This window comes from Acinonyx jubatus, chromosome X, assembly GCF_027475565.1.
Source record: "Acinonyx jubatus isolate Ajub_Pintada_27869175 chromosome X, VMU_Ajub_asm_v1.0, whole genome shotgun sequence".
NCBI classification, from domain to species: Eukaryota; Metazoa; Chordata; class Mammalia; order Carnivora; family Felidae; genus Acinonyx; species Acinonyx jubatus.
Window position 1 is genome coordinate 41,388,815 of NC_069389.1, and position 70,471 is coordinate 41,459,285.

Sequence of the window (70,471 nt, forward strand, 5' to 3'; positions counted from 1 at the left end):
CCTGACTACCCCCTCACTGCCCCCTGCACACCACACTCACATCACTTATTTTCCTCACAGTGTGCATCTTTTTTTAAGCTTATTTATTTATTTTGAGAGAGCCAGAGACAGCCTGAGAGGGGGAGGGATAGAGAGAGAGGGAGAGAGAATCCCAAGCAGGCTCTGCACTCCCAGCACAGAGCCTGACACGGGGCTTGAAACCACGAAACTGTGAGATCATGACCTGAGCAGAAACCAAGAGTTGGACGCTTAACTGACTGAGCCACCCAGGCTCCCCTCTAAGATTTTATTTTTAAGTAATCTCTACACCTCACGTGAGGCTTGAACTCACAACCCTGAGATCAAGAGTCGCATGCTCCACTGACGGAGCCAGCCAGGAGTCCCTCATAGTGCTCATCTTTATCAGAAATAATTAATCTCTTTTCCTCTCTTCTGCTAGATCAGGGATCAGCAATTTTTTTTTCTGAAAAGGGCCAGATAATAAATAGCTTAGGCTTTGTGGGCCATGTGGTCTCTGTTGCAACTCGTCAGCCCTGCTGTTGTAGCAATAAATAACCATAAACAATATGTAAGTGAGCAAGCATTATTGTGTTCCAATAAAAGATTTGCAGACACTGAAATTTAAATTTCATACTTTTCAGGTGTCACAAATTATTCCTCTTCTTATTTTTTTTCAAGTACTTAGAAATGTGCAAACTATTCTTGGCTCAGGCCATACAAAAAGAGGCAGCAGGCTGCTGAATTTGGCCTGTAGGTCATAGTTTGCCTACTCTTTTGCTAGAACACCAACTATAGGGATTATTGTCTGCTTGATTCAACCCCAGCACCTAGAACAGTGCCTGGCACCCAGTAGGCTCTCAACAGGTTTCTTGAGTGAGGAAGTGAATGGAACAATGAGTTGAGTAGCAAGTTACTGAAGGAGCGGAGAAGTGAGTGAATACTTGAGAGCCAGTTCAGTCCTACTCTCAGGGCCTTAGTTTACCCCTGTCTGAATCTAGGCAGACTCCCCCAAGAAGACTTAGAAAGAGATGAGAAGGCTGAGACCAGAGTTGCAATGCAGCATCTTTATTCTTCCCCTTTAGCTCGAGGGTGATCCTGACAAACAGCTTCTGCCAAGAGAGGCAGAAAGGACTGGGCTGGGCAGGGATTCCCCAAAGACCTGGTCTCCTCCTCCTCCCATGGTGTTGGGCTTAGGGCCATGATCCAAGCTCAGCATCCCTGGGGAGGAGGGAAGTGGACCACTCTGCAACCTCTGCAGCCCCCTACCTCCAACAGCCATGATAATGGGAACCAGCCACCTCCACACAACAGGCAGGAGGGACCCAGGAGAGGGGCCCCATCTTCCTCCACGTGCACAGGAGCATGCGCACGGGGGCCCAGGGAGGAGCAGGGCATGGTCAGTGTCCAGACACAGGGCTCTGGCCTGTGGCCCAGTTGGCAAACATAAAGCCTAGACTGATTGCCATGAAGAGGACCCCCAGGAGACCAAAACACAGAGCCTGTGGATGAGAGGGAGACAAGATGCAGTTGGTTGGGTCTCCACACCAGAGCTCCTCCTGAGAATGTCCCTCTAGCCCTCCATCCCCTCCAGAGTGCCCCATGCATTCCAGACCCTCCTGCTCCCTCCCCTTCCTCAAAACCAGCCCCTTCCTAAGAATTCTTCTTTCATCCTTCTAGAACACTTCAGAGAGTACTCTCCTATATCCTCCTTGAAAGTGCTCCTGACCCTCTTCAAATAGTACTCCTTCTGTTGTCTGTAGAATGCTCCCTCTGTCTTTGCAGACCCTGCTGGTACTCTGTCTGCTCAGCCCCTTTCTAAGACAATCTCCTTCATTCTTCCAGACCACCTACTCCCTTCCCCCCAGCCCCCTCTTGAAAATGTTCTTTTTATCTCTGGCCATCCAGGAGTGCTCTCTCCTCAGAATTCTCCCTCTTCCCCCAACCCTCTCCTGGAATGCTCACCTGGATCTTAGGCCAGGAGTAGAGGGGCTCCACCTCAGTTGGTACGATGCGGAGGTAGAAGATGCTAGGAAGGATGAAGATGAGGCTAGGGGCTGAAGTGGACCCTGAAGGACAAGCAGGAGGGACAGAAGCCAATGTAAGTTTGGGGTACCAGGCCCGTATTAGGTGGGGTCTGGGATTGGGGTTAGGGGTACTAACCAATAACCCCAAAGATATCCCGGATGGTTGGCACACAAATGACAAGAACATTGACCAAGACAAGCAGGATCAGGGCTATGGCCACGTGTCGTGGCCAGCTGAAGTCTCTGCTTGGGAAGAACAGCTGCTGCAGGGCCCGGCGGATCTGTGGTCAGAGTAGGGCAGGACACCAGTCAGGGCCCACGTGCTGCCTCCCCACTCCATGCGGTCATCTGACTTTAACTCCACCCTCCATCTGAGCACCCATCGTGCCTCCACCCTGTGTGAGATGCCTGATTCCCCCTCCATCTGACTATCTACATGTCCCCCTCGTCTGACCACCCATCAGTGCCTCCACCTTCTGAATGAGTATCCCGCTGCCCTTCTGACGATCCATGTGTCTTCCTTCTGTCTGATCACCCATCGATGCTTCTACCCACTATCTGAAATCTCTGCCTCCCTGTCTGACCACCCTCTTGTCCTTCCATTCTGTCTTAGATCCCTGCCTCTCTTTTGCCATCTGACTACCTCAGCCTCCCTCCTCTGTCTAGTCATCCCACCTCCCCATCTGAGAGCCTTGGCCCCCCTTATACCTCACTACTTCTGCCTCCACTCTTTTTCTGTCCATCCCTGTTTCTTCATTCTGAGTGTCCATCTCTAGGCCTCTACCCTGTCTGAGTATTCCTGCCTCCCTCTTCTGTCTGGCCAGACATCTGTGCCCCCTCCCTCCAACTGACTACCCCTCTCCCTCTCATTCTCTCTGCCCTGACATCTATCCCCCATCTGTCTGACCATCTATTTTTGCATTCTCTGTCTGTCTGCCAACTTTGCCTTCCCTATCTGTCCATCCCTGCCTCCTCCATCCATAAATCCACTCCTATCTCCACCCCCCAGTCAGACATCCATGCCTATGCCTTCTACATCCATCCACATCCCTCCACTCCATGGGCCCACCCTCAACCCCACGCACAGGGAACAGCACAACTGGCACAGTGAGAGTCACGGCGAGCAGCACTGCCAGGCGCACACAAAGGATGAGCAGGTCCTGCTGGCTGTACATGTGCAGCATCTCCGCCTCCACGCTATCTGGGATGTGGGACATGGGACATGGGATGCAGGATGTAGTGGGAGCACTAGGACCAGTGTCCCAGAAACACAAACTCACACACACACACACACACACACACACACACACACACACAACAAAATCTACATGTGTGATGTGCACCCTCTGTTTGGAAACTGATGGGTCCAGGGCACGGAGAAAAAGCACTCAGGTTCCTGCCCCAGCAGTCTGCCCACTCCCCACTCCAGCCCCCACCCAACCCTGGCCCCAGCCCCACTCACTGTAAAAGGTGAGGTATCCAAAGGTCGCAGTAAGCCCATACATGCAGAACATGGCCCCAATGGACACGTTGGCCACAGCCTGCATTCTGTGCTTGGAGGGCCTGAGTCATAGAGGTTATGGAACTGTCATGCCCAGACCCCTGGACTTGGTACAGGCGCTTCCAAAGTAGCCTGCACTCTCCAGAGTCCCCTTGTTCCTGAGCTGACATTCAGCTGGTACATGCTGGGATACCCATCTCTACCTCCCCTGTGTGATTAGCCATGCCTCCCTCTGTCCAGCCATCTCACCCCATATGACCATCTTTGTCCATCTCCTCTGTCTGCCCATCTCTGCCTTTCCCTCACATCTGACCATCCATGCTGTGCCCCCATCTGATAATCCACACATCCCCCTACCATATAATCCCTGCTCCCTCTTTTGTTCACCCATCCCCCATTCTATCTCCCCATCCCCATCTCCTCATCCCCATCCGCGTATGCTACACCCTCCTTCTCATCATTCCTGCCTCCCCACTCTGTCCATTCACACTTGTACAGGATGTTAAAAGTAGAAAATTTAAGCCCTAATCAGTAAAAAGTCACCGCCCTGCATTCCCCAAGGCCACTTCAACTGCCCCCCACCACCGGCACCAACTAGCCACCATCAAGCTACAGTACAAGGACCACTTGAGGGGCTGTCGGACATTATGACTCTCCTACCAGTTGCTGGCCCATCACATATGCCCACTTGCCTGCCCACTCACCGGCAGAGCTCTGTGTAGATGGGCAGCACCTCAGGGTGACAGACGAAGGCAAAAGCCATAATGGGCACCGTGTAGAACATCTAGGGGAATGGCCCAAGTACATGAGGTTAGAGCCTACAGGGTTATATCCCCTCCTCATCTGCCTGACCCCACCATTGCACTCCATATAAGACACATGGAAGCCCCCCGATATCTGATGCCCAGCTCCACTGTGAACAGAGTGGACCATGTGACAGGACCAGAGGGCCTAAGTGTGGTGCAAGCTCCAAACACATGCCTGCACACCCACCTGTGAGTCAACTGTGAACATATGGGCCTCACAGCTTCTGTTGAGTCCCTGGATGGGAAAGGCCGTAGGGTTCTTGCTCTCCACTTCCGTCTCATTGAGACCTACAGGACAGCCAAGCTGGAACTTCTTATAGATGACCTGGGGGAGGGTGGGGAAGCGAGGTCATGGGGAAGGCTATGACCCAATGTTCCAAACTCTTGCTTCACTTTTTTATGTTCTTCTCTTTCAGACTCACCGAGATGAGAAAAAACAGCATACAGGTCAAAGAGAGACCACTGGTATATCCCAGGTAGCCTGCAAGAGGTAATATAGAGAGCCTCAGAAATCCAGGGACTCCCTACAGCAAATATCAAGCCCCAGTTTGGCCTTCAAGGCTACCTCACCCCAGTTAGGCCACATGTTGCACAAGCTTTTACTTCTTCCTGAACCAGCCTCCTCTCCACAGCAAACTCCTATTTATCTGTTAAAACCCACATCAAATAAGCTCACCCCTGGTATTCCATAGCCCTTGAAAATGGGGATTTTCTCAATCTGGTTCCCTTTTTCTGACTCCACTATCCAATGAACAACACAGGAAGCCTCTTACCCAAGTGTCTCATGAGGGCCAGTGGCAGGATGATTAACACACTGACAATGATGATGAGGAGGTTTCCCTTCAAGAACCAGCCCCTAGGGAGACAGGCAAACACAGTGACTAGCTGCCTGCCAAAGAAAACTGTCAGGCAGACAGTCATAAACGACAGCCGGACACACAGATTTCTACCTGCAGTCAGGGGAGGTGAGCTGACGTCTCAGCTGTGAGAAGCCATTCAGGTGGTCACAGTGACAAATGGCACAATAGGATTGACAGAAACAACCAGACTGATTATCAGACTGTCAGTCAGACACTGTCAGAGGGACACAGCTAAGAAAGAACACACGCACAGCTGGACAAAACTGTGCCATCAGACTCGCCAGCAGACATACAACCAGATGGGCAGAAAATGCCCCAAATCTGTGAGACTCACACAGTCCAACACAGAGTACCAGACACAGAGTGAGTCATGACCCTGGTGTGTCTGACAGGCAGAACAACAGTCTGACGATCTGGTAGTCAGGCAATGATGCAAAGTCAGACAAGAAGTCAGGAACACACACATGTGGTTTTTTGAACAGGTCAAGGTTTGTCGAATATCTAAAAGTAGCCAGGCCAACTTGGCCATATAGCCAAAGACCGAACTAGAGACAAAATCAGCCAACTGGCTATACTGTTGGAACCAAGTTCAAAGAAAGAGTGGAAACTGTACAGATATTGGAGGGAGGTACCAGGTAAGACAGTTACACAAAATCAGCTGAAAAACTGCTCATTTGTTCAAAGGAATTTTATTAATTGCCTGCTATGTTCCAGGCATTCACACACTATCTCATACACACAGTTACACAGAAATAAACCAACAAAGCACCATTGGCCATATATATACAGTGGGAGATAATTATAATAATTAGACACACCTAGTCACACAGATTATCAGATACCTAAATGGCTTCAGAATGAAACCAAAGATCTAACAGGATACACAGAGTCAGCCATTATATACAAACAACTGAACAGATTTAGCTAGCAGATGGATCCAAAATCAAACATACAGTCAACTAGACGCATATGCAGAACATCAGTCAAACACACACGGCTGGAACCATAGTACAGAGGACATATAGTCAGAGTAGAGGATCACACACACTCAGCCAGAGAGAATTTGCCAGAAAAAAATGGTTGCCAAATTAGACACACAGGTGGGATTCTACTGGAACATACAGTTGGAGCAAATCACATATACGTAGTTGGCACCACAGTTCACTGCACACACACGGTTGCAGTTAGTGACCATGCACTTCGAGCTAGACAGATTTCCGCCAGCCTGATGGACCCTGAATCATACAGAATCTGCTGGACAGGGAAAGTCAGAGTAAGCAAATGTCAAACACACATGGTTGGGATCGCAGCTTTCAGAACACAGCTGTAGTCAGTTGTCATACAGCTGGCCACAGAATCTGCCAGTACAGCAGTCCAGAACCAAATCCACAGATTTTAGGTCTACTCGATATGTACAGTCGCCTGGTCAGTATCAGAGTGTACTGGACATATGGAGTCAGCTACCCGACAGAATCAGCCAGAACAAGTCACAAAAATCAACGCGTGGTCTGCTGTATAGTCAGATCAACGGTCACACTTTCTGTCGGCATCATAATATGTTAAGAATCACAGTCTGACCAGACTGGCCAGCCCAACAATCTCTGAACACCTAGGAGTCAACTGAGCACAGAGTTGAAGATGGCAGCCAGACCGCACAGGTAGAGTCAGTGGCCTGCAGGCCAGAGCTAAGGGGTGTTTCTCACTCACCCCTCAGGGTCCATGTCCAAGAAGGTGCCGATAACCAGAGGGAGTTCGGATTTGATGATGAACAGGTAACTGGACATGGCTGGTGCAGGTGGGGGGAGGTATAAGCAGAAGGATTCCCCTCATCCTCCCAGCCCAGCCTGAGGAAGCCCACCCCACCTCACCCTCTTCCCCCAAGCTGATCCCCTACCTCCCAGAGTCCTCACCCCCAACATTGTGCAGACAGATCACCGCAGCCACCACTACTTTCCCTGCAGGCCCCAGCGCCCTCTGTCCCAGCTGCTCATAGGCTCGGATGCCTGGGGTAGGGAGACAGGAAGGAATGCGCTGTGGGTCCAGGAGGCTAGGCAAGGGTAAGGAACTGGGTGGGGGGTGGAGGGGAGCAGTTGAGGGTCAGGGAGCTGAGGAACTGGGGCTTGGGGTAATTGGATCTGATTGATGGAAGCTGGAGATGAGGGTTAAGCAGTGAACTTGGGCTGGGCTTGCAGTGGAGCCTGGGAGGTGGGAATCTGTGACCAGAGAAAAGGTTGGGGACCAAATGTGGGTAGTGGGTCGTGGGATTCTTGGGTTGTGAAGCTGGCTTCCACAATTAGGGGGAGCTGGAGACTGAGGAGTGGAGGTGAGAGGTGGAGTAATCTGGGTGTGGGGAGGGTCTGAGAAATGAGGTTTGACGCCAGACTGAGGGTGAGGGGTGAGGATTGAGAAGAGGAGATCTGGGAGCCCAGATAAGTTCTGAAGGCCAAGGTGCAGTTTGAGGTCTGGAGTCCAGGGAGTTAAGTATGGGGTCTGGGGTCCTGGGTCCAGGATCTGGGATCCATGTGGTACTTTCAGAATCTAGGGTTTGGGCTGAGGTCTAGGGTCTCAGGTCAGAGGGGTAGATCCAGAGTCTGGGGTCCAAGATCTGCGTTGAGCTCTGGCCTTACCTACAACACCGGCACAGGTCAGCAGGAGATGGATGGAATATGAAGATAGAAACGCAATGCATAGCAGCAGGGCCCTGTGGCAGATGGCACAGCTCAGACTTGGCCCCCAGGCCTCCTGCATGTCCCACACAGCACCCCTGCCCCCTGGCCCAGGCCACCCCGGCCGCCCAAGACTCACAAGAAGAAGAGGACCCCTGTGTGAGCCATGGCATAGGCCAGTCCCAGGATGCCACTGCCCATGATGGCGTTGCTGAGATTGAACACGGACATTCCAAACGATGTCTTCCCTTCGAACTGCAGGTAAGGGCCAGGCCGGGCACACATGGGGAAGGAGATCAGGTAACGGGACCAGCGCTGGGGCCCAGGAAAGACTAGGGGAGAAGTGACCAGGGCGGGGAGAAGCCCAGAAAGGACTATAGGACGGAAACTAGGAAGGAAAAAAAAGTGGAAGCCAGGGAGAAGCTGGGGAAGCAAGAGCTAGGAAGGAAGAACTAGGAGGAACTTTGGAGGGGAGCAGCTGGAAATGGAGAGGAACAGGGGAGGAGGGCGGAGCAGCCACCAGAGGCAAAACAGCGAGGGAGGAGAGTGGCTGGGGGACCGGAGCGGCTGGGGACAGGAAATAGCCAGGCAGGGAACCCCTGGGAAGAGGGAACAGTAGGGGAAGAGATGAGCTGGGCAAGGTGCAGCCAGGACAGATCCTGTGAGGTCACTCACATCCATGAACTCGATTGGCTTCCTCCCAGGAGCAGGAGGATGGCTGGGCAGGAAGCCCTCGCGTTCCTGCCTGTAGCTGGAGAAGGCAGGGAAATTGGGGCTGGTGAGAGGGTAATCCTGACCTCTAACCTTTGTCCCCCTGGGCCCCCGACTCACCCCAGAGCATCCGCAGGGAGGGCTCCGTTCATCTTTGGGTCCTGAAGTTCCATCCTGTGGGCAGAGAAATGGGGGTGGGGATCAGAGATGGGGGGGCTACAAAGTAGGGAGAGCTAGATGAATAGGGTAGGGGGTCAGACAGAGACAGATGGAGAAACAGAAACAGAGGTGAGGCAAGGGGAACAGGAACAGAGGGATGAGAGAGACTGAGAGATAAATGGAGAGACTCGAAGACAACAGTGAGAGGACGACAGAAAGAGATGGGAGGCAGAGAAGGGAATCGGAGGGGGAGGGATGCCAACAGTTACTCAGACAGGCAGAAAAAGAGGGCAGCGAGAGACAAATAGAGGGGGAGAGGGGCAGAGACTGAGAGAGAAAGAGAGAGAGAGAGAGAGAGAGACCGACCCCACAGCAGACGAGATGGCCATTTGGAGCTGGGATAGCCTGTCCTTCCAGAACCCACACTCACTCTGTCTCTCTTACTGTCTCTTTCCTTGCCACCTCCCCCGGCCCCCCCCCTTCCCTCCACCCTCACCGCTTGGCCAAGCCTCTTACTCCTTACAGGGACACGTGTCGGCCCAGCTGCCCCACCCCTCCTAACGCCCCCTACCCCCCCCCTCCCGGCCTGGGCCCCGAGCCTGAGCCCAGAGCTGATGCAAGCTGTTGCAGGAGCTGGAGGTGGGGGGCCAACTTGGTGACCTTAACCCCCCACCCCCACCCCCACCCCCACCCCATGCTGCAAACTGCCCTCCGCCACAACTCTGAATATCCTCACTAGAGGCCAAAGACAATTCTCCAATCAGAGCCTCCTTCCAGGGATAGAAGTGACCCAGGGACCCCCACTTAATCCCCCTTTTAGGGATTAGATTAATATTTTTCTCAGACCCCTGTCAAGTCCTAAACACTCGTTCTTCTGGCAGAAATAACTTTAGAGACACTTCCAGACTTAAGATCCTTCTTGGTCTTGGGGTGTCTCAGGAACCTGCTCTGAGCCCTAATCTCCCCCTCCTGACGATGAGCTATCTCAGAAACCTGCATCAAAAGCTCCATCCCAAGGCCTGATGTGTTTCCTGGGGTGGAGGTGCTCCAGGAGGGGCCCCTGTCTTCTGGATGGAGTGTCTCTGAAGATACCCCCTCACCCCGCGCGGGCGCGCGCGCACCCAGAGCTCACTTCCTGAGAGTGCAGTATCTCAGAAACTCCCATTCAAGGTCCCCATCATTGCTAAAAGTGCCTCTGGGAAACCCCCTCCCCAAGCCCCTAATCCCCTTCCTGGGAAGGGGAGGGCTCTCAAGGAGTCCCATCCTCAGTCACGAGCACTCTCTGGAGACTCTCAATCACTTCTGAATTCACTTCCTGGGAGCTAGGTACCATTCAATTCTCCACTAGGGCTAAAAATGTCTCCAGGGGAACCCCCCTCCCCGGAGGTTCCCCCAGAGAACCTCTCCCAGGATCCCCACTCATGCCTCGGGGTCTCCGGAGCCCCAACCCGGCCAGTATCCCCTCCTCACCTCCCTGCTCCTCTCAGCTCCTGAAGCCACCGTAACTCACTAGGGCTCTGGGACCCCACGGCCCCGGCAAGGCTCCCCTTCAGCGGACCCTGCCCCCGCCCCGCCCCGTGGCCAATCAGCTCCTCCGCGCTTGCTAGGTGGCTAATCAGCGCAGCCCGCGCCGCATCTGGCCCGCGGATTATTTTTTTTTTTCTAGGAAGAACTTTTAATTTTAATTCAGTTTCCCTCCATCTGGCTTTCGGCTGAGGACAGGGGGTGGGGGAGGAGGGCGCCCTCCTTCACCTGCACCCACGTGGAGAGAGACAGAGGTGTGTGGGGGCCTTGGGTAGGGGGAGGTGGACAGAAAGATTGAGGGGGTAGATCCACACTTAGAAGGACACGCAGGCAGAGGCAACTGACTCAGGGATCAGACACACGGAGGATGCAGAGAGGAGAGACAAACATCGTAAGGGAAACGATCACAAATAGAGAAAGGCGGGCAGGCGATACAATACAAGGACAGACAACAGAGAGGGCAGAAAGACAGCCATGTTGAGGAGTGGTCGATAGGCAGAGGGGCAGCCATGGGGAAAAAAAATAGAGGTGCAGACAGACTCAGAAGCAGACGGGGGAGGGGGGGAGGCCTCCTCAGAAGCATCTGGAGGAAGGCGACAGGCAGGTCCAGTAATAAACAGGAGATGCAACTGGCAGACAGACAGGTGGACACAGCCAGACACATCCCCAGAGGCTGGGAACAGACACACCAGCAGAGAGAGACAAGGGGAAAGAGGGAGTAGTTGCGGTACGGAGACACCTAGAGGGACAGATGACGACAGGCAGAGGGAGAGTCAGATTCAGGCAGAGGGACAGACAAGGTAGATGGACAGACCTGGGAGCGGCAGTGCGACAGGTGCAGGAAGACACAGCCAGGCCACTATGGGCTGACCTCAGAGAGAGAGCCTAGCTTAGGCAAAAAAAGGTGCTGGACCCCAGCCCAGGCATTGGGTGGGGATTGTCCACACCCTAACTGAGGAGCCCGACTGTCTGTCTGTCTGCCTTCTATGTGGGTCTGTCTGTTCACTCTCATCCAAGCATGTGACAGGCATGTCTGTCCCAGGCAAAGCACGTGTCTCCTGCACAGAGTCAGGCGGATCGGACTTGGGGTCCAGGCCCAACTCCACTGGGCTGCTTGAGGCCCTGGTGGACAAGAGGCCTCTGTCTGGGCCTCTTCACCCTCCTGCCCATCCCCCACAGGGAGCACAGAATTCCCGGAAAGGCCAGGGGCTGGCTGGGGCTTCAAAGCTAGCCTAGATGCCCCCACCCTACCCGCAGTCGGAGTAGGGTGAGGGATGGGGCGGTTACTTCCCCCACAGCAGGAGAGAACACTCAGGGGTCACAACCCCATCCAGGGGCTCAGAGGTAGAGGCCGCCTCACCCATCACCCACAGAAGCACAAACTTGCACGCAGACTCACAGCCACACACAGAGAATATGGGCTGACATAAGAACACTCACAGACTGTGCATCGAGAGCCCAGGTCACATTGAGAGTACAGTCACATACTCAACAGCCACACCAAACGACTCACTATTCCAGGTATCATCACCCCCAGCCTCAGCGTCACGTCCAGAGAACACAGACTGACACGCGATGGGCTCGTGCTGATTTACAGCCCCTCTAGACTCATGGACATCATCACCCAGGGACTCAACAGCCATACCCTAGGGAGCCGACAGGCAAATCGCACACAGACTCACAGCTGCACACAGAGCACACAAATATGATTTCCTACAGCCGACAACATCATGCGTGGGCCCAGTGTCTCACAAATCAAATCAGAAGAGACACATATAGGGGTGCACAAACAGGGAAAGCAGGGAGGCAGAGAGTACACTTACTGTCATTACAAAGGGGGAAATCCAGAAAATACATCTCAAACTGCATGAAGAGGAAACAAAGGAACCAGAGAGTACACAAACAGCAGCACCAAAAGAAACACACACACCTACACTAGCTCACCACAGACAGACACAAACAGGGTGGCAGAGAAGAAAGGCACACAGACACAGGACACACACGCCTACGGGCAAGACAAAGACACTCAGCGCCCATCAGCATTACGAAGGAGACACGTAAACACCCAAGGAACATACACACGACCCCATAGAGACGAACTGCGCAAACAGACCACCGTTGCCATAGTGACACACCCAGTTGCCATAAAGGGAACACAGGAGTTGGACAGGCAGCCATGGTCACAAGATACACCCAGGCAAGTTGCATAGGAAGACACAAGTGGAGCTCACATACGTGTGTTTGTGGCTGAGAACATGTACAGGCAGATGAGATACATTGAGGGTATTCAAATACACACACACACACACACACACACACACTCCCCTTGTCTATCCCGGCCTATTCTGATGTCTCTCTCCTCTCATGGTCCTCCTCCCCCTAGAGCCATTACACATCTGTGCTAGAGGCTGGCCAGGGAAAGAGACACCTGTTGGCAGAGGCCTTGGCCTACATGGCTATGGTATGTGTGGCGGGTGGGGTTGGGGAGGGGTGGAGGCTAGGCAGATGTCTAGATTTCAAGAGAAGTCTGAAGTGTCCTGCCCAAAAAAGCTAGTATACCTTGGACAACAAACAGATACCCCTATCCACCACCTCCCAGCAGCAATGTCCTGCCCTGATCATTCCCTGGCCCTCCAACATTGCCCGGTGCAGGGCCACCAGGCACACAGCAGGTGCTCAATAAATGCCACTTATCAAGTGCCATATTATCATCATTCTCATTTTTATTTCTGCCAAGTGAACTCTTCTCCGGGAGGGACGAACCTGCACCCAGCTCCGCACCCTATAGCTTAGCTAAGTTTCAGGGCACTGAAAATGGCAAGTGTTCAACATATGCTGGTAGGAGGGAAAACAAAGGGAAAGGGAAATCTGGCTGCGGAGCGAGGGCAGCTTGCTTTAGAAGGAACAGATGTCTTTAAGCTTGACCAAGGCCTTGAGACTGTGCCAGGGATAAGAATGCTTTGTTAATTCACCGAAGTAAGGTCCTTTCTCGGGGTCATTTAAGGCTTTTGTTGGTTCAGTAAAGCAGACCCTTTTGTGACGTTTGGGATTCCTATCGAGTCTATGAAAAGTCGGCTTGGGTTCCTGTCGGTTCTTATAAGCAGATCCCTGCTTTTCATTAAAACAGGTCACTGCTCAGCAGCCTTCAGGGGAGGGAGCCACAGAGCAAAGCAGTTAACACCAAGAGCTTTCCCCACTCTGCCACTTACTAGCTGTGTGGCCTGGAGCATATTCTGGAACCTCTCTGTCTCAGCTTCCCCCCGCGGCATAGTAACACCTAACTCTTAGGGCCCCTGGGAAAACCCGAGTGAATTAACACAGGTAAAGCGCTGAGAACAATGCCTGACACACAGTAATTGCTCAATAACATATTTGTGAAAGGAATTAATGAATTCTTCTCCGCCTGTGAATGCAACCCCCTACTGGGCTGCATTTAGGATTCTAATCTCCCCTTTCAGGCAGGCTCCCCACTGAGAGACTCTTCCGTCCCTCAAAGCAGCCCCGGGGCAGCAAGGCTTTTTTGAGTCTGTGTCTAGTCCCCTGCACCTGGACCACCCCCGTCTTTCCCTCCCCCGGTTAGATGCCCTCCGGTACAGAACTGGCCTGGCAGCTCCCAGCTCCTTGACCTCTTCAGGAGGCTGAGGGGAGGACACCTTTACACTCAGTGGGGTGCCGGGTGGGAGCTGCAGGCCGACACCCTACTTCGGGAAAAGCCTGGGGAGTTCAGAGCCTGGATCCTGTCCCCCAATTCCCCCGGGCCCTGCTGGAGGAAGCAAGTTTCTTTGCAAAAAATTAAACATCCTCTTTGTGAGAGGCAAGAAAACAGGACGTGGGAAGCATCCCACAGGGTGAACATGGGCCCCCAATGCCTGGCACCCCCTCCTCTCTGTGGAGCAGAGGCCAGGTGGCTTGAACCCTTGCTTTCTCACACTTGCTCACCTCTGCAGGGGAGCCGTTGTTCCCACCGCCCCCACAAGGCCCTGGAGCGCTGCCACCAGCTCTTGCTTCCTCCCTGGCTCTCGGGACTCCTCCAGGAAGTGCTTTCTCCGTGTCTCTGCTTGTCTGTCCACAACTCCCAGGGCCTGGCATAAATGCAGAGCGCACCACTGAGGAAAGAATAAAGGACCAAGGCAACAAAAGCGTGGATTCAACAAACGTCTACTGCATGCCACCTGTATGCCAGGCCCTGTTCCAGGGTCGGGAGGCAGCGGTGAAAGGGACAGAACAAAATTCCCACCTAGTGAAGCTCATATTTCTAAGGAATGATGAATCAATCGTTCAGTTCTTTGAATACTCACCAAGCTTGTTCTCACTTCAGGGTCTTTGCACTCGGTGTTGCCTGTGCCTGGAATGCTCTTCCTCCAAGTATTCCTAGGGTGAGTTTCCCTTTAGGTCTCAGCTCAAATGCCACCTCCTCAGAGAAGCCCTCCCTGACTATGCTGTCTAAAAGAAAAATTCGGGGCACCTGGGTGGCTCCGTCGGTTAAGCATCCGACTCTTGGTTTCGGCTCAGGTCATGATCTCACAGTTCGTGAGTCTGAGCCCTGCATGGGGCTCTGTGCTGACAGTGCGGAGCCTGCTTGGGATTCTCTATCTCCCCCTCCCTCCGTCCCTCCCCTGCTTGCTGTCCATCTCCCTCTCAAAATAAATAAATAAACTTTAAAAAATAAATAAAATAAAAGAGCAACTCAAATCCTCTGCTACTCTCCATCGCTTTCACCCTACTTTATTATTCATCATGGATTTTATCACCACCTGACAAACATTATATATTTACATACACGATAGTATGTTTAATTTAGTACAGTTATTTTACTAAGTAAATGTATATAGATACCAGCGTATTTATATATATCAGCATACACATTTACATATTATATGCATAAGATATGTGTATTATATGTACATGATACAAAATGCATAAATAGGTTATATATTTTCTTATATTTACATGTAACAGTATATTTATATTTATTATATTTCTTACTAACATATAACCTATATACTAGTGGATGTTATACATCACTATATTTCTATATAATCACATACATATCAAGCAGCACATATGTTTATATACCTAATGTAATCTATATTCTCCCTATATATCTACAACCTGGGGATAATTACAGTAACTTCTTCATGTGGTTGTTATAAGGATTAAAATGAGTTCAAGGAAAGAATTCAGCAGTGCACTGGAGCCAAGCACAGGTTTGCAGACTGCTTGTTCCATTTTCAGGAATCCTGTCAACCAGTTGGTAAAGAGCTATTGTTTAAAATGAAATAATATAAACTTACAATTAAATAAGTTAGTTTTTTTAAAAGGTGATATTCAAAACTCGTCACTTCCTGATTATTTTACTACATTTCATTCTTTATGCTCTTGAGGAAATTTACCCCTATTTGAACTGTATGGTAGAAATATTACATAATGGTGCACTACCGCCATCTCTTCCGAACTCTGTGTTCCGTGACTACACTTTGGTAATTTAAAATCTGACAAGACGATACTATGGAAACCATGTAAAACTGGCAAATGTGAGAAATCAGGGCTTCCCCCCCCCCCTTTCCCCCCGCCCAGAGAATCGCTTGTTAGTCATTTACCAGCACATCACTGAGAGCACTTTAGGTGCTTTGGCACATTGTAAACGCTATAATGAATGTTTCCATTATTCTATTTGCTTGTGCACTGGGTCGCATGATCTTTTTTTGTGGGTCGAAGTTCAAAACGTTTGAAAAACACAGAATTACAAAAGGACAGACGCTGTGCTAAAGTACACGCATTTAATCCTCCCAATAACTCTGTGAAGCCTATATTAGTGATCCCCATTTTACAGAGGGAGAAACTGAAGTTCTGAAAGGGTACAATTGAAGCAGCGCTATGAATTGGCTGACGTGGATTCGAATTTTGGCGCACAGCGGCTTCAGCGCTTTCGCGCACTAAATTAACGCACTTTCCTCACTCTCACGTTTGCGATCCTAGCAGTAACTTCACCTCGCGCCACGCCTAAAAGGAATGGGTGCCGTCGTGCTCGTTGCATCTTGGGAAATGTAGTCCCCAGTGAACCCGTCGGTCCAAAAACACGAGGGGCGGGGAGTAAAGCGATCTTAGCCTTGGAACAGGAGAAGAGTCCGTTCTTGAGCCTCGCGACATTTCGGCGTCCCGGTGCGCGATTTCAGCGGCTTGGGTCTTGCCCGTTGCATGCTGGGAACGGCAGTCCGCGAGACCGGCTACGTCGACACAAGATGACGGGGCTCACGTCGTACGTTCAGGTTGGCCCCGCGTCGCGCCGGAGCCTTCGCGTTCAGCGATGACAGGCCCCCCACGCTGTGGGGGCCCTTAGGCATGCGCGACAGGCATTCGGGTTGACTGAGAACACAAACTGAATCAGCCTTGCGACTTCTGGCCGGTCTGCGCTCTCGCCGAGGCTCGGGCTGCTCACGGACCGGTCTCCTTCGTCCCCCTTCTCCCCACTCCGAAAGCTAAGGTAGGCCCTGGGGTGCGGAGGATGGGGGTCCAGGCCGAGACGGTTGAGGCACACCTGCTCTGTCCCGCCGACGAGGGAAGGAGAGAAGTTCGCCTTCCGTGCTGCAGCCGCGTAGTCTGGGCGCCTGGTGCCGGGTGGGCTCCAGACCCAAGGTTTGTCTTTAGAAGGGAACCGCTGTGCGGGGTGGACGGAGGGGTGAGGGTGGGGGCTCAGGGGTCCAGATATCGGCGGAGCCTCCTTGAGTGGGGTCCGGTGGTCCCAATGGGGACATGGACGTTGAGGTAATGATGCGAGATCCGGAGTGTGGCCAGAGGACTGTTTAACGGAGGGGGCGGGTAGGTCGCATGAGAGTAATGAAGGTCTGATGGGCGTGTTACCGGGGAATCAGTGGGGGCTAATGGGAGTGTTTTAGTCAACATGCTCACGGGGGCGGGGGTGTGTTCATTGATTAACGAAGGGATAGTAGAATGGACAACTAGAAAGAAATTGGATAATTGGAGGTAGATGGGGTGTGATCTGTGATCCCTGAGGGATTGCTGGACGCGTGGTATTAAACAGGTTCATGAAGAGCGGCAGGCGATAGTAATCAAAAGGATAATGGTGAAGCAGTGGAGGGGATAATAGAGGCCAGTGGGAGTCATGATCAAGGAACTAATGGGGTCAGTGATCAAAGAAAAGTGAATGAGAGGTTGAAGGTGGGTTGTAGTCACGGGCTTTAGGTAACCACGGCATGATAATTGTGGAATTAATGGGAACAGAGTAAGCAAAGGGAGGGTAATAGTAAGCTGTGATCATCAAGTGATTATTGATTGGGCGCTTGGGTGGCTCAGTTGGTTAAGCATCTGACTCTTGGTTTTGGCTCACATGATCTCACAGTTCATGGGTTCGGGCCCCACGACAGGTTCTTCACTGACAGTGGGGAGCCTGCTTGTGAATCTCTGTCTCCCTCCCTCTCTGACCCTCCCTGGCTTGTGCACTCGCTCGCTCTCAAAAAAAGAAATAAAAATTTAAAACTTAAAAAAGTGATTATTGAGGGGGCAAGGTGGGCATTGAGGGAGAATGGATGGTCATCAGGGATTAACGTGGTAATGAAGGGATTACAGGGGACTAATGGTGTGATATATGAGGGATCAGTTGGAGGGCTGAGTTAATGGGAGCTGATAAATCATAGTCACCGAGAGCTTAATGGGGAGTTAATAGGCCATGATCCTCTATGTATTAATGGAGGTTGATAAGGATGTAGTAATAAAGGAGTTACTGGGGACCTAATCATTTCGGGATTAATGGGGAATGGTGTGGAGAGAGATTGAGGGGGTGAGGAGTACAAGGAGGTAGTATTAGGATAACGAGGGTGAAAGCAAGGGATTGACAGCAGGATGATAGGGCTGTGTGAATCTAGGGGCCATGAAGACAGCTGGGGAGATGGTCAGTGAGATGTTAATGGTGGAGAAGGGTTCAAAGTGAAAGTTGTGGGGCTAAGTGTGTGCAGCATGGGTGGCAGCAGTGGGAGGTCAACAGGGTCAGTAATGGGTCATCTAGAAGTGTTGGGTTTGGGGGATCTGTGGGGTGAGTGGGGGGATCTTTGAGGGAGCAGTAGAGCCTTAGAATTCAGTGATGGGGTCCCTTGGGCCTTGTGAGGTCAGTGGGGTCAGTGACCGGGCTCCACTTTTCCCATCTGCTGAGTGAGCTGTCATGGGGCTCATGGGGAGTTTGTGTGGTTCTCACTGCCCTGCAGAAATAGGTGGTAGCCCACTCACCCAGTTACTGATATAGGGCGGCATCAGCTTACTGTTGGCAGGTCCCTGGGCAAACAGCGTGAGATGGGACGGACATCAAAGGACAAGCGGGATGTCTACTACCGCCTGGCCAAGGAGAATGGCTGGCGTGCCCGCAGTGCCTTCAAGCTGCTACAACTTGATGAGGAATTCCAACTCTTCCAAGGTCCCCACCTGGCGGGCGAGTCACCGGGGGATGGGGTGGGCAAAGGGAATGGACAAGTGGGCCATGTCTACAGAGCTTCCTGTGGTAGGTGGGCTGACATGGAGAGTCTGTGGGACAGGGGACAGGTAGGAAGAGGGACAGGTGCTTGAAAGGAGTTGGGCATGGATAGAATGTGGGAGAGGGGTGAACTTTGCAGGGCTCGAGGTTGGGGAGGTGGGTGCAACTGACCACTACACCTTCCTGTGTGTGCTCAGGCGTGACACGGGCAGTTGACCTGTGTGCAGCCCCGGGCAGCTGGAGCCAGGTGCTGAGCCAGAAAATTGGGTGAGTGTGGAGTCCCAGATGGGGTGGCCGGGAGGGGAGGGTAGGCCAGGTCAGGGATGAGCCAGGAGTGAAAACCGGGTTGACATGGGCCATGCTGTCTGCAGGGGTCAGGGCTCCGGCCATGTGGTGGCTGTGGACCTTCAGGCGATGGCTCCATTACCAGGTGTGTTACAGATCCAAGGGGACATCACCCAGGTAAGAGCATGGCTGGGGGCATTGGGGTATATCTGGGGCGAGAGCCCCTCCAACCTGGGGGCTATGGAGAGTGGAAAAGAAAGAGCAAGAGAGCATAACCTGAGAGAGAAGCCAGAGAGAGCGTAGCAGTGGAGAAACAAGATCCGGCAGGTCGTCGTCGCAGAGACAGCCGGAAATGACAGTACTAGGTCCCGAGAGATGGAGCCCAGTCTTAGACCGGCAAAGCCTGAGGGTCTGGCTGACCCAGGGTTGCTGGCTAGGGCTGTGGGCAGGTGGGGTAAGAGGGCTGCGGACAAGGGGCCTGGGACCACTCATCCTCCCTCTCTTCCATAGCTGTCCACTGCCAAGGAGATCATCCAGCACTTTGAGGGCTGCCCCGCGGACCTAGTGGTGTGCGACGGGGCTCCCGATGGTAAACAGCAGGGGTTGGGAGGCCAGGCGGGGGCCCTGTGTGTGTCCTCCTCTGTGGCTCCCACCTCTGTTGGCTTCTTCACTATTTCAGCTACTCCCTGCCTCTCCCCTCTACTCTCAGCTGTTCCCTGCATCTAGTAACTTCTCCCTACCCCTGCTTCCTGGCCTCTGCCTCTCTCTCCACACCGTACCATTTTGGTTTTGTCTGTTATCTCCCCTTCCCTTTGCTCATCTCTCACCTGCAATTGTCTATTTCTATTGTACTATGTGTTCATTCATTTTTTTTCAGTCAGCCATTCATTCAGTGCACATTTATTGAGCGCCCGTTGTGTGTCGGGCACTGTTCTACACATGGGAAAAATATTTGTGAATAAAATTCCACTAATCTGATCTCATAGACCTGATGTTCTAGTGGAAGCATATGGAAAAGAAACAAATGATAGCCATGTAGCATGTGAAGAGGTGAGTGGTACCTTGAGGAAATCAATGAAAAGGAGGAGGAGACAGGAAGTGCCTGTTGGAATTTTAAGTAAAGTGGATAGGAAGGCCCCCCACCCTGACTTTAACACAGAGACCTAAAGGAGGTGAGAGAGTAGGTCAAGGGCATATCTGGAGAAAGAACAATCTGGGCAAGAGGACCAGCCAGTGCAAAGTCCCCAAGGTAGGAGCGTGTTGGGCATGTGTGAGGAATAGCGAGGATATCAGTGTGGTTGGATCAGAGTGAGGGGAGAGTGGTAGGAGGTGAGGTCAGAGAGTTGACAGAGGGCAAGATCCCGTGTGGGTCCTTGTGGGCCACAGTGAGGACTGTGGCTTTTTCACTGAGATGAGAGCTCGGAGGAAACCAGGAGAGGGTTGTGAGCAGAGGACGACCATGCCTGACTCAGGTTGTAACAGGATCCCTTTGGCTGCTGTGAACAGTGTGAGGGTCGAGGGTGCAAGGAGGAGGCCACGGCAGTAGTCCAGGGAAGCGATGACAGTGGTAGCGGTGGTGGAGACGGGAAGAGGGTTGATCCAGGAGATCTTTTGAAAGTACAGCCGACCGGACTTGCTAATATTTGAACGTGGATGTGAGGAGAGAATGGAAGGTGTATGGTACTAAGGCTTTTGGCTGGAACAGCTGGAAGGATCGGATGAGATGGGGAAGATGGTGTAAGGAGTGGAGTTTGAGCAGGCAGGTCAGGAGTCTGGTCTTGGACATGTTGAGTCTGATCTATAGTCAGGCGTTCAGGGGAGCAGTCTGGGTTGGAGGTAGAAGTGATGGTAATGGTACTCGTGTAGGAGTGCCTGGCTGGCTCAGGCAGTAGGGCGTGCGACTCTTGATCTCGGGGTTGTAAGTTCGAACCCCATGTTGGATGTGGAGATTACTTTAAAAAATAAAATCTTTGAAAACAAATTAATGATACTTATGTGTAAGGTTGTTTTGAAAATTAAAATGAGTAAGTGTTGGGAGGTCAAAATAAGCCTCCAGTTGGCAGATATTACTTTGCAAGCAGAACCTTAGCAGTGAAAGAGCCTGGGATATGCTTTTAGCATTCTGACTTCTCTGGGACAGGAAGATGGCCAGAACTGGATGGCTCCCCCTAACACTGTTCCTCTTGCCGCAGTAACTGGCCTCCACGATGTTGATGAGTATATGCAGGCCCAGCTCCTCCTAGCTGTGAGTAACCTTGGCTGCCCCTGCCTCAGTTTGGACCCCTCATGCCCGTCTCCACCTCAGCCTTAGCCATTTGTTCCACCCACAGGCTCTGAACATTGCTACACACGTCTTGAAGCCAGGGGGCTGCTTTGTAGCCAAGGTAAGTCTCAGAGAACCTGGTGAGGGGTCAAGAGAGGTCCTCGAGGGCCGCCCTCATGCCTTCATCTCTGCCTCCTCCCCCTACAGATCTTCCGAGGCCGGGATGTGACCTTGATCTACAGCCAGCTGCGTGTCTTCTTCTCCAGTGTGCTGTGTGCCAAGCCCAGGAGCAGCCGCAACTCCAGCATAGGTCAGTGGGGTGGAAAGGCCGGGCAGGTGGATTCGCGTCTTGGGGACACATCCTGTGCAGGGCAGAGGCAGCAGTCTCCCCTCACTCCACCTTCCACCCACAGAGGCCTTCGCTGTCTGTCAGGGTTATGACCCCCCTGCGGGCTTCCTTCCGGACCTGACAAAGCCCCTGCTGGACCACTCATACGGTGAGAGCCAGAGCCCTAGGCCTCTCCCGGGGGAGACTTCTGCCCCCTTATGGAATTTCTATCTCAGGAGGGCCCTCAGCCCCACCCCTTGGTGGAAACTTACCCTTTGTTGAAATTCTGTCCCAAGATGATCCTTAGCCCCACCGTGTGGTAGAAATTCCACCCCTGTATGGATGTTTTGTCCTAGGAGGACCTTCATCCTGGTCCTCTAAGGGTTACTGTCAAGTCTGGTGAACATTCTGTCCTGAGTCCTGCCCCAGTGGAGATTCCTCCTACCTCAGATTCTAGCCTAGGAAGACTCGGTCATGCCCGCAGGTGGATACTGCACCCCTGCATAAGAATTTTGCCCCGAGAGAGTCTTTAGCCTGGTCCACAGTGGGAAAAGGCACAGAGTCTGCTCTTAAGCACGCTTGAGTGAGACAGAGTTCAGGCAGCGTATGGTAGAATGGCAGGTGGATATAAGTGCAGTGTGAGGAAAGCAGGGGAAGGTGATATTTTAGAACAGGTGATCATGGAGGGCTTTCCTAAGGAGGTGATCTGAACCAAATGAAGTATTCCTGGTGAAGGAGTGTGAGAGTAGCTGGTAGATACATGGGGAAGACTCTGTACCCTTGCTGTAGCCCAAGTCCTAACTGGTCCCAGGCATCCCAGCCCTGTCCTGTCTTATTTCTCCCTGCTTGTCAGATCCAGACTTCAACCAATTAGATGGACCCACTCGCATCATTGTGCCATTTGTGACCTGTGGGGACCTGAGCTCCTATGATTCAGACCGCAGTTACCCACTGGACGTGAGTGCCTGACCAACAGTAGGTGGATGGGGGCTCTGTCCTAGGTTCCCAGGTCCTCACCGTCCCCCCACCATGTGTCCCGGCAGCTAGAGGACGGCTCAGAGTACAAGTACACTCCACCCACGCAGCCCCCCATCTCACCACCGTACCAGGAGGCCTGCACGTTGAAGAAGAAAGGGCGGCTGGCCAAGGAGATCCGCCCCCAGGACTGCCCCATCAGCACTGTAGACGCGATGCCCCAGCCCCTGGCTGCTCCACAGCGCCACACCCTGCTGCCCTCTGAGGTCTGGAAACACGTGTCCCTGAGCCCAGTGACACCCCCCCCACCCAGCTTTAACTGCACCTTGTTCTACACCCAGATCACATGGTTTCTGGGGCCAAAACACTCCTCCCTGCCTCCTAAGAGCTATAAAAATCAGTGGGTAAGACCAAGTCTACTGAATGGAAAAGCTTAGGCAAATATCTGAGTCCTTTTTCTTTTTCTTGGGTAGGTGGAAGACAATGGAATGAATTGTTCGCCTTAATACATTCAGGTAAATTTGCCTTTTTATCTAAGAGTTTGAGTAAAGGGCACCTTCAAGAAAAAGCTCAGTAAAATTTCACCTTTGAAATTTTTACTTCGACTGGTAAGATTTCAGTCAGCCAGCCTTTACAAAGTACCTGATGCTGTGTGCCAGGAACTGCTTTAAGCATTTTACATATTGAGGCATTGAGTAAACATTTATTAAGCACATGCTGTTTGCTGGGCATTGTTCCAGGTTGGGAGATAAAGCAGGGAACAAAACAGGCAAAACTCCTGGCCCTCATGGATCTTCTAGATTGGGAAAGAGGTAATAAAAACAGCTTATGAGTGCAGGAGTTTCTACACATGCATACACATGGACACACCCACTACATACACACACATATATATATACGTACACATTTATAGCTCACATTTCCCTGTAGCTTGAATTGTAACATTGTATATATACACAGGTGTATTATACACACACACACACACACACACACACACACACACATGAAGGTAATATAGGATATGAAATTTTTTTTAAGTTTTTTTATTTTGAGAGAGCATGAGCAGGGGAGAGGCAGAGAGAGGGAGAGAGAGAATCCCAAGCAGGCTCCACACTGTCAGCACAGAGCCCAACACGGGGTTTGAATGAGTCAGATGCTTATCCAACTGAGCCACCCAGGCACCCCTGAATATGTTTTTAAATAAAGTAGGGTAAAGAGAATCAGGAATTCTAGGAGTGCCAGTTTGCAGCTTTTAAAAGGGTTGCCACGGAAGGGCTCGCTGAGATAATGTCTGAGCAAAGACCTGAAGGAAGATGAGGCAGGGGATCCGTGTGTTTATCTAGGGGAAGAGCGTTCCACGGAGAGGAAATAGCACATCCAAAGACCCTGAGGTGGAACCATGCCTGGTGTGTGAGGCAGCAGTGAGGGGCCAGTTTGCCTGTAGCAGAGTGGGCTAAACCTGTCTGTGCTGGAGGACTTCTTATCCTCGGGAAGTCATGTTAGAGGAAGTCCCTTTCTGACACTGGCATAGCAGGTTTTTAGACCAAGTCTTCTGTTAAAAAAAAGAAATGAGAGGTGCCTGGGTGGCTCAGTCACTTAAGCGTCCAACTCTTGATTTCAGCTCAGGTCATGATCTCATGGTGCATGAGCTCGAGCCCCACCTCAGCCTCCGCACTAATGGGCTCTAATTTAATGACACAGAGCCTGCTTGGGATTCATTCCCTCCCTCCCTCTCTGTCTTTCTCTCTCTCTCTCTCTCTCTCTCTCAAAAATAAATAAATGAAATTTAGAATCCCTTTTTAAAAAAAAGAAGCAAAAAGGATACCTTTTTAAAAATGAAACAGTGATGGAGCACCTGGGTGGCTCAGTCGGTTGAGCGTCCAACTTCGGCTCAGGTCATGATCTCATGGTCTGTGAGTTCGAGCCCCGCGTCGGGCTCTGTGCTGACAGCTCGGAGCCTGGAGCCTGCTTCGGATTCTGTGTCTCCCTCTCTCTCTGACCCTCCCCCGTTCATGCTCTGTCTCTCTCTGTCTCAAAAATAAATAATAAAACATTAAAAAAAATTTTTTTTAAATGAAACAGTGAATCACAGTGGGAAAACATTATTTACCATCCCTATATATAATATCCTCTATATTAAAAAGCTCCTATAGGGGCACCTGGGTGGCTCGGTGGCTTAAGCGTCTGACTTCAGCTTAGGTCATGATCTCACAGTTCACAAGTATAAGCCCCACATGGGGCTCTGTGCTGACAGCTCAGAGCCTAGAGCCTTCTTCGGATTCTGTGTCTCTCTCTCTCTCTGCCCCTCCCCTGCTCACTCTCATAAAATTTCTGTCTCTCTTTCTCTCTCTCTCTCAAAAATAAAATATTTAAAAAAAATTTTTTGAAGAAAATAGAATAGCTAACAAGCACATCAAAAGCTGTCTCTCAGGGAAATGCAAGCTAAAACTAAGATGATTGGCAATACTGTGTCCAGAAGAACATGCAACAATGGAAACCCTCATATATACCAGTGGCAGCATAAAATGGTATGGCCACCATGGGAAATCGTTAGCCATTGTCTAAAGCTACATGTGTGCTAGTTCCACTCCTGAGAAATAAGTACTGGAATTCCTACCGGGCACTATTTGTACCCCCAGACTAGATAGAGCCCAAACATCCATTGACTATAGAATGGATCATTAAATCACAGTATATTCAGGAGCCCCTGGGTGGCTCAGTCAGTTAAGCAGCTGACTTCAGCTTGGGTCATGATCTTGCGGTTCGTGAGTTGGAGCCCCACATCAGGCTCTGTGCTGACAGCTTGGAGACTGGAGCCTGCTTCGGATTCTGGGTCTCCCTCTCTGCCCCTCTCCCACTCGCACTCTGTCTCTCTCTTTCAAAAATAAATAAACATTAAAAAAATAAATCAGGGGCGCCTGGGTGGCGCAGTCGGTTAAGCGTCCAACTTCAGCCAGGTCACGATCTCGCGGTCCGTGAGTTCGAGCCCCGCGTCAGGCTCTGGGCTGATGGCTCGGAGCCTGGAGCCTGTTTCCGATTCTGTGTCTCCCTCTCTCTCTGCCCCTCCCCCGTTCATGCTCTGTCTCTCTCTGTCCCATAAATAAATAAATAAATAAATAAATAAATAAATAAATAAATAAGTTGGAAAAAAAAATAAATCATGGTATATTCACAGCAGAGAAGTACACAGCAATGAAAATGAACATTCTACAGCTATAAAAAAAATAACACCATGTCACTCATTAAACTGAACATATATAAAACATTTGTGTATTTGTTAAGGTTCACAATAGAAATGGGGGAAAAGTCACAAAACTGTTAGTACCTGCATGAACGATCATTACAGTAGAAGAAAGTGGGAAATGTACTTGTTAAAACTTTCTTTCTCTTTGGTTTTAGTTAGCTGGCAATCTGATATAACTCGGAAGCTGTTTGCTGTCAGGAAAATGAGAACTGGCATTGATGAACTTGTTTTCAAAAATCTCATCATCGGGTCCTGAGCATCCGAGTGGGAACCTGCAACAACCACCATGAACACAGCAAGGAAAGAAACATCACAGAACGCCTGTCTGTGCTGCAGAGGGGATTCTTGAGCCAGGTCTTGCCTCCTCTCTCAGTCTTTCCAGGGGCATCCTGGTTATGTCCAGAATTCACCCCCAAAACAGGGATTCTTAACCCGGATAGAAATCAGGGGTATCTGTGAACATAACGGAGGAAAATATTACATCTTTATTTTCACTAATACTGAACTGAAATTTCACTAATATAACTGAAATGTAGCTTTACCCCCAAATACAAATGCTGGCAACAATTCACAATACTAAAAGCAGTGCCTGTACCTTCCCACCAATACAAATCAGTTCCTTTTTAATGTTGAGGTTTTTGCAGGCATCTTGAAATCCTGTTCACGTTTATCACTACTTTGAATTATAGAAGATCTTATAATTTGATGTTCTAATAAAAAAGTCAATATATTACTGTATCCCAGTATTGTTTCATTTGAATATATATAGTAATATTTTTCCCATTGAGGTATAATTGACAATAACATTATATAAATTTAAAGTATACAGCTGAATTTGATACATACCTAACAGTAAGTTAACATGCATCACCTCATGGTTACAAATTATTTTCTTGTGATAGGAGCTTTTAAGATCTACTCTCTTAGAACTTTTCACATATACAATATTGATAATTCTAGTCACTATGCAGTATATTATATCCCTGAACTTATACGTATAACTCCAAGTGTGTACCTTTTTTGACTACCTTCACCCATTTTGCCCCCTGTCCCTGGTGACCACTGATTTGTTGTATGTTTCCTTGAGTTTGGTTTTTTTAGATTCCACATGTAAGTGAGATCTTCACTTCCCAGTATTTGTCTTTCTCTGACTTACTTCACTTAGCACAGTGCCCTCCAGGTCCATCTGTGTTGTCACAAATGGCAGGATTTCTTTCCTTTTTATGGCTAGATAATATTCCATTGTATATATAAATACATACACCACACTTTCTTTATCCATTCATCTGTCCACAGACACCTAGGTTGTTTCCATAATTTGGTTATAAGATCCCCTATTAAAGATGTCAGAAAGGGGGCACCTGGGTGGCTCAGTCGTTTAAGCATCCGATTTTGGCTGAGGTCATGATTTCACAGTTCATGGATTTGAGCCCCACATCTGGCTGTCTGCTGTCAGTGCAGAGCCTGCTTCGGATCCTCTGTCTCCCTCTCTGCTCCTACCCTGCTCACTCTCTTTCTCTCAGAAATAAACATTAAAAAAAAAAGATGTCAGAAAGCCTTGACTGCAGTGCTGAATTTCTACAATTTAGCAAACAGGAGCTAACAAACTCACCAGCTACAAACTCACCAGAGCCTGGTTCTGCCTGTATCTTTACTCCTGTATCTTCAGAAACACGGTCTCTGTGCCTCCGTTCAGTGGCCTCAGGACCACGCACATCCCAGTCGGTGACCCTAGATGTTTCTGTGTGACCCTAAGGATGTCCATACTGAGTCTGTAATGCCAGATGTCGGGGGTGGGGGACACACTATGGAATGTTAACCCAGGAGTTTTGTCACCCAAGCAGTGTGACCCCAGAAGTGTATGACAAAAGTGTCCTCACAACAGCCTATGTGACCACAGCAGTATCCACACCCATTACCGCACAAATTCAACATGTCTACACTAGAATCTGAGGCCCCAGGAGTGCAAGCCTATCCCCATCGCCCCAAGAGTATCCATCTAATCCAGGCGTATAGGGACACCTGGGTGACTCAATTGGTTAAGCATCCAACTTCAGCTGAGGTCACAATCTCATGGTTCATGGGTTCGAGTCCTGCGTCGGGCTCTGTGCTGACAGCTCGGAGCCTGGAGCCAGCTTCAGATTCTGTGTCTCCCTCTCTGCCCCTTCCCTGCTTCCACTCTGTCTCACTCTCTCAAAAATAAATAAACATTAAAAAAAATTAAATTTCCAGGAGTGTAAACACACCAGCCTTTGGGACCTGGTGGGTATCTGCATCTCAGGCTCTGTGTCCTTAGTTGTGTCCACCCCCATCTGTGTGACATCCAACATATACACACGCAAGTTCCTGTGATGAGAGCAATGCCCAATCCCCAGAATGTGTGACCCAGCGATTTCCACACCCCTGAGTGTGTGGCTCAGGAAGGACCAGCCTGACCCAGGCCCGGTCTCTGACTTCGAGAGCACCCCGTCTGGCCCTGAGTGTGGATACCCTAGCCTTACTCCAGGGCTGTCCACGCCCCTCGATGTGACCAAAGCCAGTTTATCCACAGAGGTATGTGTACCCCATGCCACGTGTCCCCAGTTGAGCCCTTACCTTAGTCTGACTCCTGGAGTATTTCCACCCCAGTCTGTGATGATAGTTTATTTTCCAGTCTGTGAACCTAGGCTTGCCATAACCCGGTCTGTGTCGCCCCAAAAGGGCACACACCCCAGTCTGACCACTAGTTTGTCAGTTCCTTGCACTGTGTGACAGCAATGGATATCCGTTCCCCAGTCTATGGCACCTCAGGGGTCACCACACCTCAGTCATCGTCTCCCCAGGGACGTCTACAACACAGTTCATGTCACCACAAGGTTAGGTGCACTCCAGTCCGTATGATACCTGGAGTAATCAAAAACAGTCTCTGTGACCCTCTAAGTGTCCAGATCCCAGAGCTCGTGACCACAGAGTTGTGAAAACTCCAATCTATTTGACCACAGATGTGCCCCCTGCCGAGTATGTCAGTCCGTGGTACTGCCCACACCCCAGTGACCTCACCAATGGTCATATGTCAGCCTTTGTCACCACAGGAGTGTTCCTCCACATGTGATCCCGGGAATCCCCAGACCCCAGTGTGTGTCCTCAGGAACATACCTCCATCTGTGTTACTGCAGAATTGTTCACACCCCAGCCTGTCACCATGGGCTTTCCACCTCCTGGTCAGTGTCCCCTAGGAGTGATCATTCCCCAGACCTTGAAATGCCAGAAGTGTCCACACCCCAGTCTGTGTCACCCCAGGAGGGCCCACAGCCAGCCTGTTTCTCTGGAAATGTCCACACAATAGCCTGTCTGTGTAACCCCAGGATGATCAACTTTCTGTGTGACCACAAGAGTAGCCACCACCCAGTCTTCATGTCCCCAGGGTGGCATACTCTTACCTGTGTGACTGCCAGGGTTTTTACACCCTAGGCTGTATGGTCAAACAAGTCTCCACGCCCCAAACTCTGACACCGGGGAGTCACTCCCTGGTCTACAACTCTAGGATCGTTTCCACACATCAGTCTCTGTGGCCCCAAATTCATTCACTATATTGTGTGTGTGGCCACAGGAGTGTCCATTTCCCAGTCTGTGTGACTCTGGGAGTAGCCAAGCTCCAGTCTGTATGGTTCCAGGAGTGTCCACATCCCAAACAATGTGAGCAAGGGGGTGTCTACACCCCAGCACATGGAACCACAAACATGTTCTCTTCCGTGTCTCTATGACCACGGATGAGTCCCGGTCGTGTCCACATCCCAATGTTTGACTACAGAAACCTCCACAGCCTAGCCCGTGTGACCCCAGGACTGTCTACCCACTCAGTGTGAATCCAGAAGTGGCAAGAGCTTTGCCTTATGTGACCAAAGGTGTTTCCACACCGCAGTCTCAGTGGCACCATGAGTGTGTTCATGTCAAACTGTGATCACAGAGGTGTCCACACTCCAGCCTGGGGGACACCACAGGTGTCTGCAGCCCAGCCCGGGATGTTCCAGGAGTGGCTTTGCCCCAGTCCAGCCACTTCAGGAGTGTCTCCCCGCCCCAGTCTCCATGACCTGAGTGTGTCCACACCTAAGTTTCTGTGACAGAAGCTATGTCCAATCCTGAGTGTATTTGACTCCAGTGTTGTCCAAACGGCACAGCATCCAGCACAGTGTTGTGCACGCCCCAGTCTGTGTGGCCTCGTGAAGGTGTGCTCCCATCAGGACGACCACAGGCATATGAAATTCCTCCCACCAGGATGACCAACCTGTAATGACTGGTGGGTCCACACTCCAGTCTAGGTGACCCAGAGAGGACACCCCCCCACCTGGGTGGCCAAAGAAGTCTCCACATCCCAGTATGTGTGGCCACAGGGGTGGCGATCTCCCATTCAGTGTGACCAGAGGAGTACCCACGCAAAATTCTGTGTGACCACAGGGGTGCCCACCCCCCATCTGTGTGTCTCAAGAGACATCTCTGCTCCAGTTAGTATGATCCCAATAGAGTCCACACCACAAGCTGTGTGACCACAAGAGTGTCCATGGCCAAGCCTATGATAATCCAGGAGTATCCATGCCACAGCCATTTGGCCACAGTGGCATCTACCTCCCAGTTCATGCATCTTCAGCAATGTCCTTGTCCTAGTTTGTGACCCTAGGCATCTCCAGAGCCCAGGATTTGTGTTTTTTTAAAGTTTATTTATTTTCAGGGGGGGGGGGCACAGAGAGAGGGGGACAGAGGATATGAAGCGGGCTCCACAGACAGCAGAGAGCCTGATGTGGGGCTTGAACTCACGAACTGGGAGATCATGAACAGAGCAGAAGTCAGTCGTTCAACCAACTGAGCCACCCAGGTGCCCCAGACCCCACAATTTGTGATTGAGTGTGTCCAAAGTTGTGATTGAGTGTGTCCAGAAGATACCAGATCATAGTCCATGTGACCCCAGGAGTGTCCACACCCCTAACGAGGTGATCTGAGAGGTGTCCAAACTCATCTGTGTGACGCCAATGTTGTCCACACGCCACTCTGTATGGCACCAAAAATGTCCACCTACCAATCCCTAGACTCTAAGAGAACATATCTCAGTCTGTGACACTTTAGGAATGGCCACACCCCATTCTGTGTGACTTTAGCCATGTCCACATCCCAGTCTGGGTGACTCCTAAAGCCTCCACATCCTAATGTGTGACCCCAGGAGGGACCAAGCCTAGTCTCTGTGACCCTAGGAGGTCCACAATCCAATCAGTATGTCCCCAGGGTTGCTTACACCCAAATCTAGTGACTTCATGAGTGTCTACACCGCCATATGTTTGATCCTGGGAGGGTCCCCCCGCGACTGTGTGACCCTGAGAGGATCCATACACAAATCAGTGTGACCCTAGAAGGAGTCATGTCTGGAGGAAGAGTGATCCAAACAAAAGGAAAAGCCCGTGCAAAGGCCCTGAGGTGGGAGCATTTTAGGTACAGTAGAGGAACAGAGAGGAGACCAGTGTGGTGGGAGCAGAGTGAGTGCAGGGGCCAGTGGCAGGAAGTGAAGTTGGAGAGGTGACAAGGGCTGGGACTGGAGAGCCTTGTAGGCCACAAAAAGGACTTTTGCTTTTTCTCGGAGAGATGGAAACACAGCAAAGGTCCGAGCAGAGGAGAGCTGAGGGCTGACTTGGGTTGTAACAGAAACCTCTGGCTGCTGTGAGGACAGACTGAAGCCCCCAAATCAGATCAGAGATGAGGCTGATCTGTGGAGGGCAGTGGCCCCAGGGGCCAGCACCAGAACCACTTGACAGGTTTCGCCAGGTTTCTATGTAGTAGAGTTCCAGCCCTCCTCCTGTCCTCCAGAAATGGGAGAAGCCATGGGGACTGAGTGAAGATGACCTCAGTATGAGGCCTTAGGTCAGCCCTGCATTTCCCCAGGTCCCGGGTTTTCCCCTTTGGCAGATGAGTATAAATCTTTCCTTCCCTGCCAGTCTCTCCTGAGAGTCTCTACTCGCCAATTCTCTCCAACCACACCAGCCTCCGTGACGTTCCTCAAATACACCAAGCACTATTCCCACCTCAGGGCCTTTGCACCTGTCATTGCCCCTGTACCTGGACACTTTTTCCAAAATATATAGGTAGTTCACAGTTACATGGCTGCCCCCTTCATTTTCTTTTCTTTGCTTAAAGATCATCTCGGGAAGCCTTCCCTGACTATGCAGAACAGCACCCCATCCCTCTCTAACCCTGCATCCTGCCTTGTTTTCTTCACAGCACTTAGCACTTCCTAATAATAAACATCTACTTGTCAAGTCAGCCAGGGCCCTGAGTGTAGCCACCAGGGAGGCGGGGTACACAGGGCACACACAGGTGGAATTTTGAAGGGACCATTTACGGAGGTACAAGGAGGGTTCAAGAAACCAATCACGCTGCTGAGCTGCCTCAAGACTGGCAGCGGAGGAGTGCTGTGACCATTCCTAGGCTTGAGAGGGCAGGAAAGGAAACAGTGTTCCTGAACCCTAGGGGAAGCTGGAGCCCAGCGCTGACCGGTGAGCACCTGGCTTTCTGTGTCCTCCCACTGTCCAGTTACCTGCCAAGGCCTCTCAGGCCAGCTCAGTTGGAAGCCAGCTATGGCAGACTCCAGCTGATAAAGTTCACACAGTCAACCTCTTGGGACACAGAGCAGGGGAAGGAGGGAGAATGGACTGGGGGACAAATGGAATATCCAGCAGCTTAATTTAGTGTTTTCTATCATCTATCAAATAATACCGAGTGGGGCGCCTGGGTGGCTCAGTTGGTTAAGCGTCTGACTTTGGCTGAGGTCATGATCTCGAGTTTCGTGAGTTTGAGCCCCGCATCGGGCTCTGTGCTAATGGCTCGGAGCCTGGAGCCTGCTTTGGATTCTGGGTCTCCCTCTCTCTCTGCCCCTCCCCCACTCGCAGTCTGTCTCTCTATCTCTCAAAAATAAATAAACATTAAAAGAATTATATAAATAATAATAATAATAATAATAATAAAAATATTACCGAGTATGGGAAGTCCCTGAAGGACAGGGGTTTGTATGTGTTGTATTCCCTTCTGTGTTTTTAGTACCTAGAGCTGTACCAGGCACATAGTAGGTTCTTTTATTTTTAATTATTTTTTTAATTTTATGTTTATTTTTGACAGAGAGAGAGAGAGAGTGTGAGTGGGAGAGGGGCAGAGGGAGAGGGAGACACAGAATCCCAAACAGGCTCCAGGTTCTGAGTTGTCAGCACAAAACCTGACGCGGGGCTCAAACTCATGGACCACGAGATCATGACCTGAGCCAAAGTCGGCCACTCAACCGACTGACCCACACAGATGCCCCATTTTTTTTTTTTTTAGTTTTTTAAATGTTTATTTATTTTTGAGAGAGAGTGAGTGGGTGAGGGGCAGAGAGAGAGGGAGACAAAGGATCCAAGCAGACTCCTCACTGTCAGCACAGAGCCCAATGCTGGCCTTGAACTCACGAACCATGAGATCATGACCTGAGCGGAAGTCGGACACTTAACCAACTGAGCCACCCCAGTGCCCCCATAGTAGGTCTTAATAAATACTCACTGAAAGAATAAATGACATAAAATAATAGATATAAAAGTATAATGCAAAAGCGAAAGGATAAACCCCAGACAGGGAGAAAATATTTTCAAAATGCAGTTCTTGGCAAAGGACCAGTATCCAGAATATATAAAGAATTCCCACAGTTGTATAAATTGGTACAGCCACTGTGGAAGACAGTACAGAGTTTCCTCAAAAAATGAAAAATGGAAATACTAGCCAGTAGTAATTCCACTACTGGCTCTTTACCCAAAGAAAACAAAAACCTAAACTCTAAGACATACACGCACCCCTATGATTACTGCAACATTATTTACAATAGCCAAGATACGGAAGCAGCCCAAGTGTCCATCCACAGATGAATGAATAAAGAAGATGCGGTGTATATGTACAATGGAATATATGCCGCCATAGAAAAGAATGAGATCTTGCCATTTGTGACAACACGGATGGACCTAGAGGGTATTATGCTAAGTGAAATAAATCAGGGAAAGAAAAGTGCCATATAATTTCACTTATATGTGGAACCTTACAACAAAAGAAATCAACAACAAACACAAAGCAGAAGCAGACCCGTAAATACAGACAACAAACAAGTTGGTTGTCAGAGGGGTGGGGGTGGGAGGAAGGGCAAAATGGGTGAAAGGGAGTGGGAGGTACAGGCTTCCAGTTATGGAATGAATCACAGGAATGAAAGTCACAGCGTAGGGAACATAGTCAATGGCATTATAATAGCACTGTATGGTGACAGACTGTAGCTACCCTTGTGGTGAGCAGAGCATAACACGATCATTATGTTGCACACCTGAAATTAATGTTGCAATTTGTGTCAACTATACTACAATGTAAAAAGTAAATAAGGGGCTCCTGGCTGGCTCAGTCTGTACAGCATGCAACCCTTAATCTCCGGATCATGAGTTCAAGCCCCACGTTGGGCATGAGGCCTACTTAATAAAGAAATAAATACATAAATAGAAAATAATAAAAACAGAATTCCCACAATTCAATAAGAAAACCAAAAACCCAAGGGCGCCTGCGTGGCTGTCGGTTGAGCATCCTACTTTGGCTCAGGTCATGATCTCATGGTTTGTGTGTTTGAGCCCTGCATCAGGCTCTGTACTGATAGCTCAGAGCCTGGAGCCTGCTTCAGATTCTGTGTCTCCCTCTCCCTCTGCCCTTCCCTTGCTCATGCTCTGTCTCTCTCTCCCTCTCAAAAGTAAATAAAAACATTAAAAAAAAAAAGGAAAACCAACAACCCAATTTTTGAAATGTCCAAAGATTTGACCAGACACTGCACCAAAGAGGAAATACACATGACATTAACCTGTGAGTAGATGCTCTACATCATTAACCATTAGGGAAATGAAAAATAAAAACCACAATGAGATACATTGCACACTTATTAGAAGGACTAGACTGAAAAAAGGCTGACCATGCTAAGTGTTGGGGAAGATGAAACTCACCTACAGTGCTGGTGGGAATGTTAAATGGTACAGACACCTTGCAAAAACAGTTTGGTGGTTTCTCATAAAGTGAAACATACATTTTCCACATGATGCAGCAGTCCAACCCCTTGGTATTTATCCAAGAGAAATGAAAACATGTTCACACAAAAAACTGCACACCAGTAATTATAGCAGCTTTATTTGTAATCACTCCAAACTGAAACAACCCAAATATCCTTCTTTTTTCCATTTTTTAAAGTTTTATTTATTTAAGTAATCTCCACACCCAGTGTGGGGCTATAACTCATGACCCCAAGATCAGGAGTCACATGCTCAAGGCTCCTGAGAGGCTCAGTCGGTTAAGCATACGACTCTTGGTTTGGGCTCAGGTCATGAGCTCACGGTTTTGTGAGTTCGAGCCTTGCATCAAGCTCTGGGCTGGAGCACAGAGCCTGCTTGGGATTCTCTCTCTCTCCCTCTCCCTGCTCCTCCCCCACTCACGCTGTCTCAGTCTCTCTCAGATAATTTAATAAACTAGGGGGAAAAAAAAGAGTTGCATGCCCTTCTGACTCAAGGTAGCCAAGTGTCCCATCAAATCTCTTTCAATTGGGCAATAAACTAACAAATGGATACATCCTTACTTAGTACTCAGCAATGAAAAAACAGACTACTGATGCATACAACATAGAGGAATCTCAAATGCACTATGCTAAGTGAGGGAAGCCTGAATAATAAGGTTACGTACTGTGTGACTCCACTTACACGGCATGCTGGCAAAGCCAGAACTATGGGAATAGCACCCAAAGCAGGGGTTTTAGGGTGGAGGGAGGTGCTGACTTCAACATGGTCACACAAGGAACTGTTCAGAGAGGAGAGAACTGCTCTGTGTCCCACTTGTGGTGCAAGTCAACTGACCATTTTTGTTTGTCAAGCCTCAGAACGGTATGGTACAAAGGGGAAATTTTGCTGTATGTAAAATATACCTCAATTAGGGCGCCTGGGTGGCTCAGTCAGTTGAGTGTCTGACTCTTCATTTCGGCTCAGGTCATGATCCCAGAGTCGTGGGATCAAGCCCCACATCGAGCTCTGCATCGAGCATGGAGCCTCCTTGGGATTCTCTCTCTCTTTCTGTCTGTCTGTCTCTCTCTCTTTCTCTCTTTCTCTCTCAACACCTGGGTGGCTCAGTCGGTTAAACCTCTGACTCTTGGTTTTGGCTCAGGTCACGATCTTGCAGGTCATGAGTTTCAGCCCTGCGTCAGGCTCTGCGCTGGTAGTGAGTAGGGAAAGGGTTACATTAGGCAGGGAGAGAAAAGGGGCCTTGAGGGATGCAGAATGCAGCTACATGTGGGAGGCTGAGAAAGTAGCAGCAGCAGCAGCAGCAGCAGCAGCGAAGTTTGGGGAAGAAGAGGATGAGATAAATGTGTTCCCATCCCACTCGGGCTAGCTCCATGCATGGAGTCTCACAAACTTTCCGATAAGGTCCCAAAAGCCAGGGACAGAAATCCCCAGCGGTTACCTAGTCAGGACCCCTCTCGCTCTTGAGAGCTTTGTACTTTCCCTCAATAAACTCTATGGCTCTGCTCGCTCTCTGTTGTCATCCATCTGTGAGATTCATCCTTCGATTCCGTGAGACAAGGACCAGTGTCCCTCCCACCCTCCAGTAACATTTTGGTGCCGAGACCCTGGGACCGCCAGAGGGTGAGTAACAATGGACTCTTTTTCCTTTTCTGAATGCAGGATCTCCTTACCAAGACTCTCAAAACCAGGCACCTGTCGGCCAGTTAAAAGCAGGTCGTGTGGCCGCCAGTCTCGAGTCTCAGGCTTCTGGGTAAAGGTTGGTCAATCCCCCCTGTGAAAAGGGAACGTTGGCCTAACCCTAACCATTTCCCCTTTCTGCTCTCGGCTTAGTCTTCCTTCCCCTGTCCTTCTTAAATGTCTTCTAAAACCTCTCCAACCCCGATGATCAACATGCTCCAGCAATTAGGGGCTCGTCTCAGGATCTGGAATCCCTCGTTATAACCGTGGCTCGTTCTCCACCAAACACCTGGGGATCTCTTGGGTGCAGCAGTTTCATAGGGGGCCCTACTGATTTTGTCACGTAGGGAGGAAATGCTGTTTGTGTAGCTGTCAGGACCTCCCCTTTGAAAGTGTCCTCGTGAGAGTCTCGAGGAAGCAGAGAGATCTTTTCCGTTTTTCTGTTGTTTGGGGAGACAAATGTTTTATTGTCAGATATGACTCAGTCTTCCGTGTGGTCAGTGCTCTAGGCTTGAATGCGAGCAGACAACATTTGGGTCATTTCCCCTCATGACAAGCTAGAAGCAGCTTACTATCGTCAAGTGTTTTGTATTCCCTTGGTGTTGAACATTAAGAATGGGACGAGAGATCTACCATTAGTGCCTTCTTTGTGGGCAGCACCAGCGGGAACCTTAACAATCGGGACCCATCTGCTGATAGGATGTGAGGCATATAGGAAGGAAAGATGCTTGGGGGGGGGGAGGTGAGGAAATAATGACTGTGTGGACTAGATTCCATGGGTTGGGGGTGCAAGCAAATTGGTACGACCGCGAAATGAGGGCCCTGTCAAGGGGCCTCCAAAGACGGAGGTCATCAGAGACCCTCTCGGTTATGGGAAAGGTTCATCCAGGGGCACACATAAGGACTGGCGATCCAGCACTCTGAACCTGCCCTGTGGCTCCCATTGGGCACCCGAGACACGTAAAAGGATGGAGACCGGCCCTGGGGGTCACGGCCCGGGAAGCCTCCTCTGTACGCAGCACATGCCTCCCCGTAACCACCCCAGCTGTTTGCTCGCACCCATAAGCTTTACAGATAACAAACCTTGAATCACTAAGCTCGCCAAAATCCTTAAGACATTTAGAAGGATCCAGAGGAAGGAAGGCAGGGTTGGGTGGGGGCTAAAGCAGCGGGTCACAATGGCTACCCCGCTCGTCCAATCCTTCTTAGACCCAGGGTTCGAGGCCATCCTCTCACCTTGGGGAGGGCGGGTCAGGGACGCCTTGATTCTAAAGGGGAGAGCTGATATGCTGGGATGCTTCATAGTCACTCTCTAATATAATAGGTATGGAGATTCTTGAGGTTCTTGACTCCTACCCGGATGGCCAGATGGGTCACAAACCCTCTGCAATGGGGAACTCCTCTGGAATGTGTTCTGAGAAGTTGGGAAAGATTTGATCCACAAATGCTCGAAAGGGAGAGCATGAAGTTTTTTTTTGTTCCCAGGCTTGGCCTCAATATGGCCTGGGGGATGGAGAATCCTGGCCTCCTGAGGGAAGTATTCAGTACAGTACTATCTTACAGTTAGATCTATATCGTAGAAGAGAGGGCGAATGGTCAGAAGTTCCTTATGTAAGACCTGTAAGTTAGGCGCCAACCTCTGGGCCCCTGTAAGGAGCCCAGAAGGGCAAGTACTTGCAGACTTGCCTGCTGAGGCCTCTTCTCAGGAAAAGCCACCTGTTAGACCTTCATGTCTTCCTTATCCAGGATTGGCAGGGATGAGAAATCCTCCCCCTGAAAGGAAGGCACATTCACTTAGCATAACACTCTCCAGTTCCATCCACGTTGCTACAAATGGCCATATTTCATTCTTTCTCATTGCCAAGTACTATTCCATTGTGTATATAAACCACACTTTATTTACCCATTCATCAGTTGGTGGACATTGTTGAAAGTGCTGCTATAAACATAGGGGTACAAGTGCCCCTATGCATCAGCACTCCTGTATCACTTGGGTAAATTCCTAGCAGTGCTATTGCTGGGTCATAGGGTAGATCTGTTTTTAATTTCTTGAGGAACCTCCACACTGTTTTCCAGAGCGGCTGCACAAGTTTGCATTCCCACCAACAGTGCAAGAGGGTTCCCGTTTCTCCACATCCTCTCCAGCATCTATAGTCTCCTGATTTGTTCATTTTAGCCACTCTGACTGGCGTGGGGTGGTATCTCAGTGTGGTTTTTATTTGTATTTCCCTGATGAGAAGTGACGTTGAGCATCTTTTCATGTGCCTGTTGGCCATCCGGATGTCTTCTTTAGAGAAGTGTCTATTCATGTTTTCTGCCCATTTCTTCACTGGATTATTTGTTTTTCGGGTGTGGAGTTTGGTGTGTTCTTTATAGATTTTGGAGACTAGCCCTTTGTCTGATATGTCATTTGCAAATATCTTTTCCCATTCCATCAGTTGCCTTTTAGTTTTGTTGGTTGTTTCCTTTGCAGTGCGGAAGCTTTTTATCTTCATGAGGTTCCAATAGTTCATTTTTGCTTTTAATTCCCTTGCCTTTAGATATGTGTCGAGTGAGAAATTGCTACGGCTGAGGTCAGAGGTTTTTTTCCTGCTTTCTCCTCTAGGGTTTTGATGGTTTCCTGTCTCACATTCAGGTCCTTTATCCATTTTGAGTTTATTTTTGTGAATGGTGTGAGAAAGTGGTCTAGTTTCAATCTTCTGCATGTTGCTGTCCAGTTCTCCCAGCACCATTTGTTAAAGAGACTGTCTTTTTTCCATTGGATGTTCTTTCCTGCTTTGTCAAAGATGAGTTGGCCATACGTTTGTGGGTCCAGTTCTGGAGTCTCTATTCTATTCCATTGGTCTATATGTCTGTTTTTGTGCCAATACCATGCTGTCTTGATGATTACAGCTTTGTAGTAGAGGCTAAAGTCTGGGATTGTGATGCCTCCCACTGTGGTCGTCTTCTTCAATATTACTTTGGCTATTCGGGGTCTTTTGTGGTTCCATACAAATTTTAGGATTGCTTGTTCTAGCTTCGAGAAGAATGCTGGTGCAATTTTGATTGGGATTGCATTGAATGTGTAGATTGCTTTGGGTAGCATTGACATTTTAACAATATTTCTTCTTCCAATTCATGAGCACGGAATGTTTTTCCATTTCTTTGTATCTTCTTCAATTTCCTTCATAAGCTTTCTATAGTTTTCAGCATGCAGATCTTTTACATCTTTGGTTAGGTTTATTCCTAGGTATTTGATGATTCTTGGTGCAATTGTGAATGGGATCAGTTTCTTTATTTGTCTTTCTGTTGCTTCATTATTAGTGTATAAGAATGCAACTGATTTCTGTGCATTAATTTTGTATCTTGCGACTTTGCTGAATTCATGTATCAGTTCTAGCAGACTTTTGGTGGAGTCTGTCAGGTTTTCCATGTATAATATCATGTCATCTGAAAACAGTGAAAGCTTGACTTAATCTTTGCCAATTTTGATGCCTTTGATTTCCTTTTGTTGTCTGATTGCTGATGCTAGAACTTCCAACACTATGTTAAACAACAGCGGTGAGAGTGGACAGTAAGTAGTAAGTCATACAGAGAAAGACAGATACCGTATGTTTTCACTCTTATGTGGATCCTGAGAAAGTTAACAGAAGACCATGGGGAGGGGAAGGAAAAAAAAGTTAGAGAGGGAGGGAGCCAAACCATAAGAGACTCTTAAAAACTGAGAATAAACTGAGGGTTGATTGGGAGCGGGAGGGTGGGGAGGGTGGGTGATGGGCATTGAGGAGGGCACCTGTTAGGAAGAGCACTGGGTGTTATATGGAAACCAATTTGACAATAAATTTCATATAAAAAAATTAAAAATAGAATTACCCTACAATACACCAATAGCACTACTGGGAATTTATCCAAACAATACAGGCATGCTGATTAATAGGGCACATGTACTCCAATTTTTATAGCAGCACTTTCAACAAATTATGGAAAGAGCCCAAATGTCCATCAACTGATGAATGAATAAAGAAAATGTGGTTTATATATACAATGGAATACTACTTGGCAATGAGAAAGAATGAAATCCTACCATTTGCAACAACGTGGTTGGACCTGGAGGGTATTATGCTAAGTGAAATAAGTCAGTCAGAGAAAGTCATATATATGTTTTCAGTCATATGTGGAACTTAAGAAACTTAACAGAAGACCATGGAGGAAGGGAAGGGAGAAAAAAGACTTTCAAACAAAGAGGGAGGCAAACCATAAGAGACTCTTAAATACAGAGAACAAACTGAGGGTTGATGGCAGGTTGGGGGGGGGGAGGCGGGGAAGAGGGGAAAATGGATGATGGGCATTGAGGAGAACACTTGTTGGGATGAGCACTGAGTGTTGTATGTAAGCGATGAATAATGGGAATCTACACCTAAAGCCAAGAGCACTGTATACACTGTATGTTAGCTAACTGAATGATAAAATATATTTAAATAAGTAAACAATTTTTTAAAAAATTAAAAAAAAAAAAAGGAAGGCACATTCAATGTATCCATTGACCGAAATGCCTAATGGTGAATTTGGCCCCATGAAGGTTCCATTTTCCTTGCAAGATTTTAAGCAAACAAAAAGGACATGGGCAAATTTGCAGACAATCCTGATCAATATACAGAAGTGTTCCAAAACCTAACTCAGGTTGCTGGAGAAAAACACAGGCCATCCCTAACGAAGGGGACTCTAATACTCTATCTCTCTCTCACTGTTTCTCCTAATACACTCTGGTTACTCTAACTGTATGTGGGGGCTTCTCCCTCATCCATTTCCTGGGTCAATGACTATGATGATTAGGGCCAACTGTCTCTGGTTGGTCTACCTCAGGATGGAGACTTTAAGGAATGTTCCTAAACATCTGCCGAAAATCGTTTTGTTTCGGGGAAGTTCCCTGTCTTCTCTAGCCTAACATGGACTGCCTAATTCCACTCTTTGGTGGAAAACAACCTGGTGTCTGCTCATCTGTTTGAGTGGACAGGCTTTAAGACCAGGAGACCTCTCTCTCTCTACCCTCTGGGCTTTTATTTGCCTTCAGGCTTTAGGTCAAATCTGGCCTCTTCTGCCTTCCTCTCCCCCTCCTCCTCCTTCTGCACCACCTTGGGTGCAGCCTGCATAACTGATTCCAATACCATCCTCAGTGCCTCAGGCACCATAGGCTCCTCCTCCTACCCTCAAGGTCAAGGAGCAAAGAACACTCCCTTGGACTGCCCACTTCAGATTTCCCATTGGTGTCCCAGGTAAAAACTAATAATGGGGAACAAATTGACTTTTAAATGGACGTGGGTGGGACGTATTTGGCATTTAAACTAATTTAAGTTTATTGGTTTAATTAAGTTATCAGCATTAAATATGAAACTTATTCTACCTAGGTTTGCTAAAGGTTAAATAAGTTCATGTTGTCTCTGTTGCAATTTGTTAGCAAAAAGTTGACTTAAAATAATGGTTAATTTTGTCTGTCTCAATATTTTCAAGGGTAATTCTTAAGATAACTTTCAGGGTCTTTGGTAACCTAAAATTTTAAAGTTTTACTTGCATAATAAATGGCATTGAATTCATTGGACATCTAGGTCTTTTCCAAATAGAATGGAATGCTAAAGAATTGCTTAAGCATAGGTTTATGTTTTTGGCTTCTTATGGCAAAAAAAAAAGTACCTAAGCATATTTAAATCTGTTTAAAAAACATGCTTTATGCTTAATGGATTCATAATTTGCCATCTAAAAAAAAATTCTGATGTAGCACAGAGTTAACAGTTGGTTACTACTTAGTTTTCACTGGAGACTAAGGTTTCTAAGAGTTAAAATTCTGCTAAGTATAATTAAGACTAATAAAAATAATGAAAGTAATTCTGTAGGTAGAAAAGTAGGAGATATGTAAGAAAGATATATGGAATGGGAATACCTTTTTGTTCAAAGTAAAAGAAAGTAATTTTGTCCTAAATGAGTCTGGTTGTTTGGAGAAAAAGGGCTTGGGTCAAAATCTGAAAGCAAAGGAATTTTATATGTGGTCAGGATGGACTAAGGTTAAAATAAATGGATTTTACAAGAGCACTAGTATAAGATTAAAATTCTGCTTTACTTTCTGGTAAAAAGGCAAAGTTTTCGTGGGTTGTTGGTATATTTTTGATAAAAGAAAGAGGTAAAAAAAGACTTTTTCTGCCCAAAAAGACGGAAAAAATATGATTTTAACCAAAAGTGCAGGGCAGCATGCACTTGAGTGTTTTACGCAAGCCTTGGTTGAAATTGCCCTTGAAATTGCCCTTGAATTGCCCCTGAAATTGTCCTGTGATCCAAAGGCTGGGGAGCCCTTGACGATGTCCATGCTGCCAGCCTCCAAATGCTCCACATTTGTGTTGTTTCTGTTTAGCAAAGGAATGGATGCATGTGCCATATAAGGAATACATGACTATGATATATAAAAGACTTTCACTGGAATACATAGGAGCCATTTTGCCACACTTAGCCCAGTGTATGCCAATTTGTAACAACCCAGATACTAAAAAACAGATAGCCACATGGCTGAAACATATTTATGTGGGCATTGCTGAAAAAGGCAAGGGAATAGACCTCAACTTTGGCAGTTTTAGCCCCCTTGATGGCCAACTTTATCCTTTCAGAAAATGGTTTTCACCAGCCTTTTAAAACATAGTTGTAAAGAGGATTACTGTTGGGCCAAAATGAAATTAGTGCATCCTTCTACAACTAGGGAAGTCTTGCTTGGGCATAGTCGATACCCTCAACGTCCTGCAGATGAAAAAATAGAGGGATAGGAGAAATCAGGGAAGACAAGGTCAGCTCTCAGAGGCAGGGTCAAGCCTGGATAAGAGCGACTGCTCCCAGCACCTCATGAGACTGACAAAGCTTTTGGCTGCCAGTTGAATAACCAGCCAAAATGCAGGGCCAGGAGATGAGGTTTCTACTGGCCAGCTATGGAAAATTAAGATAAGGGACACTTCTTCCTCCTTTTTCCTTAGATGGGTAATTCCCCAACCAGGCCAACACTCCTTTGGGATGCATTCTAAAAAGCTGGGATAATTTTGATCCATAAGCTCTGAAAAGAACCACAAACAACTCATTAATGATCTTGGGGCTGGATGCCCTATAGGGAACTTCCAGTTTCCCACTGGGGCCCAGGGAGTTTCATCCCAAGATCCTAATTGGGACTATGACCATCCCATTAAGAAATGGTAGTGCCGGGGCACCTGGGTGACTCAGTTGGTTAAACATCTCACTTCAGCCTTGGTCATGATCTCACCATTGTGAGTTCAAGCCCCGCATCAGGCTCTGTGCTGACAGCTCAGAGCCTGGAGCCTGTTTCAGGTTCTGTGTCTCCCTCTCTCTCTGCCCCTTCCCCACTCTCACTCTCTCTCAAAAATAAATACACGTTAAAAAAAATGTTTTTAAAGAAATGGTAGTGCCATGGCACAAAAACAGACGCTCAGATCAATGGAACAGAATAGAGAACTCAGAAATGGACACACACAAGCATATGGGCAACTAATCTTTGACAAAGCAGGAAAGAATATCCAATGGAATAAAGATAGTCTCTTCAGCAAGTGGTGCTGGGAAAACTGGACAGTGACATGTGTAAAAATGAACCTGGACCACTTTCTTACACCATGCACAAAAATAAACTCAAAATGGATGAAAGACGTAAATGTAAGACAGGAAGCCATCAAAATCCTCGAGGAGAAAGCAGGCAAAAACCTCTTTGACCGTGGCTGCAGCAACTTCTTACTCAACATGTCTCTGGAGGCAAGGGAAACAAAAGCAAAAATGAACTACTGGGACCTCATCAAAATAAAAAGCTTCTGCACAGTGAAGGAAACAATCAGCCAAACTAAAAGGCAACTGATGGAATAGGAGAAGATATTTGCAAATGACATATCAGATAAAGGGTTAGTATCCAAAATCTATAAAGAACATATCAAACTCAACACCCAAAAAACAAATACTCCAGTGAAGAAATGGGCAAAAGACATGAATAGACACTTTTCCAAAGAAGACATCCAGATGGCCAACCGACACATGAAAAAAATGCTCAACATCACTCATCATCAGGGAAACACAAATCAAAACCACAATGAGTTATGACCTCACATCTGTCAGAATGGCTAACTAACAACTCAGGCCACAACAGATGTTGGTGAGGATACGGAGAAAGAGGATCTCTTTTGCACTGCTGGTGGGAGTGCAAACTGGTGTAGCCACTCTGGAAAACAGTATGGAGGTTCCTCAAAAAACTAAAAATAGAACTACCCTACGACCCAGCAACGGCACTACTAGGCATTTATCCGCAGGATACAGGGATGCTGTTTCAAAGGGGCACATGCACCCCAATGTTTATAGCAGCACTATCAACAATAGCCAAAGTATGGAAAGAGCCCAAATGTCCATTGATGGATGAACGGATAAAGAAGATGTGGTGTATATATACAATGGAGCATTACTCGGCAATCAAAAAGAATGAAATCTTGCCATTTGCAACAACCTGGATGGAACTAGAGGGTATTATGCTAAGTGAAATTAGTCAGAGAAAGACAAATATCATATGACTTCACTCATATGAGGACTTTAAGATGCAAAACAGATGAACATAAGGGAAGGGAAGCAAAATTAACAAAAGAGGGAGGGGGACAAACCATACGAGACTCATAAATATTGAGAACAAACAGGGTTACTGGAGGGGTTGTGGGAGGGGGGGATGGGCTAAATAGGTAGGGGCATTAAGGAATCTACTCCTGAAGTCATTGTTGCACTAGATGCTAACTAATTTGGATGTAAATTAAGAAAACAAAATAAGATTAAAAAAAAAAAGAAATGGTAGTGCCACCACTTCTAAGCTTGTGCTTTAGAGAAATTAAGGAGGTCTAACATTAAGCTCTAAAATTATGCTAAATTAGTCACTATTTTACAAACACAAAATGAGAGCCTGATGGCCTTCCTGGAGAGGTAGAGGGAGGCTCTCATTAAATATATGGCTATCTGCCCTGACACCCCTAAGTCTGAGATGATTTTGAAGGACAAATTTGTCACTCAATCAGCCCTAGATATTCAGAGGACATGCAAAAATTGGCTGTTGGCCTGGAAGGGACCTTGGAGGAGCTCTTACAAGCTGCCAATCGGGTAGGTTACACCCAAGATCAAAATTAAAAAAAAAAAAAAACCAAAACGGAAAAGGAGGCTTAAGAAAAATCTGGGGGCACCTGGGTGGCCCAGCCGGTTGAGAGACCAACTTTGGCTCAGGTCATGATCTCACGGCTCATGAGTTTGAGCCCCACATTGGGCTCTGTGCTGACAGCTCAGAGCCTGGTGCCTGTTTCATATTCTGGGTCTCCCTCTCTCTCTCTGCCCCTCTCCTGCTCATGCTGTCTCTCTCTGTCTCTCAAAAATAAACAAACATTAAAAAAAGAAAAAGAAAAATCTGAGGCCGGGGGCACCTGGGTGGCTCAGTGGGTTAAGTGTCCGACTTTGGCTCAGATCATGATCTCATGGTTTGTGGGTTTGAGCCCCACATCGGGCTCTGTGCTGACAGCCTGGAGCCTGCTTCGGATTCTGTGTCTCCCTCTCTCTTTGCCCGCACCCCCCCCACCTTGCATTCTGTCTCCCTCTCTCTCAAAAGTAAATAAACATTAAAAAAAAAAGGAAAGAAAAATCTGAGGCCTTACACTCTATGTCAGACCAAACTTCCTGAGGTCCTGGCACCAAATGCCACTTATGTGGCCAGTCGGGACACTGGAAACGAGACTGCCCTCAGAAGGGACAACAGAAGTCAAAGCCCTGTAAGCCATGCCCCTTGTGTGGAGACAATCACTGGAGGTCTGAATGCCCTCGGGGACCTCTATCTGCAAGGGCTCAGATAACCAGTGTCCCTGAAAGGGACTGATGGGTTCTGGGACTCTTCAAGGTGGCTTCGGGAGCCAACTGTCTATTGGAAGCCCAGACCCTCGGGTAACTCTGGAAAAGTCAGGTAACTAAAAAGCTGGTTCGTTTCCTTCTTGATACGGAGCCACCTTTTCAGTCTTCCTTTCCACTCCAGGCCAACTATACAGACACGGTATACTGATTAGAGTCATTTCCAGAACACTTATGTCTAAATTTTTCTCTCAGCCCCTGGGCTGCATACAGTGAAAACTAACTTTCTCTCATTCTTTCTTGATAATGCCAGAGAGCCTTACTCCCTTGCTAGGAAGGGACATTATAACTGAATTAGCGACTATAGTGCTACTAACTCCAGGACAGAAAATCGTGTGAGTTTGGGGGAATTACTGGATATTGGAGGCTGTGGATACCAGGGTTCAGGAAAATAGCTCACCCGCTGTATCAATTATTAAAGGAGACTCAATCCCACCTACTCTCCCAAGGAAATGAACTGGGGCTGACTCCTAGATACTGTCTCCGGCCCTCGGGATGGTTACAAACAGAGCCGGGCAATTACTAATACCGAGCTCCCAGAGCTGGAAGAGCATTAAAGCACTGCATCAGGCCTTTCATTTAGGGAGGGATAAAACTTATCAAATGGCCCAAAGGATGTTTATGTTTACTGGGAAAAATTTGTCAAGGACAGTTCGGCAAGTAGTAGCGGCCTGTGAAGTCTGTCCTAGAAGCAATCTTCTCAACCACAGACTTGCTCTCCCAGGCAATCAAGGACCTGGAGGCTATCCAGGGAAGACTGACAATTAGATTTCACTCACATGCCAAGGTCAAAGAGGTCCCAACATCTGTTGGTACGGGTTGATACTTTTACTAATTGAGTAGAGGCCTTCCCCTGCAAGACAGAAAAGGTGCAAGACGTAATAAAAGCTGTGCTTTATAAAACAAATTTTTAGGCCGGGTTCGGTTTACCTACAAATTTGCAAAGTAATAATGGTAAATGGCTGTCTTGGCTCTTTCTCCTGGTAGGACTCCCGGCTTTTGGAAAAGTTTTACACTGCAAAATAGAGCAAACTGTCTGCTTGCTCAGCAGAACACCAAATGACACCTCACAAGCATTAGATGCTTTAAATCAAGAATGAAACGAAGTTAGGGCCAGACTCTTGGAAAATCGAGCCACCACTGATCACTTACTGCTCCTCCATCGCCTGGGTGGTGAGAGATTCCCTGACATGTGTTGTTTCAAGATGACCAATAATTCCCGTAATCTCACAGCTGATAGATGACATTTGGACACAATTAGGCAAAGTTAGGGTCTCTCCTGGATTGTTTGACCGGTTTGGGAACTGGGGACATCTTAGAGGTGCCATCTTGGTGGTCACTGTAATCTTTAGTTTGTGTTTTCCTCTTTGAGTCTGCCATTGTTTGTGCCGCCTCCTGCCTGCCAGCCTTCCTGTTGATCCACACCGTGGGCCACCCGACATACCCTTGAGTAGACTCTGACTGCTGTACCCCCACACTGTCCCTTGTCAGCTTGAAGAAGCCAGAGCAGTCATCATCCCTGTTCTCTAATGGCAGTTAGGGACCCTATTCCAGGGGGGAGAAACGAGTAGGGAAAGGGTTACATTAGGCAGGGGGAGATAAGGGACCTTCAGGGAAGCAGGCTGCAGCTACAGGTGGGAGGCTGAGGAAGCAGTGGGGTTTGAAGGGGGAAAAAAAAGGACAAAAGTGTTCTGGACTCGCCTGGGCTAGGTGCCATGCGTGGAGTCTCACTGACTTTCTGATAAGGTCCCAATAAAAAGCCAGGGACAGAAATCCTCAGCGGCTGCCCGGTTGGGACCCCTGTCACTCTTGAGAGCTTTATACTTGCTTTCAATAAACTCTATGGCTCTGCTGGCTCTCTGTTGTCCGTGAAATTCATTCTTTGACTCTGTGACAGACAAGGACCAGCGTCTCTCCCACCCTCCTGTAACACTAGGAGTGGTGCCAGTCAGCTGACCATTTTTGTTTGCAAAGCCTCAGAGAACGGTATGGTACAAAGGGGAAATTTTACTGCATGTAAAATATACCTCAATTAGGGCGCCTGGGTGGCTCAGTCAGTTGAGTGTCCAACTCTTGTTTTGGTTCAGGTCATGTCCCAGGGTCGTGGGGTCCAGCCCCACATTGGGCTCTGCACTGACCATGGAGCCTGCTTGAGATTCTCTCTCTCTCTCTCTCTCTCTCTCTCTCTCTCTCTCTCTCAACTTTTTTTATACCACAATCTACACTTCCTCTCTGCCCCTAACTCCTTATCATATAACATGTCGAATCTAACATACCACGTAATTCATGTGCATATTTCCTGTTTATTGTCTGTGGGCATGTACACTTCTCTAGGATGGGGATCTCTGTTTTATTCATGAATTATCTCAAGCATGTAGAGCACATAGCAGGTGTTCGATAAGTGCTGTGAATCAATGAATTAAAGACTAGAGAGAATCTACACGTTTTCCAGAAAACTGATTAGAGGCCAATCTTCAAATGCAGATACCAAAACAGAGATTTATCGTAAGGATCTTCTCTAAAGGTGAAACCAGAAAAGCTAAGCAAATCAAGCAAAACTGGGTCTTTAGGTTGTTACTTTTTAACTCAGAGAAATCCATATTATGACAATTTTTACTTCCAATAAGATTACAGCATAAGAACAAAATTTATAGGTGTGGAATTTTATGGTGCTGATACAAAAAAAACATACGTTGACTAAGAACAAGCTTGTATTTGTATTTCTCAGTATTTTATTGCCTTAGCCAGGATGTCAACTAACTATATAAATTTCAAACATTTAAGAGGTACAAATTAACTCACTAAAATATCTGTCAGAGCTTTCTGCATTAATCAAATTTGATGTATTATAACCTACAGGGGAAAAATATGTGTGACAGAAACTCAAAAATAATTGAATGAGCATAATATTCAAAAGCATGTACTTGAATTATTACGCTTAAACGAAGAGAAAAAGAGCAATTTCCTACATGTGGTGAAAGATTTTAATCCAATTGGACACCCTCAAGTTATATTAAAAATATGTTTCAGTCTCTTCCAATTGCTTTAAAGAATACTTGTAAGTTCAACACTCGATGCTCACTAATTTTTTCAGTATTTATTAATTTTGTAAAAATTATTTTAAGTTTTGACCAAAGATAATTCCTCAATTTGAATAAGCAGTTTCTCTCTTTAGCCAAGAACCAACATTATGTTTGATGGTGAAACACCAAAGGCATTTCCATTACAGTTTTCAAGCAAGAAAAGTAAAGGATGTCCCATCTCAAATATTATATAACATTTTCTGAATATTCTGGCAAACTCATAAGATATGAAATAGAAATAAGAGACCTAAGTAGTGGAAGGAGGAGAGGAATTATTATTTTTAATCAAAAAAATGATATAATTGGCCAGTGAAAATCTCTTAGAATCTTTAAGAATTTCACTAAAGTGTTGGTAAAATGCAAAAACTTACTATTGTGAATAAATATAAAAATGCTAAAAATATAAAAAAATTCTCTCTCTCTCTCTCTCTCTCTCTCTCTCTCTCTCTCTCTCTCTCTTTCTCCCTCTCTCTCTCTTGGCACTTGGGTGGCTCAGTCGGTTAAGTGTCCAACTCTTGGTTTTGGCTCAAGTCATGATCTTGCAGTTCATGAGTCTGAGCCCCAAATTGGGCTCTGTTCTGGTGGTGTGGAGCCTGCTTGGGATTCTCTCTCTCTCTCTCTCTCTCTCTCTCTCTCTCTCTCTCCCTTTCTGCCCCTCTCTCAAAATAAATAAATAAACATTAAAAAATATTCTCTCTTTACACCCTGTGCCCCTCTCCCCAGCTCATGCACTCACTCTCTCTCTCTCTCTCTCTCTCTCTCAAATAAAAATAATATGGGGTGCCTGGTTCAGTCGGTTAAGCACCCAATTTCAGCTCATGTTTTGATCTCGCAGTTCATGAGTTCGAGCCCCGCATTGGGCTCTGTGCTAACATCTCAGAGCCTGGAGCCTGCTTCAGATTCTGTCTCTCCCTCTCTCTCTCTGCCCCTCCCCCACTCACGCTCTGTCTCTCTTTCTCTCTCAAAAATAAATATTAAAAAAATTTTTGAATAATAATAATAAAGTATACCTCAATAAATGTAACTTCTCACATGCAATATTTTGCAAGCAATAGAGAATTCTTTGTCTATAAAGAGGGCACTCGTGGGATACCTGGCTGGCTCAGTCAGTAGAGCATGTGACTCTTGATCTCAGGGCCATGAATTCAAGCCCCACGTCAGACACAGATCACTTAAAAAATAAATAAAGATATTTTTTAAAGGGCACTTGTGATGAGCACTGGGTGTTGTGTGGAAGTGTTGAATCACTATATTGTACACCTGAAACTATTATTAAACCGTATGTTAACTAACTGGAATTTAAAGAAAATCTTTAAAAAGGGGAGGGGTGCTGTGATTGTGCCTCATCGCCACGTGGTTTCTGCACAGACCTGTCTCAGGAATGCACCCGAGGAAAAGAAGGAGCCGTGGTCATACTGCTGCAACTCAACATAGTGTTTTGTTGACTATCAGGACCTGAATTGTGCCCCCTGTACCAAAAAAAAAATTCATATGTTGGGGCCCTAACCCCCAACATGACTATATTTGAAGATCAGGCTTTTAAAGAGGTAATAAAGATTAAATGGGGTCATAAGGGGGGCCCTAATCTTATAGGGCTGGTGGCCTTATAAGGGAAGTGAAAGAAATCCCCAGGCACTTTTTCTGCACACACGGGCACAGAGGAAAGACCATGTGAGGTCAAAGCTAGAAGGTTGCCGTCTACAAGCCAGGAAGAGAAGCCTCACCAGAACCAACCCCGATGGCACCTTGACCTTGGATTTTCCAGCCTCCAGAACTATGAGGAAATAAATGTCTGTTGTTTAAGCCACCCAGTCTGTGGTATTTTGTTATGGCGGCCCAAGCAAACCAATACATTGCTTCTCAGTTTCGGATCTGACCTCAGAAGACTCATCTTGGCCACATGCGAGGGCAGCAGTGTTCAAGTGAAAGAAGAAAAATGTGACATATCTTCCTTGTCTAGGTATGAAGGGGCCACTGGAGCTCAGAGAGGGGATGTACAGCCCCGGGGGAAGCCCAGGGATGAAATCCACAGCACTCTCGTGGATCAGTTTCCAGGAGCTGTGTCCACACAACATCCTGGGCCATGCTGCAGTATGCGTAAGAATGGTTTGGGAGATCTCAGAACTGCCCCAAGTCTCCCTCTAAAGCCCCACCCAAAACTGGATCATGCCAGACTGTTCTCCCACAGAACACATGTGCAGTTTTAGAGCCATCAATGCCTTGCTTCGGGAGAGTAGCCGTGATGGTGTGATCTCAAGCCTGGTGGGAGCCCAACGGACGGGACTAACGTTGGAGTCTCTCTAGGTGACAGGGGCTGGGGAAAGCTGGAGTGAATCGTGGGTCACATCTCATGTGAAACTTCTGCCAGATGCAGGACCTGGGACCGATTACCAGCTGGGCTGGGCTGGTGAATGAGAGGCTCAAAGGGCAATTGGGTGTGTGCGTGCCTGCATGGATGTGTGTCTGGGTGCGTGTGTGTATCAGCATGTGTAACGTTATGCGCGTATGTGCATGGTGCACTTATGCCTCTGTGTGCATATTTATAATGCTTCCATACGTGTATGCGTATGTGGTACGTGTGTGCGTTAAAGCTGTGCTGCTTTGGCTACAGGAGATGCTAGGGTGCAGAAAAGCCCAGCAGATACAAACGGGCCTGTATCCTGACAAGGGTGTTTGTGAAAAGCAATTGTGCATAGGCATGAGGACATGCTTGTGCATGAGATTCCAGTTCAAACCCCTATGGCCACGGATGCACGCCTGAGTGTCTGTGTCTAGGTGTGTACACGTGTACCCGAGGGTGCACATGCATGGCTATGTATGAGCACACAGGTGCAGGGGAGCCCAGTGGCCCAGGCTTATGTGTCTAGGGTCTGGGCACGTATACCCTGGGCGGCCAAGCGTGTGCAAATGTGAGTAAACAGGTGCATACGGCGGGGTGGAAATGGATGTGGGTACACATGTGGCCCTGGGAGCCTGTGTAAGGGCACGGGTGTGGCATGGTTGCAAGTCGTTGTTTATTTATTTATTTATTTACTCATTTATTCATTCATTCATTCATATATTTTAATCTAATTTAACTTATTTGTTTTTTAATTTAAATCCAAGTTAGTTAACATACAGCGTAATAATGATTTCAGGAATAGAATCCAGTGATTCATCCCTCACATAGGACACCCAGTGCTCATCCCAACAAGCGCCCTCTTTAATGCCGATCACCCATTCAGCCCATCCCCCCACCCAACACCCCACCAGCAGCCCTCAGTTTGTTCTTTGTATTTAAGAGTCTCTTATGGTTTGTCTCCCTCTCTGTTTTTATATTATGTTTCCTTCCCCTCCCCTATGTCCATCTGTTTTGTTCTCTTAAATCCCACCTGTGAGTGAAATCATATGTCTGTCCTTCTCTGACTTTTCACTTAACATAATACACTCTAGTTCCATTCATGTTGTTGCAAATGGCAAGATTTCATTCTTTTTGATCACCGAATAATACTCCATTGTGTGTGTGTGTGTATATATATATATATATATATATATATATATATATACATATATATGCCACATTTTCTTTATCCATTCATCCATCGATGGACATTTGGGCTCTTTCCATAATTTGGCTATTGTTGATAGTGCTGCTATAAACATGGGGGTGCATGTGCCCCGTCAAAACAGCACACCTAGGGGTGCCTGGGTGGCTCAGTCAATTAAGCGTCCGACTTCGGCTCGGGTCGTGATCTCGTGGCCCGTGAGTTCAAGCCCCGCGTTGGGCTCTGTGCTGACAACTCAGAGCCTGGAGCCTGCTTCAGATTCTGTGTCTCCCTCTCTCTGACCCTCCCCCCTTTCACGCTCTCTCTCTTTCTCAAAAATAAATAAACATTTAAAAAATTTTTTAAAAACCCAGCACACCTGTATCCCTTGGATAAATACCTAATAGTGCAATTGCTGGGTCATAAGGTTGTTCTATTTTCAATTTTTTGAGGAACCTCTATACTGTTTTCCAGAGTGGCTGCACCATTTTGCATTCCCACTAGCAGTGCAAAAGGGTTCACTTTTCTTCACATCCTCACCAACATCTGTTGTTTCCTGAGTTGTTAATATTAGCCATTCTGACAGGTATGAGGTGGTCTCTCATTGTGGTTTTGATTTGTATTCCCCTGACGATGAGTGATGTTGAGCATCTTTTCATGTGTCTGTTAGCCATCTGGATGTCTTCTATGGAAAAGTGTATTCATGTCTTTTGCCCATTTCTTCACTGGATTATTGGTTTTTTGGGTATTGAGTTTGATACGTCCTTTATAGATTTTGGAGACTAACCCTTTATGTGATATGTCATTGGTTGCAAGTATTTTTGTTTTCCCAAGTCTGGGTGTCTATGCTCATGTATCCTTTGGTGTCCATCAAAGTACAAGTGTGTGTGCAAGGATACCACAAGTGTCTGGGCACCTGGGTGGCTCAGTCCGTTAAGTGTCCCATTTCGGCTCAGGTCATGATCTCGTGGTTCATGAGTTCAAGCCCTGCGTCAGGCTCTGTGCTGACAGCTCAGAGCCTGGAGCCTGCTTCGGATTCTGTGTCTCTGTCTCTTTCTGTATGCCCCTTCCCTGCTTGTGCTCTGTCTCTCTCTCTCTCTGTCTCTCTCTCTCTCTTTCTCTCAAAAGTGAAGGAACATTTAAAAAAAATTTTTTTAATAGAGTACCACAAGGGTCTAGGAGGCTGGACCATGATGTCTGTGCACATGTATATCTGGTCACCTGTGAATATGTGCATGCCCAAGTTCAGGTGTGTCCATGAACTCAGGCCCGGGCGTCTATGTACATGTACCCCTATGTGCCCATAAACATGTATGTGCATGGGTGCATATTTTTCTGTGGGCCTGGGTCTGGGGGTTTGTGCACATGGACCCTGTATAAATGTGCACGTGTGGGGGCAACTGGAAGGCTCAGTCGGTTGAGCATCTGACTTCATCTCAGGTCATGATGTCACAATTTGTGAGTTTGAGCCCCACATTGGTCTCTTTGTTGACAGTGTGGAGCCTGCTTCAGATCCTCTTTTTCCCTCTCTCTCTCTCTGACCCTTCGCAGCTTGCATTCTCTCTCTCTCTCTCTCTTTCTCTGTCTGTCTCTCAAAAATAAACATAAAAACAATTTTTAATGTGCATGTGTGTATGGATAGGTGCAGGTTGTGCCCATGGACCCAGGTGTCAGTATCTGTGCATGTATAGCTGTGGGGGTCCATGCCTGTGTGTGTGTGCATGGTTTCAGGTGTGGTCATAAGCTTGGGTCAGGGCATGGGTGTATATGTACCCCTAGGGGCCCACGCATGGGTATGCTCACGTGTTCAGATGTGCCTATGGCTTGGATCATGGTATCTCTGTGCGTATCTCCGTGGGGCCCAAGTGTGGCATCTGTGCGTGTGTACGTGGCCACGTGGGGAGGATGGGTATGTAGCTTCACTTCCACCTACAGCTGGTGGGGGATTATAAGGGAAACCGAGGAATGTGTTTTCTGTAGGAATCTAGGGTTTGGCAGAGCCAGGGAAGTGAAATTCAGGACCCTTTTGCTCTTCTTAAACCTTGTTACTTGGGACAAAGCTAGAGCTTGGAAATGACCCTTCTTTCATTCAGCTCCATGCTCCCCAGGTTAAGCACTGTGCTGGGTTCTGCGACAACCCAGAAACTATGTGGCCAGACTCCAGACTCCAGGAAAGATGGGCAACGCTTGGAAGCCAGCATGTAAGAAGCAGAAGCACCAGGAAGCCACTCAGAGAAGGCAGAGGAGACCCAAGTACGATTCCCTAGAGGGTGGGGGAGGAAGGCTCAGGGAATAGGCCCCATGGCATTGGGAGGGGCCTGGACACACAGGGATGGGAGTAGAGAGAGAGAAGTCAAGGTAAGGGAAATTCAGAAGACAAAGGCATTGGTTTAGTCAGGAAGCTGCTTCTGGCTCTCCGGTCACTTGGAAACCGAGTGCCCAGGCCTGGGAGGGGCCCAGAGATCAGTGAGGATTGGTGGGCAGGGGGAGCCATGTATCTGTCCAGGGAACAGGCAGCTTGCACTTCGAAGGCCACTGGAGCCTAGGATAAACCACGTACCCTTTCTGGGCCTCAGTATTCTTCACTGCCAAATAGCTTGCCTGCCTGTAGCCCAGGCCCAGGGAAGAATTTTGTATGAAAGAGCAGCCCATGGCAGGGGCGCCTGGGTGGCTCAGTCAGTTGAGCGTCTGACTTCGGCTCAGGTCATGATCTCTGGGTTCTTGGGTTCGAGCCCCATATCGGGCTCTGTGCTGACAGCTCAGAGCGTGGAGCCTGTTTCGGAGTCTGTGTCTCCCTCTCTCTCTGCTCATGTTCTGTCTCTCTCTGTCTCAAAAATAAATAAAAACATTAAAAATATTTTAACACTAAATGCACATTTTAAAAAGTGAAAGAAAAAAAAAAAAGAGTTGCCCACGGGCAGTGAGCAAGGAGGTTCTCCCCAAGATTGGGCCACCTTCTTTCTCCTCTGCCATCTCTGAGTCCTCACACTCTGCCCCCAGGGGCAAGGCTTGGAAATGGGCTGGGGGAGCTGCAGGGAGGCCAGGCCCGGTGATGCTGCACCCCTGGGCTAGGAAGGCATTGCTACACCACTAGCCCTTGTTCCCCACCACCGCACCCAAATACACCAGGGGATGCCCAGGGACCCCAACACTCTTCCTAGCTCTGGTTGGACGAGGGGTGACCGGCTGCTCCTGAATTCCAAGTCCAGCCCAGATGTAGAGGAGGGTCTCCCCTCCTGGTCTCAGTCCCCCAGCCCTGCCAGCTTCCCCTGCAAAAAGCCCCTTGGGTGTGGTGTCAGGACCTGCCTGTGCCCCCATCTCAAACCCAAAGCCGATGGCTTTCTTCTAGACCCTCTGGGGGACCACCACTCCTGACTGTGGAATGTCAGGCAGCAACCCACTGTGCGTTGATAAAAGACACTCGGCCAAGGCGGAAAGTGGGGACAGAAATGCAGCATGGGGCTTGGGGCTGTGTCCATCAGGAGGAAGGAACGTCCTTTTCTGAAGTTCACATAGGCACTTATGCGAGCTAGTGGCACCCCTCAGCATCCAGGTCTTTAAAGGCAAAGTCAGGACAAGAGTCTGAAAGTGGATACAGCTCCCAGGGCTGGAAACGCCTTAGCCCCTGGATAGGCCTCTGAGCTGGAAAAAGCCTCAGCCATTGTCTAGTCCAGCCCCCCACGGCGTCAGGAAAAACTGCGAAAGGCTTTTACGGGCACAGAACTAGCCCCAGGTGCGCTTTCAGTGGAACGCCAGTGTCATCTAGCGGACCTCCATGGCCTATCTGATCTATAGGGGGCATCAACCTTGACTCTGGCCGGGCCCTTTTGAAACTCTACAAAGATGGGAGTTAACACGTGCAGGGCAGATGATTTCTGCTCATAAACACACAAATGGATTTTGTCCTGTCCAATTAGGACTGACTTCTGCCCTGAAGAAAAAAAGATGAGAGCCGCCTGGGTGGCTCAGTTGGTTGAGCCTCCGACTTCAGCTCAGGTCATGATCTCATGGTCTGTGAGTTCAAGCTCCGCGTTGGGGCTCTGTGCTGATGGCTCAGAGCCTGGAGCCTGCTTCAGATTCTGTGTCTCCCTCTCTCTCTGACCCTCCCCCGTTCATGCTCTCTCTCTGTCTCAAAAATAAATAAACGTTAAAAAAAAGAAAAAGAAAAAAAAGATGATTCCAAATAGAATAATAGATTCTAGTGCATCTATTGGCAAATTCATTTCAGTAGCCCCAGGAGCCTATCTATGTCTACTGGGCAGAATGTTCTTTGAGTTGATTTTAAGTCCTCACCAGTCCTCTCCTTCGTAAAAGACCTAACGAAAATCTTTGGCATGGGTTCACTTTATATTTGTACGAGTCATGACATTATCATTTGTGAAATTATCCTTTAATACGATCAGCTCATAGCGCAGATGAGGTCACAGAGGGGGGGAGGGGAGGAACTTGCCTGAAGTGACCCTCAGGGGATGGGGCTGGGAGACAGAGCTGAATCCAGGCTATTCTGAGCTCTGCCCTGTTCCCTGGGTGTGGAATGGGGATCGTAACACATCCCCTACTCTGAATATGCAGAATGACACTCTGGGGTGAGGACGCCCCCTGTTGGTTCCCACCCTCTGTGTTGTGCCCTGATGCAGATCTAAGACACAACCAGCCCCCTACCCCCGGGGCCCTCCAGGCCAGTGGCTTATCAATAAAATGCAGGTAATTGTGGCTCCTGCCTTCTGGCATGGAGAAGATTAAGCGAGATAGTGGATGTGAAGCTCTTCAAATAGTCCGGTGCAGGGGCGCCTGGGTGGCTCACTCAGTTGAGCGGCCAACTTTGGCTCAGGTCATGACCTTGCGGTATGTGAGTTTGAGCCCCGCATCGGGCTCTGTGCTGACAGCTCGGAGCCTGGAGCCTGCTTTGGATTCTGTGTCTCCCTCTCCCTCTGCCCCTCCCCTGCTCGTGCTCTGTCTCTCTCTCTCTGTCAAAAATAAATAAACATTTAAAAAAATTAAAAAACAAACAAACAAACAAACAAAAATAGTCCAGTGCAGAGTAAGCGCTCAATAAATATCAGCTGTCAGGTAGTAGGTCTGTTTGCTTTGCAGAATTTCCAGTGGTAGACATTGTGTAAAGGATGCTGTGGGGCACTTGGGTGGCTCGTCTGTTATGCATCCAACTCTTGAATTTGGCTCAGATCATGATCTCAAAGTTCATGGGATCAAGCTCCAAGTTGGGCTCTGTGCTGACAGTGTGGAGCCTGCTTGGGATTCTCTGTCTCCCTCTCTCTTTGCCCCTCCCCACCTCTTGCATTCTCACTCTCTCTCTCAAATAAATACACTTTTAAAAAAATTAAAAGGGGGCACCTGGGTGGCTCAGTTGGTTAAGCGTCCGACTTCGGCTCAGGTCACGATCTCATGGTTTATGGGTTTGAGCCTTGCATTGGGTTCTGTGCTGACAGCTCAGAGCCTGGATCCTGCTTCGGATTCTGTGTCTCCCACTGTCTCTGCCTCTCCCCCACTCAAGCTCTGTCTCTTTCTCTCAAAAATAAATAATAAACATTTTTTTGAAGGTTTTTTTTTTTTTTTAATTAAAAGGATGCTCGCCTTCCAGGTTCTGGCACCTAGCAAGACTTAGCTCCTCTATCCTTAGCCAAGACACCCAGTAAGTGCTCCCTGGGTGGTGGATCAGTGAGTCAGAGCTCTGGCCAGCAAGGACACGCCTGACCTGCTCTCTCTGGCAACCCCATGCCTCCACCCAGGAGATCCTGGGCCCCAGAGGATAAAGGGGGAAAAGTACAAGGAAAGGTGACTCCCTGCCCGGTAACTGTGGGGTGCTTGAGGCAAGTCAGCTCTTAGGGCCTTGGTTTCTCCATCTATACAATGGGTATGTGGAGCTGGAAATTGCTGAGGACCTTTGCAGCCACCGTTCAGGGAGAAACAGATGGTCTCCAAGAGCACAACAGCTAGAAGCTGAGGCTCTCCCAGGCCAGGCCTTGCTTTCGGTGACAAAGCACAGCAGACAACAAAGGGAGAGGCACTCCCACACCCCCCACAAGAAGTTGCCCAGCAGGCTGAGTTGGCTCAAGAGTTGACTGAGAGCCCAGGTGCCCACGTTTCTTGGCTTGTAAGGAGGAAATTTTGGTTCACGTCACTCCTGAGGCCTGCCTGGGGAACTTACAGAGGCCTGGGGATGGACTTAGTAGCCTGAGCTGGTCCAAGGTGAATGCATTCTTCAGGGATCTCTGTGTTGTGTCAGAAACACAAGTTAAATCATGGGGCGCCTGGGTGGCTCAGTCACTTAAGCATCCAACTCTTGATCTTGGCTCAGGTCATAATCTCACAGTTCATGAGTTTGAGCCCTGAATTAGGCTCCATCCACCCTATGCTTCAACCACACTCATCTCTCTTACAACTCCCAGAATTCCCCCATGCTGTTCCCACCTCTGGGAATGCCCTTCCTCCTCCTCTCTGTTGGCAAACACCAACAGATCTGTCAACGTTCGGCTAAAGTGTCATTGTCACAGTGAAATGCTCCTTGGGGTTTCCACGGCATTGATCACAGAATCATGCAGTGGGATATGCCTGAGGATGTCTCTCCAGCTACACTGGGAGGCTTAAAAGGCAGGGAGTCGACACAATTCATCTTTAAAAAAAAAAAGCCAAATCAGCTGAAGGAACGCAAAGGAACTTACTCAAGTAACCAAAGAGACCTGGGCAGAGTGGGCATGGGACACATACCCCATCTCTCACTGGGAGTGGGCTCTATTTTTATTTTGATAGCTTCGTCCTCAGTGGGCTCTCCTCATGTATGGCCACCTTGCCTCCACCTGAACAGCTAGGAGCCCTGAGAACCAGAGAGACCTTGTTCCTTGAAGTCCCAGCTTTAGGTCATGTAGCCCGGCTTGGGTTGCCTGCCCCTTCCTGAGCCTGCACTCAGAATGACAGATTGCTTTGATGAACCAGGCTAGTCATGAGTCTATTCCTGGAGCTTTGCGCAGGGCAGTGCCAGGGGGAATTAGTCCCATTAAAGACCACATGCACTGGAGGGGCACCTGGGTTGGCTCAATTAAGCGTCCAACTCTTGATTTTGACTCAGGTCATGATCTCACAGTTTTTGAGATCGAGTCTCATGTCAGGCTCCATGCTGATAGCATAGAACCTGCTTGGGATTTTCTCTCTGTCTCTCTCTCTCTCTCCCCCTACCCTGCTCATTCATTACCTCTCTCTTTCTCCCAAAAATAAGTAAATAAACTTAAAAAAAAAACACATGCACTAGGGTGGGGTGAGGTGTGTTGTCGAAAGAAAGTGGAGGGTTTAATGGAAGAGCAAAGGGGTGCTGAGTTAACAAGAAGAATATCTACCTACTGCGGTAGGCCACCACCGAAACCTTCAATGCAATCACTGGTAGCCTTAGTCCCTCTCTGCCTGCCATTAAGAGATCTTCAGTTTTATGCAGTAAAGTCACCTCATCTCTCTCAGCCACCAGAAATTCTGCCTCCCGTGACAGATTAAAGGGTAGTTTATACTAAAATGTCAACGTCTTCCAGAGGAGGTTAAACATGTTTGTGGCAGAGGCTGTCTAAACCACAGGAAAGGGTTCAGTCTAGTGGTGGGATTTAGGGCAGTGTGGCAAAAGGGCAGGGGAGATCTCCAGGAGGACTTCCAAGGACTCAGTGGACCAAGCAGCATGAGATGGCCCAGGAGGAAAGAGAAACCTCCTTCCCATCTTAGGTCTCCATGCAAGACAGATGGCTCTCCCAGGCATGTCAGACTTCTAGTCTCTTATGTTCCCTTCCTCTGAGGGATCTGTAGGCCAGCCTGTCATTTCAGCTCTGTTCCAAAGCTGTTAGATAGGTGTGTATTCATCAAGCATCAATTTCTAACACTGAGGAAGGATCTTTCTAAGGAGGGAGAAAGTTCATTCTGGATGATTATAGGTATGTTCTGGATGGCAGGGTCAGAGGAGAGGTTTCAGGAAGCAGATGAGACAGGTAAGAACATTCAAATAATCATTGTCTACTCTTCCATCCATCCACCCACTCACCCTTCACCCAACCACTCACCTAGCCTTGCACCCATTCATCCACCCATCAGTGACCCACCTACCCATTCATCTACCCACCCACCCACACACCTACCTAACCAACCACCCACATAATAACTACTGACTGCTGTGGATCCATCCTACACTGTGCATCAGGAGCACAAAGATGAGTTGTGTCGACCCCTTGCCTTTTAAGCCTCCCAATGTAGCTGGAGAGACATCCTCAGGCATATCCCACTGCATGATTCTGTGATCAATGCCGTGGAAACCCCAAGGAGCATTTCACTGTGACAATGACACTTTAGCCTAACGTTGACAGATCTGTTGGTGTTTGCCAAGAGAGAGGAGGAGGAAGGGCATTCCCAGAGGTGGGAACAGCATGGGGGAATTCTTGGAGTTGTAAGAGAGATGAGTGTGGTTGAAGCATAGGGTGGATGGAGGGCTGAGGCAGAAGTTGACATTGGAAAGCTGAGCAGGGAATTTTAATTCCTGGCCCTGGGAATCCAGGGGTGGCACACAGAGTTTGGCCAAACACCTGGAAGTGGCCAGCCTGCTCTTGCTCCAGGCCTCAAGGAGACATGCCTGCTGGCCCACAATTCAAAGAAACAAAAGACTTCAAACCTCAGGAAGGATGCCTTTATGGGAACAGTCTCTGAGATGGATGCACAGATGGCTGGTTGGTATGCAGATGCAGTCAAGGACTCTGGCCCATGTCTCAAGCTCTGGGTTCATGTGCCAGGGACTGGGGCATTAGGCATGTGCATCCCAATGTACCTGGCTCTGCAAGGCTGGGGGAGGAGGGGCTTGCAGGATGCATGGCCACATTGCCGAGGGAAGAGAAGAGAAGAGAGTCTGAAGGTCGTGGCCGGGGCAGCCATGCTGCTGATCATCTCTAACCAGAAGGTTCTTCTAGCTGGGGCTCTAGGAATTTCCTTGAGGGAAGCAGCTTCTGTTTTTTCCTGTAGGTGAATTTTTATCTAAAAACAAAAAACAAAAACAAAAAACCATCCTAGGGGCGCCTGGGTGGCTCAGTCGGTTGAGCATCTGACTTCGGCTCAAGTCATGATCTCACAGTCCGTGGGTTCGATCCCCGTGTCGGGCTCCATGCTGACAGCTCGGAGCCTGGAACCTGCTTCTGATTCTGTGTCTTCTCCTCTCTCTGCTCCTCCCCTGCTCCCACTCTGTCTCTCTGTGTCTCTCAAAAATAAATAAACATTAAAAAAAATTTTTTTAAATAACCATCCTAGAGGTACCTGGGTGGCTCAGTCAGTCATCGTGTGGCCATGATCTTACAGTTCATAAGTTTGAGCCCCACATCAAGCTCACTGCTGACAGTGTAGTGTCTGCTTCAGGTCCTCTGTCTCCCTTTCTCTCAGCCCCTCTCCTACGCTCTCTCTCTTTCAAAGGTAAATAAATACAATTTTAAAAAATTAAAAATAAAATTTAAAAAACCCATCCTAGGCCTCTTGTCAGGAGCACTGGGTGCATTGGCTCTGTTTGATGGTGTTGTCTTTCACAGGAAGTAAGAGCCAAGAGGACCGTCGAGCATGTGCCCTAGGGATGACATACCTGGCAGGGAACAGGGCTCAGTGGCTGAACAAAACCCCATGCTGCAGCCCGCCAGGTGTCAGGCCCGGTCAGAAGAGGCCTACAGCTGTAAAAGCTTGACATGAGATTGGGGAAGTCAGATCTTGGGTCACCAGAGGGACCTGGGGCGGGTCCCTTGGTTGCTGGGAGCTGTGGAGAGGCCTCAGCTGGCTCTGGAAGGGAGGGGGCAGCAGCTTGCAGGTGGGGTGAGTCAGGGAGCTGATGTCAATAAGGCTGCAGGGTGAGGAAGAGCCCCAGTGCTCCCCACCCCAAAACCAGAGATGGATTTGGTGGCCCCATCCAAAGTGCTCCCCAGGCAGGCAGAGGCCAGCAGCACCCACCCCTCCCTCACTTACGCTATTTGGCTACTTGATAGAGTCCCGTAGTCAACACTTGCTGGACATTGCCTGGAAGCCCAGCCTGGCCCAGTGCAGGCACTGGGATCCCAGACAGGACAGAGGTGCAGGCCCTGCCTAGTACCTGTCTCCTGTGCAATAAGGCTTATGAAGACGGGATCTGTCAGGGTGTGGGAGTCACCGAGGCAGGGGGTAGGAAGGCCTTTCCCCCACCTCAGAGGCAATAGCAAGGTGGATCTTGAAGGGAAACTGCCAGAGCTCAAGGATGAGAAGCAGAGGCATCCCTGGCGGAGAGCACGGCATGGGCAAAGGTGTGGAGGTGTGCAAAGAGAAACAGAGATGGGAATGAGGTGTGCTCCCCATGACAGGTTCTGTGAGGAACCAGACTCTGGGATATGGAACAGCTGCACTGGGGAAGATGGAGCCTCTTCAGGCTGAGACCTCACTGCCTAAACCTCCTTGAGGGTAACCCAGGTGTGGGGCTTCCCTTAACCCTCACCTCAACCTGGAATCTTATGATTCCCTTCTATAGAGAGAAAGCAAGGCAAAGAGGAAAAGAAGCCGTCCTTCAGAGAAGAGCACGTGTGTGTCCTGAAGAAAGTTCTGTGACCGATGCAGGGAGGACCACATGTTGGAACTTGGCTGGGCCAGAACGGGCTTGGGGATAGGTCCTGTGTCTGCTGGTCATACCTCAGCTCGGGGTCAGCCGCCATGGTTTCCAGTTTTCACTCAGCTACCAGCTCATGGTGGGACTTTGAGGAAGTCACTATCTGTCTAGGCCTCAGTTTCTCCATCTGTTTAATGGCATTACTGATGCTCTAGGCTCAAGGCCACTTAATTAGGAGTCTGTGGACTAGAGGTTCCAAAGAGACCTCGAACTTGCAGCAAACTCCATTAAGTGCTGTCGAAGCCCTCCAGCTAAAGACCCCCCAGGAATACACCTGTGGTTCAACAAGTTGGGTCCATTCTTGTTGCAACAAGAGAGAGAGAACACTGTGGGAAACCGTGGCATGTCTCAGCCTCAGCTGTTAGAGAGGACTTCTTCTAGGATTGGGCCGGTTTTAGGTAATTTGGTGGCAGGTTTAAGGAAGCAGGGCTGTGCTCTGGCTTGGAAGAAGGCTGATTCTAAGATTGGGTATCTTAATACATTTTATCTAGAAATAAGGAAGACTAGGGTGAGGTTAAAGTTGAAACTGGTAAAGAAGCAGCATATTAGCCAGGTTAGGGGACTATTTGGTCATTTTTGTGGCTTGGACAATGTCCATGTTCTGTCGGTGTTCACACGTGATTATGGAGTGGTCTTGTTTTTGTCTTGATCGATTGCAGTTGTAGAGTGGCCTTGTCTGAGGTGGATGCTCTATGAAACTGATCATGTTCAACAGTAGGACCCCAGGGTCTGGCTGCGAGTGTGAGGCCAGCTCATGGATGTGGGGTTGCTTTTCTCCTTCTCAGGGTGTTCCTAAGGAGAGAGCTTTGATCAGATTTTGATCGGATTTTTTGGGATCTCACAAAGAAACAAATGCTTAATCTCTAAAATCACCACAGCTCAGATAGGCTTTGAATAACAGATACCTATCCATAGATGGTCCTTCACGTGGGTCATCACACGTGGCCTCAGTGGCTGCCTCCATGAAATGGGCGGCTCCTAGGACAGCCCCAGGTTGTGTGGGGAAGAGCTTAGCCACCCACAGAGGCTTCAACAGTGCTGGTGAAATTAAATCACTCTGGAAAAGTGACTTTGTGAAATTAAATCCTTCAATCTTAAAAACAACATGGACCATTGAACAGGGGCAAAAAAGACTGTTGGGCTTTTCTTCTCTGTGCTTTTTATTATTTTTCTTAAATTAAAACAATTTTTTTGAATGTTTATTTTTGAGAGACAGACAGAGCACGAGTGGGGGAGGAGCACAGAGAGAGGGGAAGACACAGAATCCGAAGCAGGTTCCAGGCTCTGAGCTGTCAGCACGGAGTCCGACGCGGGGCTCGAATCCACCAATCGTGAGATCATGACCTGAGCCAAAGTCAGACGCTTAACCGACTGAGCCACCCAGGCGTCCCTAAATTTTGTTAAATGTTTATTTATTTTTGAGAGAGACAGAGTGCAAGCAGAGGAGGGGCAGAAAGGGAGGGAGACATAGAATCCGAAGCAGGCTCCAAGCTCCACGCTGTCAGCACAGAGCCCAATGTGGGACTCGAAATCATGAACCGTGAGATCATGACCTGAGCCGAAGTCGGATGCTTAACTGATTGAGCCACCCAGGTGACCTCTTCTCTGTGCTTTTTAAAATGTCCTTTTCACAACCCCAACGGAGGGGAATTTGGCATCTAACAAAAATGTATACGTGTTTCTCTTTTGCCCTGGCAATCCCTCTTCCAGCAGCTTGCCTTGAAGATACACCTGCCACAGTGTGAAAATACATAGGTACAAAGTCATTCGCTGAAGCATGGTTGATAATTGCAAAATATTGGCAACAATATCAGTTCCTGCACATAGGCAATGGTTGAATAAACTGTGGTACGTTCACTCAATGGAGTCTTACACAGCTGTAGAAAGATCAATGCTATGAACTGATGAGAAGTGATTCCAAGGACATATGTTAAGTGAAAAAAGGAAAGCGCACAAAAGACTCTGGACCTAGAGGGTATTATGCTAAGTGAGATAAGTCCCACAGGAAAAGACAAATACCATAGGATTTCACCTATACGCGGAATCTAAAAAAAAAAAAATAATAAACAGACATACACAGATTATATGGATATATAGGATTATGTCACTCACACTCTGTCACTCAAAAATAAATTTAAAATGTCCAAAAAAAAAAAAAAGGAGTTGGGTGCTCAACTGAATGACCCACCCAGGCACCCCATAAATTAAAAAAAATTTTCTTGAGAGAAAAGTATCTACAGTATGCAACCCTTCATGTAAGAAATAAGAGGGTTTAAGTAAAACATGTATATTTGCATATCTTTACAAAGAGAAGCATATTAGGGACAAACCAGCAGCCATTTTTTAAATTTTTTTTACTGTTTATTTATTTTTGAGAGAGAGAGAGAGAGAGAAGGCAGAGAGTGAGTGGGGGAGGGGAAGAGAGAGAGAGAGAGGGAGACACAGAATGTGGAGCAGGCTCCAGGCTCTGAGCTGTCAGCACAGAGCCCGACGCTGGGCTTGAACTCACAAACCATGAGATCATGACCTGAGCTGAAGTCAGACCCTTGACCAACTGAGCCACCCAGGCTCATGGAAATCAGCAACTATTAAAGTTGGTTGCTTGGAGGGGCTGGGTGGGAGCAGGCTAGAAAGAATAGAATGGAAAAGTGATACTTCTCTGAGCATACTTGTTGGTATAGTTCTGACTTTTGAAACCATGTTAATGTTTTACATACTTAAAAAATAAAGAAAATTAACAAGGATCAGGAAAATCTTAATATGGAATACAAACAGAAACAAATTAACCTTAACTGTATTTCAAACACAGCCACACTGAAGGAGAGCAGGAAAAAGAACTAACCCAAGTAACTTTTGAATATGGTATCCATCAGACTGAAGACAAAAGGACTGTGACAAATATTGACCTCTAGTTGGTAGACGTGCCTTCCACAGTAGTATCAGTTAGTGCATCTGAAAGTACTGAATGTGTATCTTAGGATTGAGATAAGTAAATTCTCGTGGATAAAGAGAATCCAGTTTCTCAGTACTGGATAAGGGAGTTACAAATACAGAAAACGAAAGGCTAGGATGAACACTCTGGTGTTGGATTGGTATTGGAGATGTCAGTAGGAACTCATAGAATTTAATATATAAGTAGAAATATGGATGTGTGGGTGGACTTACATACATATGTATATATGGATTCACTACATACATGCATCTATATTTATGTCCTAACTCTGTCCTCTGAGAAGGCCTTGAATCAGCAACACTGTAGAAGCAATGAGCACTTCTAGTGCCCAGTTCTTGGTTTCCTAAATGCCATTTTCCACTAAAAGGAAACAAGTCTTCTTGGAGGAAATGGCTAACCCCAGAGTCACGACAGGGAATGTACGAGCTGGACCTGAAACATCCTGATGTGATATAAAGGAAAGATGTGCTCAGAAAATGATGGAGACATGTCATAAGGACACAGGAACCAGTTGGAGAAGACTCCCACTGGCCAAATCTAGAATAATTAGAACATTAAAATAAACAATGAGAATTCTTTTCAACAAATGGTGCTGGGCAAACTGGGTATCTGCATGCAAAAGAATGAAGTTGGAATCTTACCTCACACCATATACAAAAATTAACTCAAAATACATCAAACATCTAAATGTAAGGCCTGAAACTATAAAACTCTTAGAAGAAAACATAGGGGAAAGCTTCATGACATTTTGGGTTTGGTAATGGTTTCTTGGATAAGATACCAAAAGCACAGGCAACAAAAGTAAAAATAAGTTGGCTATGCCAAAATTAAAAACTTCTGCTCATCAAAGGACACTATCAAATGAGTGAAAAGGCAACCCACAGAATAGGGTAAGAATACTTACAAACTATATATCTGATAAGAGGCTAATGTCCAGAATATATAAAGAACTTCTATAACTCAACAACAAAAAACAAACAACCCCATTTTAAAATGAGCAATGGAAGGTGTGTGGGTGGCTTAGTTAAGCATCTGACTCTTGATTTCAGCTCAGGTCACGATCTCACGGTTCATGGGTTCCAGCCCCGCATAGGGCTCTGTGTTGACAGTGTGGAACCTGCTTAAGATTCTTCTCTCTCTCTCTCTCTCTCTCTCTCTCTCTCTCTCTCTCTCTCTCTCTCCCCCTCCCCCCAATTAAATAAATAAACTTAAAAAAAAAACAGGGGCACCTGGGTAGCCCAGTCAGTTAAGTGTCCAATTTCAGCTCAGATCGTGATCTTGCAGTCTGTGGGTTTGGGCCTTGCGTCAGGCTGTGTGCTGACAGCTCAGAGCCTGGAGTCTGCTTCAGATTCTGTGTCTCCCTCTCTCTCTGCCCCTCCTCTGCTCATTCTCACTCTCTCTCTCTCAAAAATAAATAAACATTTAAAAATAATAATAAAAAACAAAATAAAATAAGCAAAGGACTTGAATAGACATCTCTCCAAATAATATATATATAAATAGGGACAATAACCACATGAAAAGATGCTAAACATCACTAACCATTAGGGAAATATCAGTCAAAACCACAGTGAAATACCACCTCACACCCATTAGAATGGCTACTATAAAAAAAATTAATAACAAAAGATAAGTGTTGGCAAAGATACCCCTGTTGGAACCCCTATGAATCGAATGTAGGAGTGTAAAATGATACAGCCCCTGTGGAAAACAATATGGTGGTTCCTCAGAAAGCAAAAAATAGAATTACCATAGGATCCAGGAATTCCATTTTGGATATGTACCCAAAAGAATTGAAAGTGGGGACTCAAAGAGATATTTATAGACCCATGTTCATAGCAGCATTATTCCCAATAGCCCAAAAGTGGAAGCAACTCAAGTGTTTGTTGATGGATGAATGGGTAAACAAAATGTGACATATACATACAAAGGAATATTATTCAGTCTTTAAAAAGAAGGAAATTCTGATACATGCTCTAACCATGCATGAACCTTGAGAACATTATGCTAAGTGAAATAAGCCAGTCACAGAAAGGCAAATCTGTATGATTTCATTTATATGAAGTACTTAGAGTAGTCAAATGTATAGGAACAGAAAGTAGAATGGTGGTTGCCAGGGGCTGGAGGAGGGGGAAATGGGGAGCTGGTGTTTAATAGAATACAGAGTTACAAATACAGGGTACAGAGTTTAAGTTTGGGAAGATAAAAATGTTCTGGAGATGGATGGTGGTGTTGATAGCACAACACTGTGAATATATTTAATGTTACTAAACTGTACACTTAAAAATGGTTAAGATGGCTGGGGCACCTGGGTGGTTCAGTGAGTTGAGCATCTGACTTCAGCTCGGGTCGTGATCTCATGGCTCGCGAGTTCGAGCCTCGCGTCAGGTTCTGTGCTGACAGCTCAGAGCCTGAAGCCTCCTTCTGATTCTGTGTCTCCCCCCCTCTCTCTCTCTGCCCTTCCCCTCTAGTGTTCTGTCTCTCTCTCTTTCAAAAATAAATAAACGTTAATTTTTTTTTTAATGGTTAAGATGGTAAACTTTATTGGGGCACCTGGCTGGCTCAGTGAGACTGTTGATCTTGGGGTTGTGAGTTCAAGCCCCACTCTGGGTGTAGAGATTACTTAAAACTTAAAATTTTTTTAAAGATGGTAAACTTTGTTACATGTTTTTTATCACAATTTTAAAACTTATGCTCAGTGAAAGAAACAAGACACAAAAGATGACATATTGTATGATTTCATTTATACAAAATGTCCAGAATAAGCTAATCTACAGAGACATGAAGAGATCAATGACATTGTCTAGGACTGTCAGGGGCAGATGGGGAGTGACTGCTAACAAGCACAAGGCTTCTTTTGGGGGTGATTGAAATGTCCTAAAAATAGACTGTGGTGATTTTTACACAAGTCTATAAAATATACTAACTACCATTGCATTATACAACTAAGACAGGTGAGTTTTATGGTATGTAAATTATATCTCAATTAAGCTACTTTCATAAATAAAGATGGGGGCGCATGGGTGGCTCAGTCAGATAAGCGTCTGACTTTGGCTCAGGTCATGATCTCACCGCTTTTAAGTTCGAGCCCCGCATCAGGCTTTGTGCTGACAGCTCAGATTCGGATTCTGTGTCCCCTCTCTGTCCCTCCTCCATTCATTCTCTCTCTCTCTCTCTCTCTCTCTCTCTCTCTCTCTCTCAAAAATAAACATTAAGAACATTTTTTTAAAAAGTCAAATAACAATGAGTGCTGGTGAAGATGTGGATAAATTGGAACATTCATACTCTGCTGGTAGGAATGGAAGAAAATGTCCTCGTTCTTAGAAAATTCATATTGAAGTATTGAGTTGAAAAGGTATCACCTCTTCAACTACTATCAAATAGTTTAAAAGAACTATAGATAGATACAGATGATAGAGATTAGAGACAGAGACAGAAAGAAACAGGGAAAATATGTTGTTATTAAGAGACTTGGCATTGACATTAGATTGACTTGCCAAACTAATAATGAAAAATGGGATCTCATTGCCTTAATTTGCATCTCTTTAATTATGGAGAGACTATTTAAAATGCCTCAGAAATCATAACCCATAATGACCACAAAGGCTAACTAAAAGATTTGACAAATACACCCACCCTCTACTAAGCTCCAGTGATAAAAACATAAAATACCACATCTAGTAGATGTGAAATGGTATCTAATTATTGTTTAAATTTTGCGTTTCAATGACAACTAAAGAGATTGGGTTATCTTTTCATATATTATATA

At 47.7% G+C, this 70,471-nt stretch overlaps 2 protein-coding genes across 18 annotated transcripts; one reads left to right on the forward strand and one right to left on the reverse strand.

Moving 5' to 3' along the window:
• Positions 1 to 1,049: 1,049 nt before the first annotated feature.
• On the reverse strand, positions 1,050 to 14,287 carry SLC38A5 (solute carrier family 38 member 5). Of its 6 annotated transcripts, none has more exons than XM_053202274.1 (16): positions 14,191 to 14,287; positions 8,689 to 8,742; positions 8,533 to 8,608; positions 7,997 to 8,112; positions 7,819 to 7,892; positions 7,102 to 7,194; positions 6,899 to 6,977; positions 5,105 to 5,187; positions 4,754 to 4,812; positions 4,519 to 4,656; positions 4,230 to 4,309; positions 3,487 to 3,587; positions 3,110 to 3,225; positions 2,161 to 2,305; positions 1,963 to 2,066; positions 1,050 to 1,499 (listed from the first exon to the last, which is right to left on the reverse strand). In XM_053202274.1, the coding sequence occupies exons 2-16, from the start codon at positions 8,739 to 8,741 to the stop codon at positions 1,398 to 1,400; spliced, it is 1,419 nt and encodes a 472-aa protein (XP_053058249.1). In that variant the 5' UTR covers position 8,742; positions 14,191 to 14,287; the 3' UTR covers positions 1,050 to 1,397. The 6 variants fall into 6 exon arrangements, with proteins under 6 accessions (XP_053058249.1, XP_053058250.1, XP_026909866.1 ...); XM_053202275.1 differs by lacking the exon at positions 14,191 to 14,287 and adding an exon at positions 11,765 to 11,878; XM_027054065.2 differs by lacking the exon at positions 14,191 to 14,287 and adding an exon at positions 10,198 to 10,300.
• Positions 14,288 to 16,452: 2,165 nt separating this feature from the next.
• On the forward strand, positions 16,453 to 26,566 carry FTSJ1 (FtsJ RNA 2'-O-methyltransferase 1). Of its 12 annotated transcripts, XM_053202277.1 has the most exons (14): positions 16,454 to 16,735; positions 17,637 to 17,757; positions 18,520 to 18,691; positions 18,931 to 19,000; positions 19,105 to 19,195; positions 19,529 to 19,607; positions 21,211 to 21,263; positions 21,349 to 21,402; positions 21,489 to 21,591; positions 21,695 to 21,778; positions 22,463 to 22,566; positions 22,653 to 22,850; positions 23,058 to 23,099; positions 25,984 to 26,566. In XM_053202277.1, the coding sequence occupies exons 3-13, from the start codon at positions 18,556 to 18,558 to the stop codon at positions 23,088 to 23,090; spliced, it is 1,005 nt and encodes a 334-aa protein (XP_053058252.1). In that variant the 5' UTR covers positions 16,454 to 16,735; positions 17,637 to 17,757; positions 18,520 to 18,555; the 3' UTR covers positions 23,091 to 23,099; positions 25,984 to 26,566. The 12 variants fall into 12 exon arrangements, with proteins under 12 accessions (XP_026909830.1, XP_053058252.1, XP_026909828.1 ...); XM_027054029.2 differs by lacking the exon at positions 17,637 to 17,757 and having other exon boundaries at positions 16,453 to 16,735; positions 18,534 to 18,691; XM_027054027.2 differs by lacking the exon at positions 17,637 to 17,757.
• Positions 26,567 to 70,471: the final 43,905 nt, after the last annotated feature.

What these genes read in the sequence shown, in the direction of transcription:
- SLC38A5 (XM_027054063.2), bottom strand. Translation starts at nt 9,116, where the DNA reads ATGGCCATCTCGTCTGCTGTGGG. An exon ending in ACAGGGGTCCTCTTCTTCTT is followed by an intron (nt 7,893 to 7,996) that starts GTGAGTCTTGGG and finishes CATCTGCCACAG; the next exon opens with GGCCCTGCTGCTATGCATTG. An exon ending in GGATATCTTTGGGGTTATTG is followed by an intron (nt 2,067 to 2,160) that starts GTTAGTACCCCT and finishes CTTGTCCTTCAG; the next exon opens with GGTCCACTTCAGCCCCTAGC.
- FTSJ1 (XM_053202276.1), top strand. Translation starts at nt 16,757, where the DNA reads ATGGGGGTCCAGGCCGAGACGGTTGAGGCACACCTGCTCTGTCCCGCC. An exon ending in GGGGCTGCTTTGTAGCCAAG is followed by an intron (nt 21,403 to 21,488) that starts GTAAGTCTCAGA and finishes CTCCCCCTACAG; the next exon opens with ATCTTCCGAGGCCGGGATGT. An exon ending in ACACCCTGCTGCCCTCTGAG is followed by an intron (nt 22,851 to 23,057) that starts GTCTGGAAACAC and finishes TTTCTTGGGTAG; the next exon opens with GTGGAAGACAATGGAATGAA.